Consider the following 72089-nt stretch of genomic DNA (forward strand, 5'->3'; position numbering starts at 1 on the left):
GCCCCAGTACTGAGTAAGTAGCCATTGTATTAAGTAGTTAAGAATTGCTATGTTTGTCTATACTATGGATAGTTATGCCTCAATATCACTGCATTTACTTCACAGCTGCAGGTGTCCAGGCTATGAATCAGCAAGCCCATGAAGATAGGTTGCAAAGGCTGCGTCATCAGGCAGGTTAGTAATTATTCTGCATGTACTGTTATATAAAATAAATGAGAGAGCCTTCAAAAAGTGTTTTAACCCAATAAATAAAGGTGTAATAATCCTTTAATAAATGCATAACTCCTGGAGTGCATCTGTGTCATTTTCTTTGATATGTTGTTGTACTGTTGCATTTTACAAATAGTACTGTTGTATTAAGTGTTACCCACACTTGGGTAGGCCCATATAATGTGGATGAAGGGAGTGCCAGTAGCTTTTATGAATATTTACAGCCCTCAACTGTTGGCTCATGCCCAGCATGTACAGGTTAATCTGGCACATGAGTAGCTTGGTATTGTGTTCCCCAGAAATGTCAGTGTTCTGCCAGAATTGTAGGGAGCTGTTAACATATAACTGATACTTTCACCTGAACATATCTAGATAATTATATGAAAGTAGAGCTGTCAGTGTACCATCTTAGCAGTAGTGTGTGTGAGCAACTCTCAAAATATGTAGCAGAAACATCTGCATCTTGGACAGTTTGTATGTAAGATACAGCTCATGTATATAATCTAGCAAAATCCAATTGCACAATATAAGGACATTGGGTAGTGTAATAATACATGTAAGGGACATATAACTGCAGTTAATAGGAATGTAGTGAAAATTAGAAGGATATATAAGTTGTTAATTGAGCTATCTTTTTCCACCCTACTGTATGTGCATAAAAATGTCTAATCTCAAAACATTTGTTGGGACATATGTCCTATTGGTTTATAAATATTTGCATTTATTTCTATGCATGTGCCCTGTTAAAATACCACAATATTGGTGGCCTGTTGCCATCAATTCAACCTGCATGTTGTTGTAATGTCCACTATTGTTATATATATGCATGTGTTATGCTTGCTTTTCAACTGTTGAAAATCTGGTGTGTTGGGTTAATGGGAATACTTCTGCATGCTGTTATAACTAATTGGGAATGTTGTTGACTGTTACTAACCCATATCTTTATTAAACTCTCCAAAACCCACCTGTCCCACATCAGCTGGCCATGGTACCTGGCACCAGCAGGTCCGGTGCCCAGCCTGGGACCTCCTCCTCCATTGGCCCTGTGCCACCTTTGGGTGGAAGCACTGTAGGGGATGGGGCTCACCCCCCCCATGCAAGCGTGGGCAGAAGAGGGCCACCTATCACCCTTCGAACGGTCCAGGCTGTGGTGCGTAGAGAGATTGAATGTTCTATTGCAGAACCTCTACGCCAGCTTGAGGCATGAGTGGCACAACTCCTGGGTCAGTCTGCCACTTCTACACAGCCCCCAGCACAGCCACCCTGTGGGCTATGAAGGTGTAGTGGTGACTGCCCATGGGTGGGGACCTCAGTCCCACTGTTTCCATCTGTGGGCTCATGGGCTTGCGATTTCCAAACATTCTTCCCCGTCAAAGGTGTTCACCCACCACATGTGTCATATACCGCCCCTGTATGCATCTTGTTTGTCTTATCTGTTTACCTCCCCAAATATACCTACGTCCCCTACCCCACATTCCACTCTCACCTGAAAAAAAAGGGGAAATCTGCTCCCCCAAAAAATTTACGCCTCATACATAGCTGCCAATTTTGCACACATGTCCATTCGACACATATAATGTAATTTAATTGACATTACAACATACTTTGTTATCCTCGCCCCTCTCTCAGGGGTTGAAGGTTTCATATCTACCTCCAAATTTATTCCATATGCACAGCTGTTGCTGTTAAAAAAATGGGCAGCTATGAACCTTCCCTACACCCATCCTGCACATCCCGAGCTATTTTCCATACTGTATTTCCCTCTTTGTGCCCCTTTTTCACCACTTTCCTATCTCCCCATTTTTCTTTTCTTTCAAAGAAATGAGTGTGGCGGTTAGCGGGAGTAAACACTATTAAGCAGTAGTTAGCGGGTTTGCGCAAGTGTGCACTTGTTTGTGCTTAGCTAAGCATTGCTAAGCATCACACAAAACTGTGCAAACCCGCTTACAACTGCTTAAAGGTGCCTTAGTCACTCTGTATGTGAGGGCCCTTGTTCTGCTCAGGAGCAAAATAAAACACCTCTGTCAGTCTTGAACCCCAGACCTTATACACACTGCACAACATGAAGTACCACTAAGCCACGGTTGATATACAACAAGTTGGTGCTGAAATAAATATATCATGCATCAGAATGAGTGAATGTAAAGGAAAAATAGGAATGCCATACCACACAACTTGTTCTGTGGATCTTTACCAACAGTTGTTGTGGGATTACATTACATGACTGTGATAAGAGAAGCAGCCATTCTAGCAGAAAATAATGTTACACCATCACTTTACAACCCCACACAGTATCACAGCAGAACAAACACTGGCATATCTGTTTAGGGCAGAGGCCATACCTCCCAACTATCCCTAATTTTCAGGGATGTCCCTGATTTTAACACAAATTTTAGCTCTGTCCCTCTGAATCCCTCCTAAAACTACTGACTTTGGGCAGAAATTGTGGTGAATTACACTTAATGAATAATGACAATAATTAAGAGTTAAGACACTTTTTTTTACTTCAGAAAAGGTGTATTAATTCATATGCTCTGATTCTCTCAATGTTTCAACTTAATGACACTAATATTTTAAAGGTGTCCCTGAACTTTTCTTTACTTTTCCCTGAGTCTGTTCAAATATGTACCTGAGTGTTTGAGAGGTCTGGCAGAGGCAGAAACACAGAGGCATATCAGCCTTTCTGTTGTTACACACTGTGCAAATAGCTTTGGAATGAGTTTTGGAAGCATATCCTTATGTAGGAATACAACACTGAAATACAAATGGATGTAGCCATGTACTGGTAGCAACCAACTGTAACAATGCCATTGCTCTATTGCTGAAAAGACCTGTGTGGTGCACAGACAAAAAATAACAGGCTATTCTCTGGCTACCATGTAGATAGGTCCACAGTTGGGAGTTACACAGACAGACTACTTGCCTTGATAAACTAATATATACACAGCAACCCTGTAAGTCCAGCTACATAAAATCCACACAATAGTACTTACGCTCTCTGTACTTCTGCAACCATACCCAAATGTAGAATATACCTGTGTGTGCAGGGTCTACCAAGGATGTAGGTAAGCATACTCACAGTACTGAAATGTGTCCAGTTTTTCTGAGCAGCTTGTGCTAATGTCAAAACTAAAAAAGCACAAACTGTTTAGAACTGAGTAAATGAATATTCACAGTATAGCAGTTCACAAACAATTATTGTGCCAAAGGAATACATCTCAATAACTAGCTTTGTATGGCAGTTAATTGTAAAAGTTGAAAAGAAAGTGCATCTTTCCATGTATCTTGGGGTAGCATTTTGAGGGGTGAGTACATTTCTACACTGACAAGTGGGTACTGGAAGCAGCAACATTAGGTCTGAGTACAAAATATAGATCTCTGGCTACATCTCTGGCCTCTAATATAAGAACTATACCAACCTTCTGTCTTAAACAATGATATCCACAGCAGACAAGGATGATCTCCATCTTGGAAAGCTGAAAGGGCCATGCCTACCTGAGTTAGCAATTTATAGTACTGGGTTGCTATGACAGTGATTACTGCAATTACTACACAGCAGGCTGCATGCAATTAGCAAATAGTGGCCACTAATTGGTGCAGAGGCCATCACATACTCATGTGGAAATACCTACAAAAGCAGGCTGCAATCTCTGCCAACAAACTAAATCACTCTATTGCAGAGACTGACAGAGAGAGAGAGAGAGCGAGCGAGAGAGAGAGAGAGACAGACAGGCAGAGAAAAGGAAAAATAAAAAGAAATATTACCAAATCATACAAAGGAAAGGTATGTGACATGTATGTATTTACTGGCATGTAGTAGATGTTATTGAAGAACAGTCTACATAATGTGAACCATTCATATGTGGCAGCAGTACTTATTTAGGCATAGATGTTTTGCTTAACTACTGCTATGGACAATGCAGTGTGTACCTGTGGGCAGTGGGACATACCTGTGAAATGTGTAGCTCAGCATTAAATGTCAAAGATCTGATCCATGTTATCTGTGTTCTGTACAGTAGTGTGGCCAATGGCAGTTGGGGGGATTAGCACTGACATTCTATAAACATGAGTGTGACAGAACAGCACATGCATGATAATCATATTAAAGTGAAGCTTAGCATTGGCAACTGCTGTAGCAGTCTAATATGCTTGTCTAGCATTTGTAGCCATATATACCCCCCTAATGTTAGTGTGTTCATATGTGACACCTGTTTGTGTTGCAGCAAGGCCCAACAGTTCAGCTGTGAGGTCCAGGGACCTACAACAGTGTGGACCTTGTGTGTGCATGCCACACACATATGGAGAAATATATATGTGTGTGTGACAAACAAGACAGCATACAGTGCTGGTATATGACATGTGGTGGTTAAACACTGTAGGTGGTTTGTTCAGTTTGCAATGTTGAAGCCAGTGAGGCCTGCTAAAGCTACTTGGGCTGTGAACACCTTCAATGCATTTATCCTAAGACTGTGCGATTTTATTACATTACTGTGCACCTCACATCCTTTGTGTAATTTATATTCTCAGTATGAAAGGTGAAATGTATATGTGCCTACATATATATGTATATGTACACCAATGGATGTGTATATGTATGTATGTATATATTTATATATATATATATATATATATATATATATATATATATATATATATATATAGCTATATATACTCATACACACCTACATCTACTTGTTGCAATAGATTCTCTGTACTGTTGACTGACTGTCATGGTGAATGTGTTTGTGAATACATCAAAGATATGTATCTGTGGGATAGCTTAGTGGGAAACTGTTTATGTCATGATATTATGGGTCCTTGCTTTGATCCTAGCAAAAGCTGTGTATTCTGCTGCTAGGCAGAAAAAGTGCTATTGCATACAGTGTGATTAAGTCCCTTGGTTTTAACTAGGGTGTGTCATTGGAGGATAAAGCACTACATCTATGATTATTGATTGGTACTGATGTTGAATCCAAATCCTGTGTGTACTGTAGTACTACTACTTGAAGCCCTGGGCCTGTACAGCAAAGTATGGTGCATGTCCACATTGCTTGCATCCACTGTTTTGTGTGGTCCCTGTATTCATCACAGATTACATTTCTCAAGATTAAGGTTGTGTAAGTACTGACACACAGTACTGTATAGTACACACTGAAAGCTTATCTGGGTTGTCATACCTTTATGCCCTGTAATTATGTCTGATGTGTGTATGGGTATGTCTGTAACATGTCCTTTGACATATGTGTGGTAAAACATATAACTGCATATTTAGCAACATTCATAGTGTACTACAGCAGTATGTGACCTATATTCCCAATTGTGCACATATTTTGGCCATGGGTTTGCCATTAACAAGTTGTGTGGTATAATAGTAATACATTTACTGGACCTTACACTCATTGTGATGGATGATATATTTCTTTACAAATCAGCTTGATGTATATCTGCTGTGGTTAGGTTGTGCATTGTGTTGCATACAGTGTGCCAGGTCCTCTTGTATAGTCTTATATAGTGATTTTATTGTGTTGCTGTGCATAACATGGTTCATTAGATAGAGAGTGAGCCAGGCACTTTCAAGCAGTTGTGGGGTGAGCAGGGATAAGTGGCAGTTAAAGTTTTTCACTCTCAGTTAGCTAATATGCTGCTATATATGGCAGTTAAATGATATCTGTACTGTGTAATGTTAAATGTGCCATATGACTTGCTCAGACATATTTTTGTATTTATGTCTTCCAGGGATCATGGCGCATCGCAGGAACTCCAGTTACAGTAGTGCTGAAGATGATATAATTACTAGCAGTATGATTCAGCACTACAATCTCATGTTCTCACTAACCAGCCAGGACCAGCAGGAGCGTACTGCAATGTGGCAAGAAGTTATCCGCATGGTAAATGAGGTAGGCCTGCATAACCGGACATATGAGCAGGTACGCCACCACTGCAGTGATCTTCTCAGACATGTTCATCAGCGTGCTGCTGATGTGCGGAGACAACAGCTTGCAACAGGAGGTGGTGTTAATATCCATCCCCCCCCGCACCAGAGTGAAGGAGCTGCTCCTGAGCCTGGTGGCACCTACCCAACAACAGCAGCAGCAGACATACACCATGATGGAGGTTGGAGCCACCCAGCAGGCACACATGGAGCATGCAGGTAACATGTAGACTACTGTTATCTATATCGGTAGATCATGCATATGTGAGATGTGGAGTGTGTCATTAAAACATGTGGGGCCTGTTGTTGTGCAATACTGATCATTTGGAACAGAATCTGTAGCCCTGTGAATGTAAACTGTTGTTGTACTGTAAGATTGCAAACACACAGTAGCAATGCCATAGTTGTGACCACTGACAAACTGTCTCATCTCTATGTAGGTCCCTCTGGGGTGACATCAAGGCAGTGGATAGATGCTGGTGAGTGTGTTCTACATTTATTATTGTAAATAAAAAAGTGCATGTCATAGTATGCCATGTACACATTTAACACACCTACCCATAATGTATGCTGTGCATGTTTTATGTAAGACCATGCACATCTCACTAATGTGATTAGCTGCCTCAAACACATGCAATACCCAGACCATCTCAAACAAATGTGGCTAGACTGTAGTGACCATTGGATAGGCACAGTTGATACTCAACATGCACATAACATACACATCTATGTCATACACAGAGCATTTTAACATGCTACACATAAAGGATTCCAAAACCCTCTGTAAAGACACACTCCAATATCCAAAATCTCATCCACACATTACACATAATATACCTGAGGGGTAGAGGCCTATCATGGGGCATTTAAACACTCTGCAACACACTACACATTCATGTCAGGGAATGCTCCTTATTGGCCTCCTTACAAACTCATGTAACAACTGGTTGTGAAATGGTGAATGTAGACAAGGTAGTACAGTTCCGGTACAGCATGATTAGTGCTGGTTTGTGAAATATTTGTAGCCTTGAGTGACCACATGATGCTTCATGATGATGGCCTACGTTACTATACCCCATCCAGTTATTGTAACCACAGTACTACACATAGCTTTCATTGCTATACACCTTAATGTTGCGTGTATGCACACATATGCACGTCTAAACAATATGCATACCAATCACCATTTGCACAACTGGCACATATATGTCTTGTAATGCTATTGAGTGGCTAGGCCATATGACACACATTGGGTATGTGTAGTGTTTAAATATGCAGTTGTATTTTAGCATGCCATGTCATGGATGGCACTGGCATGTCCACAATATGATCTACACTCACCATAAGTACCATACATTGGGTATGTGGCCGAATGGTATTTCATCAATTATCCATGCACCACTGATAATGTTCTGTGAAGACTCACCATGCATGTGCTAAAATGTGTCTACAATTATTTGCTAAAGACACAGAGGCTGTAATCAGCATTGGATACCAATCTGACACACAGATACACATCCAGCCATTGTATGTACACCTGTGAGTTATGGTGCACAGTACATTACAGAGTTTTGAATACCTGCACAGCAATGTTGTGTCCATGTATTCATTGTGTTCCAGGGGGAGGCCCATCACCTAATAACAAAACACATGCATCAAAGCCATGTATGCTGTTAGTAACAAGGACTGTCTACACTTGCACTGCATGCTGTTGAGCAACACATGTCCTGCATGCTGACATGTGTGATATGACTGTTTTGCTTGTGATACTGTACCCCACCATCACCTGCTATTGTGTATGTTCTGAGATTGCTGGTGTTGTGTGTGTCTGCTTTAGGGAGGAGTGTATTTTTGTGTGTGTGCATGTGCACATGTGTGCATGTGGACTGACATCATGTTCAGGTCTTAAAGTGTGTTTCCTGTTTTCCTCTCACAGGTGCCAAGGTGGGGCTGGTTCAGTACAGCAGGGAACCTGATGTCACTGAGACAGACAGTGATCATGAGGATAGGTGTGTTGAGGCACAGGCAGGTTTGTCAGGGTCTGTTGTTGGGCCACCAATTGACAGTACACATATCTCCAACCCATCCATGCACACAGTCATACTGCCTGTACATCCATCATCACCACTGCCCTTAGCTGAGGGACAGTGTATGGTTGGCACTGGCCAGGATAGTGTGGTATCTATGGCATATGTATCAGGACACAGCAGCCATAGCCAGATGTCTGGAATGGTACCACATAGGCAGATGCCCAGGGGTTCTCATCAGAGCACTGCTGGTCATCATGCCCCAGGCATATGTGCCACACCTCTTTCTACCACATGCATGTTCCAGCCTGTCATGGAAGCACAGTCAATTAGTTATAACAGCATGCAGAAGTATTCCCATTAACCCAACACACCAGATTTTCATCAGTTGAAAAGCAAGCATAACACATGCATATATATAACAACAGTGGACATTACAACAACATGCAGGTTGAATTGATGGCAACAGGCCACCAATATTGTGGTATTTTAACAGGGCACATGCATAGAAATAAATGCAAATATTTATAAACCAATAGGACATATGTCCCAACAAATGTTTTGAGATTAGACATTTTTATGCACATACAGTAGGGTGAACATGAATGGAGTGGTACACCAGACAGAAACTAAGAGCACAGAGGGCTCATAACACCTCTGTAAATGACAGTATCCGTGACCTAGCAGGTTCCATACGTAATTACACTGAGGTCATTGATAGACGTTTGGGTGAGACATTGGATGTCCTCCACAATGTCATGTTCATGTGTCAGGACAGTGCGGGATGGTTCAGATGTCGATGTGGACTTATGCCAGCAACATCAGCATCTGGAGGTCGCTGTGGACATCCAGCAAGTCACAGCCACTTTGGTAGTGCCAGTACCAGCCCTGGCAACGTTGGGGGGGTGGTGTCCATAGACCATCCTAGAAGACCACGTGCATGTGGCTCTGGTCAGTGCCAGCAGGGAACTGAATCCATTGGACATATGTCAGCCCCTTCGGATAGTACCCAGTCTGGATTAGTACCTGATAATGTCTGTAGCACTCCTGCCAGGCACAGGTTCCATATCCATGGCCAGAGATGGTGATCTGTAAAGCCTGCCAGGTACAGTCTGTAGCTGTCTCACAGATCCCCGTATATGGCAGCCACATGGTGGAACTGTGTGCATGCAGACACACACACATAAACCAGAAACCTAGGGCAAGCACATACCCGCACACATTACATCAACACTGGCCCATAACAGTACTCATGGCTTGAAGAGAGCCAGCGAAGGGCTCTGCCTAACATCAACTGGAATTCTGTTCCAGAGCGAGGGAAGTCTCTGGGACAGGAATCTATCCCTCCAGTACGTCCTGTTTATTGCTGTGCTGAGGTTCAATTCACTGAAGTGTTTGGCTCTAAGAGATTTGGTTTTCTTGAGGTGGAGCATGTCCATTAATTCCAATTTGGACATGGCCTTATACATCAGGCATAGATCACCTCAGAGCAGGCAGTAAGCAACTGAGAAGAGCTGGTGTTTCTTTAGTTGAGCTGCATAGGGCATCTCTTTGAGGTCCATGATCCTCTTGGTGAGGTACTTCTGTGGTCTTACCAGCTGTTGCATGTGCCGATTTAAGGTACATACCAAATGGGGTATTGTACTCTATTATCGGCCTAATGAGTGATGAGTAGAGGGGCACAATGACCTCTCTTGATCTAGACGTGAACCCTTTCATGATTAGGGGGCTACATAGAAGGAATTTCTAAACACTTTGGCAGTGTGATTATCAAAGGAGAGTCTACTATCCAAATAAGTAATCCAAGGATGAACAAACCAAGAAAAAATCCTTCTGTAGCCAAACGGTGAGCAGGAAACACACCTAGTCTACTATCCACCTGTGTCCTAAGGTCTCTTATCACACTTTGTGTTAAGTATACTACTGCCTATGTTGTAGTTCATGGGTACAGAGTTTTTACCAAAGGGGTTGACAATGCACTTTTTGGCATTGAGCTTGAGGCCATGGCTTTGACACCAGGCATCTGTCTCAGTGAGGCCCTTTTGTAAGATGTCCACATCGTTAGTAATTTCGATTATGGCTCCTAGTTTGCAGTCATCTGGGAACTTCATTAGCCAAAGACCTTCTGCGTTGGTCTGTACTTCAGGGAAGTAGATACCAAACAGGACAGGACACAGGACTGAACCCTGTTGTACTCCACTTGTCACTGGTCTGAAGTCAGACTTGGAGTCTGCTACTTTCACAGTGTGGGTTCTGTTAGTGAACCAGTTGGCAACCCATCTTGTGACAGGAATTTATACCTAGTTTAGTGAGTTTATCTATAATTCCAGAGTGGGGGATGGTGTTGAAAGCCTTGGCAAGATCTAGATAAGCTGTGTGAACCACCTTACCCTTGTCTACGGCTTTGGTGACTGCTCCAAAGAAGTCTATCAGGTTTAGGAGACATGATCTGCCTTTTACAAACCCAAAATGGTTGTGGTCCAGAGTTTGGAGATTACAAATGTCTTTTGTTTATAATTTCCATGATGATACATTCCATTGCCTTGCAGACCAGGCTCATCAGGCCAATGGGGCACTAGTTCCTGGGGTCCGTGGTGGCTCCCCCTTGTGTAGTGGGATAACTGTCGCTGAGCGCCATTCAGCAGGCAGAAAGCCTGAGGTGAGGCTATGAATGAACATGGTACATAGGTGTGGTGCCAGTTCATTCTGTAGTTCATATAGAACACAGCCTGGGATGTTATCTGGTTCCATGGATGCTGTGTTCCTGGCTTTGGAGAGTGGTTTTTACCTGTGCAGCCGTGATGACAGCAACTTTGCATTCTTCAGGTATAGAGATGGGCCCTTTCATGGGTGAGAGGGGGGTAAAGTTAGCACTGATCCTATCTACCAGGATGTTGGGAATATCAGTTGAGTCTGTATATTTAGTGCCATTGTGCTGTAACTCAGAGCAGATCTGAGTGTTGCTACTGAGATTATTGACATAGCTATAGAATGCTTTGTGGTTGTGTTTAGAATCAGTGGCGATTTTGTTTTCATAACTAGCTTTGGAGGATTTTATAAGGGATCACAGCTTCTTACTGAGGCTGACCAGGGAGCTCCTCCACTCATGGGATTTTACCCTCTTTTGCAACAGTTTCTTCCTTCTGTTGTGTAGTTTGTTTATGGCAGGGGACCACCAGATTGGCTTCATTTTCTTGGAGGATAACGTCTTGGTTCTGTCTGCAATAGCACGATGCATGCACTCACTTAAGTGCTTATAAAGTGCGATTGTGAAGGATTCAGTAGTCGTAACTGTATTGTCCATCTGCATGGGTGTCCTGAAGTTCACCACTTCTGTCTTAATAAGCATGAAGTTGGTTTTGGAAAAATATTTTAACATGGTTTCCTTAATGCGGGGTGGGGCCAGAATGTGGATATGTAGGGTAATTAGCTTATGGTCAGATGGGACCAACGAAGCGTTGACTTCAGGTGTGGAACACTGGTCACTCAGGACAAACCAAACCCCATAACCAACACAAATAACCACAAAGTGAGCTAAATGCTACTCATTGCCAGAAGTCTCAGCCTCCAGAAGCACACATCAAGGCACTTCTCAGTATGGAGAATGTTGATATATGTGCAGTAACAGAAACCTAGTTCAAGGCTCCAGAGAGCACACCAGCACTACCAGGATACTACTCATTCCATACCTACCAGCATCAGAACCTGGATCATAGCACATAGGGTGGGGATGTATCCATATTCATCAGGGATACCTAGACCTCTCTCTACATCCTCTCTGCAGAATGTGTACCCATAGAATGTTGCACAGTAACGTTCTTCCCACTCCACAGGGGTGGGGCCAAAAAAGACCCTTGGCATTCACGCTCTATGAGCCTGATGAGTCTGATCTGCAAGGCAATGGAGCCAATCATAATGGAAGTCAACAATAAAGGCATTGGGAACCTTCACACAGTTGAGCACACCCAGTTTGGCTTCGTAAAATGCAGATCACACCTCCTGAACTGGGTGGATTTCTTTGAGACAGTTACCCTGGCTACAGATGATTGAAATGAGCTCCACACAGCCTACCTATACCTCACTAAGGCCTTTGACACCATTCCCCAGTCAGGTATCATAGATGAACTCACCAACCTGGGCATGAATCCATACATCACAAGATGGATTGCAAACTGGCTCACAGATAGATTCCACAAATTAAGAGTTGCTGGCTACATGTCAGACTCTACACCGGTAACAACTGGTGTCCCCCAGGGTTCAGTCCTGGGGTCCCTCCTGTTTGGTATAGACTTCTCAAAAGTACATGCCAACACAGGAGGGCTGTGGTTGACTAAGTTTGCTGGGAACTGTAAAGTGTTTGCCATAACAGATTTCCCGGATGACACAAATATTCTCCAGAAGGGACTCTATGAGACAAATGTGTGGTGTCAGAATCATGGCCTCAAGCTCAATGTGAAAGAATGCATAGTAATCCCCTTTGGTGAAAACAAAGTACCCACAAACTACCACATAGGTGTTACCCCCTAAAAACTGACAAGGTAATAAGGGATCTGGGGACACAAGTAGATAGTCATCTTTCCTTTGACAACCATGTTGCCAAAGTGATTGGGACATCCTATGTGGCCCATCTACTCAACAAATGGTTTGCATCAGGATCAAAAGAGGTAGTGGTGGCCCTTTACTCTTAAGTCATCAGACCCATCATTGAGTACAATGCACCATTTTGGATGTACTCGACTAAGCATATCCAGCAGCTGTAGAAACCACAGAGGTACCTCACCAAGAGGATTACTGGCCTCAAACAGTTGTGTTATGCAACACAACTGGTAAAACTAAATCTGTTCTCCGTTGCATACCGCCTACTCAAAGGCACACTCTGCCTAACATACAGAGCTATGTCCAACACATAACTGTTGAACATGTTCCATCTACGGATAACAAAACTGAGTTGCACTACACTTTCCAGGGATATGAACCTCATCACAACAATGAATACAACATGCTGGTGGGAATAGAGTACCATCCCAGACACTTGCCTTACTGTAGAACAGAGTCCCAATGTATATCAGACAGAGCCCCTTGCTGACACTCTTCAATAGGAACCTTGATGAGTGTATGGGAAACAGACAATTCACGCCAGGCATCACATCAGCAGCCCCACTAGAAAGGGGCTTAGGGTACTAACTATTAGAACTAGGGCTTAGCAGACTACCCAATGGGGTGGTGAAAGCTGCACAACTTGACTAGGCTAATATATGCCTTCGTGAAGATAGTATACTACATACCTATGAACCTATGTGACAGGTACATGTCTACAGATAGTAGATGTGTACTTCATTGTACAGTCATGTTGTACAGTAGGAACATGGACCACATACACTGTAATGCTTACAGATACTGGTGGCTGTTATGTACAGTGGGTGAGATGTGCACCTCATGTCTTTTGTGCCATTGGGATGTGTGCTGGATGGGACAGTCCTGGGTGGCTCCCTGTCATGGTCACCCACTTACACACATCTCTGCCCATCAATCTTTGGCTTATTATACTGTGTTCCCCCTACATATATATAGGTACATAGGTGGGTAATAGGCTATCTGCCTGAAGGCATCTATTTGTATGGCCAGAGTGTGCAGCTATCACTACACAGCAGTGCTTTATATTGCTTAAAATAGGGACTCATGCCTCAGGTGGTGCTGCAGGGCTGCCTATGTCGAATGCACATATTGCACTCCCTATACATGTTTGAAAACAGGTAGTGTCAAGTTAGGCATCCCTTTTACTGTATGTGTGAGTCAGAGAGAGGTGTAATTTCCAGGGTTCCTACTGAGTCCATGTATGTGCTATGCGTTGCCTCTTTGCCAAGGCCAGGGCATTCTGGCCACACCTCCTTCTGCCTACTGGGGCAGGCTCAGGTTGTTCCTCCTCCAAGTCACACTGTGCCTGTGCATTATATTTGGCCATTGGCATGCTTCCTCAGCTGTATGCATCCTTTATTTGGAACTGTCATAGCTCCATTTAGCTATTTGCAGAATGTGTACTCCATTACCAACGGAGTACATTTTTGCAGATAACACTAATCTTCCACGGATAGGTTAGTGCTTCCTGGATTGCAAATTTACCTCATTTGCATAGCTTTCAGCAGCAAAATGAGGTAATTTGTATACGATGACACTGCCCGTGCAAGTGTAGCTTTAGCAGCTCTCGTGCATGCCCCTGCCGGCTGTTCCTGGATCGCACATCAGACATATTGCCTGTTTGACGTCTTAATCTACTCTACAACTCCGTGCAAGCTTTCCTAAATCTGGCCCTATGTTGTATGTATGTATGTATGTATACATGTATGTATATGATACCGCTCATCTGGCCAGGTTTTCACAGAATGTCCAAATTCTTGCCTCATATTTTTGGTCTGTTCCTCATAAAATGTGTGGTTTTCTTGAACATCACTGATGAGTGAAGTCATTAAATAATGACTTGCATTTGAATTTCAGAATTCATATCCTTCAAAAAACATATTCTAACACAAATCCTACTATTTTAGCAACTTTCTAACTTTTTTATAAAATAAATATTTAAAGTCTCTCCCTATCTGTTGGCCTTTGTCCCCCCATTATTGTAGGCTTTATCCAGATTTCTTATTCTAAAAGGTTGAGGAGCACGGTATGCATGTATATCTATCTATCTATCTATCTATCTATCTATCTATCTATCTATCTATCTATCTATCTATCTAGCTCTCCTTTTACCTCAGAAACAATTAAATCAGGCTTCTCTATTTTCATTCTATTAGCCCATTTGCTCCCTTCTATGTGAAATCCCAATTACAATTTGCCTCTTTCAAGGACAAGATCTATCATATATCTAAAGCTGGGGGAGGTTTATGTAAGGCCCTAATTTCTCTGCACATGCCCTAGATTACAACAAGTTTCATTGTTCTGTTAGTATCAGTGAGGTCAAGATACTGACTTCTGAAATGGATTTGATTACTCAAGACTGTCCTGCCATCTTGAAGAAAATGCTGCAGTGAGATATCCAGTCAGAACTAAGGATTCTGCAGAGGGACTGAATGTCTAGATAGGTACCTCACACTTCACTGAAGAGGGGGAGGCTGACCAAACCATTTAAAATCCCTCCTCTGGCATGCTAACTCTGGCTGCAGTTTGAACTCAATCACCTGGACCATAGTCAGGTTATCTCTTTATACCAGTGGAGGTGACAAAATAATGTATCCAGTCGAACAGCATATTTAATGACCGTATTCTACAACATTTTTCTAATCATTCTCTACACATTCTTCTTTTAAGTCTATATAATTGTATACTTCTCTTTGAAGGTGTGCATTCACAACTCATTTTCCATTGCCTAGTAGTCTTTGACTTAATTGCAGAAGCTAAAATTGTTTTATTTATTTTTTTCTTTTCTTGTCCATATTAAATATGATCCTATTATCACAGTAATTCTTAAAGCTTAAAACAGTGCTCCTGATATTTGAACTAAATGACACAGCATGACTTAGCCTCCCTCCTAACAATATTTTTCAATCTCAGCCTCCATATATGCTTTGTAGCAAGCAAATGGAGAACATCTACAGTCATTCCACTGCATAAGTTAGGACCTTTCACAGACTTACAAGTGTGAGCAGCCTCATATGCAAAGCCATGGAATGACCTATCATGGGACTAATCAATAAGGACCTAGTGAAATTCCAAACACTGCTCTCATCTGCATTTAGATTCATAGGCAGATCATGATTTCTCAGCCTGATGGATAAATCAATGGATGAGGTAAAATGGTGCTCATCACTATCTCAAACTGGTTAATGCTTCTGACACTCAAGCATAGTAGAAAAGCTAAATAAACTGGGGAATCATCTCCCATGTCACCTAATGGTTTTCTAACTGGCTCACAGACAGGATTCAGGAAATCAAAATATGGGGAGTCCTCTCCACAAAGAGACCAGTCACCAGTGGAGTTCCCCAGGATTCTGTGCTGTGACTGCTCCTGTTTGGCATCTACTTTTCGGAAGTAAAGGCCAATACCAAAGGGCTCTAGCTGACTGTGTTTACAAATAAGTGCAGGCTAAGAGCAATGCTCTGCAGGAAAGTTTGTCCTAAATAAATAACTGTTGCTGAAATCATGGACTGAAACTAAATGCCAAAAAATGCATTATTGTATTTTTTGGGAAGTTGTGTACCCCAGGAAACTACCACATTGACAATACACCCCTTACAGTTGAGCCACTTATTCAAGATTTGGGATCTTCTGTGGAAAGTAACATAATTTTGAATGAACATGTGTCAGTTATTGTACAAAAGTTCTTCTGTATTGCTCAGCTTACAAACAAAGGGATTAAGTCTAGATCTATGGATATCAACCCCCTTCAACAAGCCATCATCAAGCTGATCATTGACTATAACGCCCCCTGTTGGCATGTTTCTGACTAGGCACACATAACAACTGTAATGCCCACAGAGATAACTCACTAAAAGTATACAAGACCTAAACAATATGTCTTACGTGGACTGACTCAAAGCCCTATCGCTATACTCAGTATCCTACAGACCGACAAGAGGTGCACTGTGTCTGGCATACAAGGTACTATACTGATGGAGTTAATGCATATCAACAAGTCAAATAGTATCACAAAATCCTTGGTCTAAAAAAACACACAAATCCATCTCAAAAGGCAAATCCACAAATTAATATCCATTAGATATTAGTTTCACAAAATCACATGTCACAGACACCCAGTAGCCCCCTTTTAATCATTCATTTCTTAAAAGGTCTCTGTTTCAATACCAGCTTTAATGAGATGGCCTCATTTAAACCAATAAACCAAGGAATCTATCCGCCCTAAATCCAGAAATCCATCTATATGCTGCATTTTTGGTGAACCTTAGAATAACCCCCCCCCCCCCAAATTTCACCCAATAGCATGTAATACAGCAAATGTGAAATAATGTTTTTCTTCCTCTTCCATAATATGTTTACTCAGTGCATTGTGCTTGCTTCTCGTTCTGATATCATACCGATGCTAGCCTCTTCTTTCAGTTTCCTACTAGTCTTACCTATATAGAATGTGGAGTAAGCCTAACAAAAAGTAATGCTCACAACATTCTCATTATCACAACCAGCATAATTTCTTATGTATTAAACAATTCAGTAAAAATACAGACCATCTCTGTTGGAGTATTTAAATTACCTGTGCCCCGTTTCCTACCTTTTGGTCCTTCCTAAATGTATTATCAATCCCCTTTCCCACTTTTTAATTACTGCATCATTTATTGCTCTTAATGATTAGACATTTTCTGTAATTGATTCTGCTGACCATTGTAGCCAAGAATTATTGAATTGTCTCTGATGGTTCAGATAATAGGTTTGGTTGTTAAATAAAATAATTGAGGAAAGGAAGCAAAGGTTGCTTTGTTCTTCATAGTATTCTGAAGGTTGAAGAATTGAATCTGTTTATTTTAATCAACATATAATCATCCTTATATGAAGTTGGAAGACAATAAATTTCTTCAGAAAATCATTTTTTTTCTAATTCAAAGGCTAAATATGGTTATTTTGGTGAGTCTAGGCTTCTTCTGTCACTAAACTAATTATCATTTTATGGTTGGATATGAATATTAATTCTGCTGATGTTAATTTTTTTTGAATGCTGCCTTAAAGTTTACTTTCCTATGAAGAATCCACACTGAACATCTGAACATAATGAATTAAAGATTTTGAGGTCTGAAATGTTGTTGTTCAATGCACTAAAATGTGTAGTGTATATTGGTTATTTTCATTTCTTGATAAAAAGAACATGAAGTGCAGTCCCTGTTAAGGGTATGAATAGTCATGATCACAGGAGTGTGCATGATTTAGGAACAAACATCTTGCCAGACAAGACAAACGTTACGTATTAGTCCCAGCCTTCACTTTCTGTAAATGCAAATGGTACCATATATTTGACAAGACTGTTTCCTGCCTTACGTATTTTGTAATCAATCTGCCCATTGTTTCATCTTCATCAATTTAATATGAAATTTATTTAATACTTTTCTTTAAAAGTTGTCAGAATACTTCATTTTTCAATGATTCTACAACAATGCTATGCTAAGTATAAAGGTCTATGTTCTTTTTCCAAAAACAAGATTATTAGCTTTGTAGCACATAACTGTAAGACACACAATTTGCATGAAAACAATTTAGGTTTCCCAACACAAAATATTGATAATAGAAACAATCAAATACAATATATATTAATCATATGGAGAGCATACCTGAGAGTGATTAGAAAATATTTACCATTATATATTTTACCAGTGGAAATTGATAAGGCAAGCAACATGTATATAATGTGGGGAATCATATGCTGAGCCATGTTTCTCAATATTATAATACAGACTCATAGAAAGCTCAAAAGAATTGACTGGAAACCTTGCATTCCAGTGGATAAGTTGCACTTTGTTTTGCCTAGACTCATACATTCAAGGTTGTGAAGTGAATAAACACAGGCATGCAGATGTGCACACACATACACACACACACACACACACACACACACACACACACACACGCACGCACGCACGCACACACACACACACACACACACACACACACACACACACACACCAGTTAATAGTATTCTCTGTGTGTAGCAAGAAACAGCATACAGAAGACAGAAATAGTAACACCTGGTATTTGTAGACTAAGACAACATTAAATAAATATTAAAAAACTGTACTGCTAGAATGCATGCTTACACTTAGAGGCTCATCAACTACACAACAACTTTACATATGAATTATCTCATAGCTTTAATCATTTGTGATTTATTGTCTAAATGTCTCCAGTATTGTTTTTGTACTGTTCTTAGAATTATGCATGTTATCTAATGTGCAAGCTATGGCTGCTTAATAAACTGGCTTAACCATTAGCGGTTTGGGTGCTTTTATGTAAGTCAGCCTTCATTTTGCCACATTTACAGCCTTAAATTCTTCTGCAATGCTTTTTGTTAAGCAGTGAGTCATTATAAAGTGACACTGTACGTACCCTTTCTGATCTGCTATCTAATTAATTGCAGCATTTAAATTTTCTGAAGGTAACTAAAGGGTCGTGTGTATATAAACAATAAAGCTCATTGAATACCTGTTGATCTTTTCTCCTTGCACAGTTTCATTTCATTATTGTACGCCTTGAGCATCCTTTTTTAAATAAGGTTAACTATAAAATATCTGACACCTCATTACTCTGCATGGTTTCTCATGAACTGAATAACACTAGTTCAGTTATCACTCCCTCATTAGTCCTGCTCATGGACAAATGTAATTATATTATTTTAGATAGTTTGCTTCAGGTTAAATAGTAATTATTACAGCAGAAAAGAAAATTAATCCATGAAAATTTAATCCATCATTTTTAGGTCATTTTGTTAACCAGTATGCATTGTGACTTCTATTGCTTAGAAAAGCTTTATAGTAACCATTTCTATAAGGACTCAGGCTGTTTATGTGTAGATAATATTTTCACTGGTATCTACTCCTTATAATCAGATTCTGACGTGTTGGGTTCAACTTATGGCTTTTTATAAACTCAGCAAAGGCATGAAGAATTTGAGATCTAACATTTGGCATTTGAGGCTTTTCAAAGCCTATATGAACAAACAAATTACGCCTAGGGGTTTAAGAATCAAAATTCAACCTTTGGTGAGCAAGATAGATGACATCCTTAGCAAAGAATGGCATTTGGCACAACAACAGGCATCTATGAATTTCATTCAGATTTTAAGTTCGTATTATGAACAGACTATTGAAATTAATATTAAAGAAGTTGGTGATCCGTGCGAACAAGCTAAAAGATATGATGGTCACCCACAATTTTCTATATGCCTTAATAAACTGTCAAAGGAATTGCTTTTGTTTGAAAAAAAGACTAAAGAAAAAAAGATTAAAAAATTCAACAGAGATATTACTGACTATCAGAGGGGCCGACCCTTTGAGGCCACCAAAAATGTTAGGTTTACGGAAACTGGCCAGAGGTCTGATAGATATACCAACCGCAAAAAAAGACCTAGATCCATACTCAAGGGGTCTCACACATATAGTAGCACCTCAGGAGATGGTTCTTTGACAACTGATACAGAGGGTATTTGTACTGGTGAGTCTCCAACTCCCAAAAAAGACTAAAAGCCAAACACATTCTTTAAACTCACTAGGAGGAGGAGTGGGAGAAAGCATAGGAAACACCAAGATAGATACAATCGAAGCACTTATCCAAACATTCATGACACGATAGATGACAATATTTTGAATATTTCCAAAATTGTCTTGACAGAAGATCAAAATAAAGTGTGAAATAAAGGTTTAAACTTTGTTTCAGGGTTTTTTGTGGATGAATTTCATATTGTCAAAGATGTTAATGATTTTTGTCGCAGAATCAACCTCAAATTGTTTTTTGGACCCAGGTCTGATTCTCAAAGATCCACAGAATTCAAATTCCATAAATCCAATTTTGTTCCACCTATGAATTGGAATGTGGCTATCTTTCAGCAAGCTGTACTCAAGGACATACATTTTAAACTAGATCACTTTTCACCTCTGAAACATAATCTCTCTACCCCTGAACTACAGGCTTTTACAACAGCTCAGGGACAACAAAAACATTGTTATTATTCAGGCTGACAAGGGTGGGGCAATAGTAATCATGGATACAGATTATTATCTGGGGGAGGGAAATGGACAATTAGCTAACCCATCCCACTACATGAAGATGCCTATTGACCCCACCCTGAACTTTAAAAGAGAAATTGACAATTTTCTTGAGTTAGCAGTTTCGGAGGGCATTATATCAGACACAGTTAAATCACAATTAATGGCACGGGACCCACAACAACAGATTCTTTATTTACTACCTAAGATACACAAGTGCCTGAACAAACCACCTGGTAGACCCATTGTGTCTGGTATGGGGTCATTGATGGAACCACTGTCTGAGTTTTTGACTTCATACTTGAAACCACTACTAAATTTGATTCAAGCAAGGATACAAGACATCACCCAATTCTTATCCATTATAGATGATAACCAGTTAGAACCTGAGTGGTTACTTTGTACATTAGATGTCAAGGCTTTATACACCAATATACCACATTGGGCTGGACTTGAGGCCCTCAAGTTTTGGTTAGATAGAGCCAAATTATATCCAATTGGTTTCAATACACTTTTGATTTGTATGGCGGAACATATTTTGAATAAAAATGTTTTCTATTTTCAAGGTGAATGCTATTGGCAGTTGAAGGGTACCGCTATGGGAGCCTCTTTTGCTTCTATATATGCAGACTTATTCATGGGCTACATTGAGGAGCAACTCATTTATGATCAAACACATAACATCTATCTTGAGGAGCTGGATATTTGGCAATGTTATCTTGATGATTGTTGGTTAGTTTGGCGTTCCAATGAAGAATATTTGGCTGAATTTGTGTAATACCTCAACCATAACAAATAGGGTATTGAATTTACTTCAACTTATTACCAAAATCAAATCAACTTTTTGGATGTAACAGTCATCAGGAACCCAGATGGTACTTTACGAAGCAAAACATTTTGTAAATACCCGCAATACAATACTTTATTACATGCAACTAGTATGCACCCTAGCCACATCATCCTGAATATACCCAAATCCCAGTTCCTCAGGATACACAGGATTTGTTCCGCAGAAAATGACTTTGAAGAATCACAAGAAGATCTAACCAACAGATTTAGAACCAGGGGATGCAAGGAGCCTGACATTCAGTTGGCACATCACTTTGCAACCAATTCCACTGAAACTTTCCTTCTCAAATATTGTGACAGAAATAGGGATGCACAGGATGGAGGATTACGGTTTATTACTACCTATGGGTGTAACATCAATTTGATTAGAAATACCATGATGAAACATTGGAACATCCTCACTGCCAATGAGGATATTGCCTCCTTAGTCGGTAACACTTGTCTATATGGTTACCGTAGAGGGAGAACACTAAGTTCATTTTTTTCACATTATAAGAGGATGGGTTCAGGTGGCATTATACATCAACGACTTATGATGACTGGTGACAAACTTTGGGGCACTTATCAATGTGGCCATTGTTCATCATGTCCATTTATATTCACATCTAAACAATTTTCCAGTAAAAACACTGACAGGATTTTTAACATGAAATTTTTTGCCAACTGTAATTGTGATTGTGTGGTATATCTTGCGACTTAAACATGTGGTTCATTTTATGTGGGTCAGACATCATGGGCATTGAAATTATGCATGTCGGAACATCATAGTGACATTCAAACCAAAAGAGAAACCAACGCTCTGTTCAGGCACTGCACACAACATCATACTGCTAGATTTCAATTTTGTATTGTAGATAGAATTTTGGGTGACAGATCCAACAAACAGGGATGGCATTCCATTCTCAATCAACAAGAGAAATACTGGATTATCAAGCTAGGGGCATTATTTTCTCCTGGTTTAAATGATCATTTATAACCAATTAATATATCCAATAGTGAATGTATTATCATACTTATGTTTTATTACCATATTTGCTATTTCGATCATCTATTTTTTACTTGTTATTTTTTATTTTCTAGTTTGTATTTTTCCTTCCAGTTTTTCTTTCAGGCAGTATTATGGGCATGCCTAAAATCCTTTGGAAGCACCTCATTGGTCTATGGACCTTATTTAAACCTGCATTTGTGCATCATTTCCTGTTTGCACTTTTCTTGTTCCACTGAGGAAAGCCATGTTAGGCTGAAACACGTCTGGATTATTGAATTGTTCGATATGTATTAAAACACTTAAGTTTTACCTTAGTGTTGCTGTAGTTTTGTTGCTGATATATACTGAGTTTTGTGCTGGCATTTTTTCAGTTGCCATTAAGTCCTGAGACCCAAAGCTATGAGTTATTAATACGCTACTTCCTTTGTAAAGGGTTCAATCCCCCCCCCCCCAGTCATTTGTCACTTAACTGCACAGTGATCATGAATCATACCTGGAAAATGATGTGTTCAACAAACAAAATAAAAGCTATTGGACAAATATGATAATGCATACATGTGACAATCTGCTTTTAATGAGAAGATGACAGTGAACTCCTATTATGGCCACATTCTAACTGTGCCATTTAGTGCAGTAACATTCTTTCCAACTTATAAAATGCTGCATAACTTCTCCAGTCATTATTTTGGTGCTCTGTCTCTTGGGCAAGCTGACTATGACATACTTATCCCTACTAGTATAAATATTGTGGGTTGAGAGGGGCAACTACTCCAAGTGCCAAGTGCTGGGGGGGCACGATCAGCCAATCCCACCCTCTCTTTAATGCAGTACTGGCTTTTAAAAGATAGTATTGCATTGTGGTCAAACCTGAGCACTGTAGCACTCTGCGTGTGATCTAAACTGTAGCAACTACACTGTAACAAGCACCTCGCTACAGCTTAAAAGTAAAAAAAAAAAAAAATTAACTGAAACCTGAGAACTGTAGCACTCTGTGCAGGGAGGTTATGAACTGCAGCAACAGTGTGTTACAGTTAACAAGAAAAAAATATATATTTTTTTAATAAAATATATTGAAAGAGGGGTGGGGACAAGGCACAGAAAAGGGACCTGAATGGCTGAGGTAGTGGGGGGTTGTTTATGTGGCCACCTGACTAGTGTGCCAGTAGAAGGAATGCAATGGAAGACATGGGGGTGCTTATAGATCTAAGTGTAATAAGCTGATCACTTAAAATGTAGCAATCAGCTTTGTTTTTGTTCTCCACTTGAAGAGCAAAGGGGTTAGAGTGCAGCTTCGTAGTACAAGCCAAGGGCACTGGTTGAACCAGTTATGCTTCTTCTGCTTATAAAACACGTGTAAATTGTGGCAAAGCACAACTGCATTACTAAAAGCACTCTCAAATGGCTTTATATGTTTAAATCAGTAAAATACTATATAGGTTTAGTGTCGCAGATTACTAAAAATAATTAAATTGCACTTTTAATATGCTTCTTAAGCTGTTGTATTTAACTCCATGACAACAGCATGACAAAAGCCTTATTGTAGTTGAATGAGATTAAGAGGAAATGACTGCATCAATGTATTTAGATCAGTTGCACTATAAAAAAATCTTAAGGAATTACTGCAAATACCATCACTAATATAAAATCATAACTGGTCACACATTCCTTATGGTCAAGGATAGGCACCAAAGTAAGTTAACTGCCAGTGAGTCACTTTTGTACAAAAACCATATGGATTTAACGATAAAGCTATAAAGCAATCACTTCATACCTCAATGGTGCAAATTCATTTTGAAAGATAAAGTGTTTTAAATAATCAAGTTTTATTGCAAGATTAAAGAAAAAAAAATGTAAAACATTATAATAACATACATTTGTTTTAAAGTCACTACAAATGTAGGTTTAGTAGCAAATTATGTCCATTGAGTTTGTTACTTTAGGTACTGTCTCATTCACATTCATTTCAGAAATTTTTTAAATAAAAAACATATGAAAGGAGTTCCTTCTTTAAACTTGACTTCCCTATGCCTTTTTTGGACCCCTTATTGTTGTTGATCACCACTCCTACTCCAAGAAACACACTTCTTCCCCACCACTTCCAATGCCAAGTAGCCTGGCTTTCCTTCTTGAACCAGAGCTGCTACTAGTAAAGGTAATCCATGAAACAGAGACTTGGATTCTAGAGCTACCTGTTGGGGATGACATATTATACCATGATCCCCCCAAAACGTGCACGCTGATTGGCCAGCGTGCCCGTTGTAAATCGAGTTATACTAATGGAAAAAGGTCCGGTCGCCCGGACTTTTTTCCATTAGTATAACTCTTTTTTTTAAATACTGTCTCGCTATGTTAAATGGGTTTAACATAGCGAGACAGCTTTAAAATAAGCGACGGAGATCTCCGTTGCTTATTTTAAAGCTGTCTCGCATGTTAAACCCATTTAACATAGCGAGGCAGTGTTTAAAAAGCAACGGAGAAAGCAAGATCTCCGTTGCTTTTTGAATCTCGCTATGTTAAATGAGTTTAACATGGCGAGACAGTTTTAAAATAAGTAACGGAGATGTCCGTTGCTTATTTTAAAACTGTCTCGCTATGTTAAACTCATTTAACATAGCGAACTAAAGCAACGGAGATCTTGCTTTCTCCGTTAATTGCTCAACTCTGATGTACTGCGCAGGGGCGCAGTACATCAGAACTGCCGCGGATGCCAAGACATCTGCGGAAGGGCAGTAAACAGGCATTATACTATGCCATTATTTAAGAAAAGTAATAGTTTCTTTTCTTAAATAATGTCATGGTATAATAGCAATAACCCACTTCTGGGTGTGGGTAATGCTAAATTTACCCACGGTTGGCTTTGTTTGGTCCCTCGGGCTTCGCCCTCGGGACCAAACCACGCCAACCGTGGGTAAATTTAGCATTACCCACACCCAGGCGTGGGTTATTGCTATATTATTTCTAGTACAGTATCATCCTCAGAACTTTGTGGGGTATTTGTTTATTGATTCCTTTTTTAACCCTTTTTCTGTAAGACTGATTAGTAGATTGATGAAATAAGAACTTAGTACCAGCTCAATGACACGTGTCGTCTTATGCATGCATTGATCTTGGTAACTGTCTAGAAAACTGATTATCAAAATTCAGTATGCACAGCATTCCTCTGCGACCAGATCCTTCTCACTTTATCTCCACCTGTTGCTACAAACCCTTTGGTCACCCTTCTCCTCTCAGGACAGGTTAATTAGTAATAACTTCTCAATTCAACCTGTCTAATAAAGGCTACAAGTCAATACTGCACCATCCTGAACATCTAGTACCATCTCTAGTATGAAAGATAGTTACAAAAAAAGTGGAAAGAGATCCATCACAGTCATTCTAAGATTTTCTAGACTTAGTCATTGTGCTATACCAGAAAGACATGAGAGTTATAACATTAAGATGCAACAGCCCACAATTTAAATATTCCTCAATTGCAAACAAATTATTAGAGAAATATGATAAGGAAATTTAGAGTGAAAGTTAATATAGAATATAATACTGCACAAGATAAATATTGGTCATAGTGATTTATTTACTGTAAAACTAATCATTTGTACATTGTTGTTTGTTGCAGTAAACTGTTAAAAAATATTAAAAATTATGGAATACAAAAGGAATATATGCTTTCAACACGTAACAGACTTTACAATGTTGATGTGATTATACAAAGATTTATAAAAATAGTACTACAAATTAAAAAAGAGGCAGCAGTTCCATATAAGTTTTTAGTACAATATAGTTTTATTTGACTATATAACTGCATAGCCTTTCATTGTCAAAATGGATGTATGTCACAGTCATAGAAGCCTGATTAGTGTATAACAGAGTCTATATCAGCATATCGAATGCTGAAAATGCCGAATGCAATTTAATTGAACTGAAATGTTCGAAATCTCAAAAGAGCGAACTGACGGAACATCAATTTTTTTCCCAGGGAAAACACTGACAGATGTGGGGGGCTGTGTCCCACACACCCCCCGACTTAAATATACTAACTCTGAGACCGCACTACAGTGGAGGAAACAGCAAACTCTAATGATAGCCCCCCAATTTCTTTCCCTGGGAAAGAAATCAATGTTCCGTCAGTTCGCTCTTCTGAGATTTCGAACATTTCAGTTAGATTAAATTAAATTCGGTGTTTTCAACATTCGAAATGCTGATAGGAACCTGTATAACAGACCCATCAATCCCCAGCATTACACACCCAGCTCATTCTGTGATTTGCCCATGCATTGCCATGTAAAATGGAAAATATGTTGCCCCAGCATTTCCTGGGTCTGCCTTTGGAACTCCTTCACTGCTCAAGACGCTCATATCACCTCAAATGTTTTTTCTAAACCTGATGCAGTGGTTGAACTCCATAATCCTCCTGGATAATTGTGCTCCCTGCTATACCACAGAACAGTGATCTCACTATTATTGGGAGAGGACCAAATATGTACCACTTGTATCCATGAGCTCAGCATTTTAGTCATCACTCAAATCAGTAAGATGATAGATGAGGATTGGGATGCAGATCAACTAGTAAAGTGAAAATAACTCTACTCCTTCTGCACTACCCCAGTCCAGGTATATGCCCTCAGTATTACTGCCACATAACTTACTTGCTGATCAACCTCTGCCATTACGTGGACAAGACCACAAAATGTTTAAACTCCTCCACTGAGGTAGCAGCTCCACTTTTATCTTTAGAGAGAAATCCACTCTTATTTTGAGAGAGGAGCATCAACTCTTATTTGGAGGTTCTGGTTTTCATTTCCACTACTTTAAATCTGACAGCAAAACACTCCAGCACATACTGGAAATTACAGTCACCTGAGATTAATAGAACAGCATTTGCAATCAATAAAGTATTAATCCTCTCACATTCTTGAATGAGAGAGTATCCAGGCATTGACCACAGCTTGAAATCCAGTCTATGAAAGAAAGAGCAGAAGGAGAGACAAGGCATTTTCTTTTCCAGGTCCTGCATCTAGCACAAATGTGTTTGTCATAACATTGAAAATGTGGACAAAACTATTGCTTCTCATAAATACACAGACTAAATGGCACTTGCACAATGACTGTGGCACTTACATTGTTGCAACATCTGAAAAAAAGGTATATTGGTGTACATTGTAATATGACTTCTCTATGGAAAAAATCATTTGCAGTCATTGTTAAACTCCTACAATGCCTGAAATGTCTGCACAAGGCCAAAGGGCTGATCTGCTTGTTCACATCACCCTTCCCATAATACCTAAACCTCTGATTCCTGAAGTCTCCTTTCTGGCAGTATACCTATCTGTCCCATTCTTGAAAACTTGGAACACTACCCAGTTTGGCATTGGTTATTTTTCCATCTATACATGTAAGAAAAAAAAAAAGCTGCACTGTCTTCATTATTTCTGGTCAGGTCTCTTCTACTCTTGAAGCATTGTCACAGCAGAACTGTTCAATCATCTCATCGCATCTATAGAAAAAAATCCAGTCTCATAATCTGCAGCTATCATTGTCTCCTCCGAAACGGACATGCCTATCTGATCTGAAAGTTCTTTGAATCTTTCTTTTCACCTCTCAACAGTGTCTTCACTCAAGGTAAATGTTTATATTGTTGAGAAAGTGCATTAACAAATTAACAAATTAAAAGGACGGTTTACCTTTATATTATCAATATGCACAAGTTCGATCCCAAGAAGGACGAAAGTGCATTTTCAAACTCACAGAATGTCAAAAAAAATGGTCTGGATTTGCAATGAGCGAATGCACATTGGTATTTGCTCATTGCAGATTTGGCATTTCAGGTGCAGATTGCACTATAGTGAGGATCGAGCAGTGAACCCTTTTCCTCACTGTAGTTGGATCTTGGAGTTAGTATATTAAAGTAGGGGGGTGTGGGGGTGCAGGTGGGCTTGCCCCCCTGCATAATGATGTGTAGTATAATTTGTAGTTCGAGAATCATCGAATCTAGTTTTCCAGATTTTGATTTTTGAACTTTGGTGACGTTCGACATTTGATTTTTGCAGTTTAAAGTTGCACAATAGTGCTTTCGTAGTTGTCATTCTCGGTAATATAAAGGTAAACTTAAATATACATGTATGCATGTTACATCTTGTATGGGTTTGTGTGTGTGTGACCGTGCATGTGCATATATATATATATATATATATATATATATATATATATATATATATATATGGGTTCATATGATACCGTCGACAACTGACTAAATCGACAACCGGCCCTGTAGCACCAATTTACCGAAACCGCAGAGCATCGACACTTTAAATAACCGACACTGACTCTACCGACAACGCGCTACACCGACATCGCGTATTACAGCTAACGGGTATTAACATGTGTGAGGTAGGGGATGTATTTATAATGTTAGACTGAGTGACATAAGTTTAGCAATACCTCCCCTACCTCACACATGTTAATACCCGTTAGCTGTAATACGCGATGTCGGTGTAGCGTGTTGTCGGTAGAGTTGGTGTCGGTTATTTAAAGTGTCGATGCTGTGCGGTTTCGGTAAATTGGTGCTACAGGGCTGGTTGTCGATTTAGTCAGTTGTCGACGGTATCATATGAACCCATATCTATCTATATATATATATATATATATATATATATATATATATATATATATATATATATACACACACACACACAAATACATGTATATATTTGACAAACATGCACATATGCACAGACTAATGTCTGTGCATGTGTGATTTTGTATCTATGCATGTCTATCTATATATATCTGTATGTATGTGTGTGTATATATATATATATATATATGTGTGTGTTGATCCATCAAAAGTACATTTCATCAAAACATACAAGATCAAACTCACTTTTGCAAAAGTGCAAAAAAAAATGCCAAAAAACAAAAAATAAAACAGGACTCATGTTTATGCAGTGGGGCAAGCCCCCCCCCTGAACCCCCCATGTGGGGGGGTGTACCCCCATACCCCCCTACTTTAATATTCTCACTTCAAGATCACACTACAGTGGGGAAAAGGGAATATTCCCTTATCCCTGCTGTACCAAAATCTAAGCAACAGTTTGCTTAGTTGTACAATCAACAGTACATGTTGATATATAACAAATCTACATGCAAACAGTGCATTTTTGACAAAATGCACTTTCACAAAAGTGAGTTTGATCATGTACGTTTTGATGAAATGTACTTTCTTCATAAAACCAGGACCAATTTATTTATATATATATATATATATATATATATATATATATATATATATATATATATATATCCATATGGGTCTATGTTTGAAAACTAAACTGAAATTTCACTGAACTGAAATTTAGATGATTGAGATGAAAACTTTGAAAGTTGAATTAACCAAACATTCGCATCACCGGATTTATACACAGGGAATGAAGGCAGTTGGCTAACATGGGGAAATTTTCCTTTTTCACCACTGTAGTTGGTACTTATAGCTGGAGGGGGGGGGGGGATTGAGATGTTGTGGTCTGTTTCAATGTTGGCCAATATTGCACCATACCTCTCAACCTGTAAACATTGAAAATAGATACAAAGATGCTTGAAAAGTAGGAATATTCAGCAAAAAAATCTGAATATCTAATTAGCATAAATTTTTGAATACCAAATAGCATGGAACTATTCCCACATCCAGTAGGAATGTGGGATACTACCCAGAAACACATTTAAAAACAGTTACAAAAATAATGGAAAAATATAAGCACGGTATTAGAGACACTGTAAACTCTGCAGACTTTAACGAACTGCGTTGCAAAATTCTGCCACACATGGTCATTTATGTTCACACCTGAAAAGATAAATGGAAGATAAGTCTCCTCTTTCTTTAAATTGTTGGTGCCACTAGTGTGTTGGTCACATGGTGTAGCTGACTATGTAATAGAAAACTTCAACAATCATGTGTTGAAGTAGACTCAGAAAATTGTCTGAAGAGGTAAATCAAGCTTGAAAATATGGACATACCTCCACAAATGGGCACATCGTGTGCAGTTGTAACTCAGACTTAACAGTAGGTACATTCTAAAACAGGGACAGTTGAGATGTCTGACACACAAATATGTTATCAATAGTTTTTGCGTATGTGTCATATATCTATCAGTCTATATGCAGTATACATAGATTGCATTTGTGTATGTGTATATATATATATATATGTGTGTGTGTCTATATGTGTATATATATATATATATATATGTGTGTGTGTACACATATATGTGTATATATATATATATATATATATATATATATATATATATTTATACACACATACATGTGCACACACACACACACACACACACACTCTCTCTCTCTCTCCCTCTCTCATGGCTTACATGCTATTATTAAACATCCATTTGGTTGATGAGTGCCAGGGATGGTGCTTTATGCTGAATGTATGGACAGCCAAATGGCCAAAATGTCAAGGTATGTTTTGTCGAGATGAGTGGGGTTTGGTGGTGGTGAGAGTGTTTGTGAGTGTGTATTTGAGTGTTAGGGCTAGGGTTGGGATAAGTGAGGGAATGGGTTTTGTATGTTTGTGTGTGATTGTGTGTATTTTAGGGTTAGGGTTGAATTCAGGTAAGGGGATGCATGTAATATTCATAGTGTGTGTTTGTAGGTCTTGTGTAGCGGTGGTGTTACAGGAAGTGCTTTCTTCAGGTAAAGTTGTAGGCCCGGGGTTGGAGGAAGTGGGAGGGTTAGGGTTAGCATCCATTACTAAGGTGTTGCAGGGGATGGAGCTAAGGGTATCTTGAACTGGGCTGTTGTACATAATACTGTACCAAGGTGATTAGATATGACAAAAGAAGGATAACTACTAGAATGGTGCATCACTGTGCCATATTCAGAAGAACCAGATCTAGTTGATATCAGCGTCAATGGGAGAGTATGAATTGGTCAGGAGAGAGTTAGTGTTGATGAAAACCAGGACCTGATGTGCATATTTAATGTTTGTAATGTATACTGGCAATTCATATGTGCCACTTTAAGATTACAGTCAACATGATTCAATAGGCTGGTTACTAGAATGGAAACATGTAGGAATGATTTGAAATTGTAATGTTAGCCACCTCAATTTGTGAATGGGAGTGAGAAAATTTTTCTTAATATGCAAATCAGTTGCTATGTCTGTGGAACTTTGAACATGAAGCTCAGTTTTTAAGATCATTGTAAATAATGAGAAGCATTTATTTGATAGTTGCGCACATGAAAGAGGCATCCATGCAAATATTTTTTTTTTATTCATGAAACACATTCTGTAAAAGTACTACTTTTCATGGGTGTTCTTCTTTTGCTAGTTATGAAACTCAAATGCCCTTTTCCCAGGGATGGCATGCTAACACTGTCAGGTTAAAATTTTTGCTTGGAGTCACAGCGTAGATAATGGAGGCAGAGGGAATCAAACACAAGACTAGAGGCTGAAGCTCATTAACAGGTGATAGCTTTAGTCTGCTTTGCTAAACTGCTAGACAGATCTGTAGGACATTGCTTCTATGTCATTATAAGTGCACAGAACTGAGAAGCATATATTTGGATTTGGAGGCATTTATTATTATCCTGAGGTGGAATTCTGATGTTGGAGTTGGCAGTAGTTAGCATTGCTGCCTCACAGCAAGATGTTCTCCAGTTTGATTCTCGGCTGGGGACCCTTCTGTGCAGAGTCTCCATGTCTCTCCTTGGGTTGTGTAGGTTTCCTCTGGGTGCTCTGCGTTCCTCCCACATCCCAAAGACATGGTACAGGTAGGTTGGACACTAAATTGGCCCTAGGTGTGAGTGTGTCCATGTGTGTGCCTTCTTTGAAGGTTGGGCACTGGTCTGGCAAGTCAACACCTTGAAAGTCCACTGCCATTTGTTCTGCAGACCGTTGTTCCACTGTGGCGAACCCTAACAGGAAAGAACAAAAGGAGAAGAAGAAGAGCTGGCCAGTGTTGTTCTGGGAGAAGTACAGAAAATTTAGATTATGTTGGAGTAAAACAATGAGGACTTACTTACACATTATATGACTTCGGCAGTAGCACAGTGTTTACAGATACTGGTGAGTAAAAAGAACAGCAAGATACCAAAGACTAACCTTTTAGGACTTGTAGAGCAACAACTGTAAATGACTGTGTAGCTTTCTCAATCTTGACAGAATGACTACTCCACCATAACTATTGAAGTTTCTGATGCCTGGGGATTGTGCACCACAGTTCCCTTGTTCTAGAGGTCAATATACTGTATTTACTTTGATGAATTTTCTTGAAAACCTAAACATGTTGCCCAAACAAATTTGGTGACGATTTGTTCAGTGAATGCAGGCAAGATGGTACCTACCTTAGTGAATGGCCTGAAGCTGTGTAAGATCTCATTAAATATGACATTGTTTTTATGTGGTCATTTCCCTATTGGTCAGTTATCTTAAGAATGCTTGTAAGAACAAAACGTATAAAAATATGCAAATCAAAGTTTCCTTAATGCACCTCTTTTTAACACCTCAGGTGAATCCATCTGTCTAATTACATATCTCTGATATAGACAACTGAAACTGATATGCTTAGAGAGACATTCAATATACATGGCCTGTGTACCAGAGGTACTGTGGTTGAACATAGACAATGTCTCTAGCAAGCTTCTTAATTCTGCATGCCCTTTAGTTTATAAATGCTGCTGAAGCTTGGGCAGGATTCACGAAGCCTTCGTGTAAGAGTTATAACTCTTACATGGAGGCGGCAGTTAAACGGAGTGATGTCAGCCTGCTCTGCATATTCATGAGAGCATACTGAATCACACCTAAGTCTAACACGGTCTGTGTAAGACAATAGGGGGCGTGTCAGTAGGCCGAGCCCTGCAAGAGGACACGCCCCCAGAAGAGTAAAAGTGCCCAAAGTAAACACCCACGACAGAGTCCACGGAAATGTGAATAAACACAACACAACACATGCACCCACAGACTAGGAACAGAAAATATATAAATAAACATGTTATATATTTTTTTTAAATTGTAAAAATGTTTAACAGTGAGTGCGCTCGTTTGTGCGGGCGTGCCCGTAGCGCAGCCACAGTTAGCAGTCAGTGGGAAAGCAAATAAGAACTAAATATGCAAAGTAAGCCAAGAAGCAATAGCGATGTTGGCTGAAAAGCAGGCATTCATGGTACGAGCCCCCACAACACCAATTTTTATTTTTAGCAAAATAAGCACGAAACAAGTCCCTGACAAATATGTACACATAAAATCACATTTTATGTAAAATGTAATGAAATAGCCCATTTATATTGAAGAAATGTGAGGTAACAAAACAATAAAAAATGCCAGATGTGCCCATAGCTGAGCTACAGTTTAACAGGGTGAGTGCATCTGCCCGTACGTGAGCAGTGGTTTAACTGGTGCAAAATGAGTGCCCGTAGCTGAGCAGTGGTTTAACACGCTGAATCTAAGTGCCCCTAGCTGAGCTGAGCGTAATATGTGTGCCGATAGCCAAATGAGGCTTAAACCAGCGTATCCCGTTTGCGCGGAGCTGTGCACCGCGCAAACAAGCTAATCGATGGGCAACATTGAGCAAGCCGTATCAAAACTGCCTTTACACAGACACACCCCTCAGCATGTCTAGACAGTCATAAAAAGTAGTGGCCAGGTTCGAACCCAGGATACTATACACCATAGTCAAGGTACCAAACCACTAAGCCATGACAGCAGTACCTATAAATGCAATAATAGCTAATATATAGGAATGAATACAAACTGGAGCATGACAATGCAGGTTTACTGAAGTTGATACAATTCCAAAATGGCCAATCACAGATATGTGCGGGAAAAATGGACTATATAAGCCCCATAGGTGGGAATACACAGCATAAACGATTGTAGAACTGAACTGCAGGCAGAATGACAGGACTAGGAGAGGGTAGTTGCTTTCGAGCACAGAGGCGGGGCATTGAGGAGTCCAGGTACATGGTCTGGCTCCTAGTCCACAATCATGAGGCCCAACTCATGCAGGGCCAGGTCCTCTGGGGAGCATACAGGGCTGAGGCATGGGACCGGTTGGCTCATGATCTCACCAGTGCCACAGGGATTCCAAGGACTGGTGAGCAGGTCCGTCACCACCATGCGGACCTGAAGAGACGCAAGCAGGACCAACTGAACCTTTGGATCCAGGAGGCCCAGCAAATGCCCAACGCCCCACTACTGAGTAAGTTACATTTAATTATGTATGTAAGAAATTAAACTAGCTGATATTATGGAGATGTGTATTCCAATATTACTTCATTTATATTACAGCTGCAGGTATCCGTTCTGCGAACCGCAGAGCCTATGGCGATAGGCTGGTGCGGTTGCGCCACCAGGCAGGTCAGTAATCCACTACCAGTAACTGTAAAGAAATATAAAAGTATGACAGTCAGCAAAAGAGTGCAGTGTAGTCACTAAGGAATAAAATGTGCAAGTAACAGTGTGAAAGTGTCTGCAAGTATTGCTTGATTACAAAAGTGTGTTGCAGCCTGTAAGCCAAACAGAAAAATGAAAATGTCTGACATAAATTCTGAAATAAAAATGCCCCACCTGTAAGAAAATAGTACACAACCTGCAGCAGGCTGAAAAGTATAGCTGCAGAAGATGATGAAATAAAATGTGTGAAATATATCCCTGTTGAAATACTGAAAAATGACAGAAGTGAGACTGCTGGAAAGGATTGTAATAACTACAGGTAAAACATGTCAATAAAGCCTAGAAGTAAGTACCATCCTGAATAGTAAAATGAAAACAAGTGAGAGTGTGAGAAAGTGTCATGAATCCAGCAATACAGTAGTAATAACCCCTGAATAAAGTATACTGCAGTCAAGACAGAATGAAATGCATGTGAGAATCAAAACCAAACAGCGAAATCTGTTCAAAGTGTTGCTGCATCTGGAATGTGTATCCCAGAATCTGGATATCTTGCTCTCAGTCTGCAATATGCAGATAGTATGATTGTCTGATATACCAAACATCCACACTTGTCTACAGCTATATAAAGCAAATGTAGCAGGATGATGTATCTGAACAAAGCTAGATATCAATGTGTACGAAGAACAATAAAATGTATATTGATGTTGCAGTAACACTCCTATCACCAAGTTGAAATAGGTATCATATAGGAAACTGTAGTTAGAACAGTAGTGTGTATATATCTGTAGCTATTAGAAATGTACAGCATATGTATTGGTATTTGAAGGTGTTAATATTATTTTCTTCACCCCACCCTATAACCACATATAACCCATTCCACATAAAAATGTTATGTGCAATCACAATTAACACCCCTGGACGTTTGTCCTGTTGGGTAATATATATTTGCATGTCCGTTGATGCATCTGCCCTATTCATACATCCAAACCTGATGGCCTGTTGCCATCAATTAACCCTGCATGTTGTTGGATTGTGTATTGCTGTTCAAATTATGCATGTGTTATGCACGCTGTTCAATGGTGTGAATATCTGGGTGTTTGGTTAATGGGAATACTAATGCATGCTGTTACAACTAATTGTGAATGGTATTATATGTCACTAACCCAAACTGTCATGACATAATGCAAAACATAGGACGACAGGGAAGGCGGGTTCCAGCGGACCCACCTCTCCCACCTCAGCTGGTGAGTGCGCCTGGCACTAGTGCCGAGTCTGGACCCTCCTCCAGTGGCCCTGTGCCACCTGCGGGTGGAAGCGCTGCAGGGGATGGGGCTCGCCCCCCCTCTGCAAGTGTGGCCGGAGGAGAACCACCACTCACCCTCCGTAGCGTCCAGACTGTGGTGTGTAGGGAGATTCGGGACTCTGTTCTTGAGCCCCTATGCCAGCTTGAGGCATGGGTGGCACAACTTACGGGCATGCCTGTTGCCCGGCCTACACAGCCCCCAGCACAGCCCCGTCCTGGGCAGTGAAGGAACAGTGGCAACTGCCTATGGGTGGAGATATCAGTTCCACTGTTGCCATCTGTGGGCTCATGGGCTCTGGATATCCAAACCTCCGTCCCCGTCAATTGTGTAACCCCCCCACACATGTCATACACCGCCCCTATATGCGTCTTGTTTGTCTTGTCTGTTTACCTACCCAACCTATCTCCCCAGCTGTACCGACTTCCTTCCCTTGACATACCACTCTCACCTGAAAAAAAAAAAAAAAAAAAAGGGCACTCTGTACCCACAACAAAATTACTCCCCATACATAGCTGCCCATTCCGCACATATGTCTACCAGACATGGAAACTATCAATTACAATTGGCTGTACAACAAGTATTACTGTTGTCCTTACACCTCTCTCAGGGGTGGAAGGTATCAAATGTCACACCAAATTACAAACATATGCACAGCTGTTGCTGATGAAGGCATGGGCAGCTATGGGCCTTACCTATATCCCTCCTGCAAAACCCAAGCTTGTTTCCCTACTGTCTTACCCTCTTTGTGACCCCTTTTTCACCACTTTCCTGTCTCCCCATTTTCATTTCTTTCAAAGAAAATAGCGCGGGTATGCGCAAGAGTAAGCACGTTTAAGCGGTTGTAAGCGGATGTGCGCTTGTGTGTGCGGAGCTAAACGCCAGTGCGCATGCGTGAGCTCCGCGCAAACCAGCGCTAACCCGGTTACAACTGCTTAAAGTGTCTTAGTCACTTTGATTGACAGGTCCCTGTAGTCAGTTCAGAAGCAAAATAAAATCCCACTGGCAGTCAGGAACCCAGGACCTTGGAAACAGTAGTCTGCATGACTTACCACTAAGCCATGACTCTTATACAAGAACATTGTGCTAAAATAAATATATCATGTAATAGTAGGAATGAATGTAAAGGGAGTATAGGATGTGTAGTACACAAAGCATGTCATTTAGAATTACTGTCAAAACTAGTGGATTTCCATAATAGTAGTGTGTGAACAGAAACAGCCATGCTAGTTGGTAGCTAGTAGGTAATAATGTCACTGTAGCACCTTGCAAGCCACACACATACTCACAGCAGGATAATCACTGCCCATACCCCACAACCTCTTACAGGAACACATCCGGACCAAGTAATAAAATATGTGGAGCAAAGGCCCAAAACCAGGGACACATTACAAATAATGTTACAACAAATGCAGACAGTTCAGAGAGTAACAGGGTCTGCATTTTGTGGGATGTTTGGAAGGGTATGAAGTCTGAAACTTGAATGTTTGTGACTATATATTCTGACTTGAGCTCAGAGTGATTTGCCAGAAAAAGCTGTGCATGAGATATTGACCAAAATATGAGGCAGAAATGTGGACAACCTGCAAATATTTGTACACATGAGAGGGCTGACACCACCATATTTGAATAGTTAAGAGCCTAGACATAGCAACAGTGAATGACTTACAGGGATGCCCCACAGACTCCATGTGAAATGTACAAACAGTAGGCAGAAAGGTGTAACAACACATGCAATGGTAACTATGGAGTCCTGAAAGTATTCACCACTTGCATGGCAGAATAAGTGTAGTAATACATATGCTCATGCTAACCCACAGTCACAACTGCAGCATATCAGACAATTTAATGGGTGTACCCCACTGGTATGTACCATTCCATGAGGCAGATAACAGATAAACCTGAGAGTCTCTGGGGCCTGCTCAGCAGCATACTCAAATACCCTAATAGATGTCAAGGCCCACACCATGGCCAGACCACACTGCATGCTGTAACACCCTAGCAGATATAGCAAGCATTCCAAGGTGTGAATGTACATGGAAAATAGGAAAGCTACAGCAGCACACTACAGTCAGGACACCTAGCAGGCATACAAGTAGTGACTGTAAAGGGCAAATATTGAAGCCTTAGCAACAAAGTGCAAGCAAAAGTGAAAGGAAAGCACACACACACACACATTAACAGTAGTAGTAGTTGTAGGTGTCAGTGTACATACACAGTTAGTACAGGAAACTGGAGAAATGAATGGAGGAATGTTAATCTACAACACAGCTGGAAATATGAGAGAGATACCAACCTTTACACTCACCGAACATTGTCCACAGCATACCAGCATGGTCCCTGCCCTTAAAATCTGAAAGGGATACGCCTATCTCACATACCTTTTTATAGCACTGTTCTGAAATCACAGTGAAAACTGCAATCAGTACACAACTGGCTGCATGCAATTAGCAAATGCTGGCTAACAATTGGTGCAGAGGCCATCACATGGGCATATGCAAATTCCTACAAAAGTATGCTGTACTCCCAGTCCACACATGCAATACTTTCATTGCACCCTGAGGAGGACGTGAGAGACAGACAGACAGACAGAGAGAGAGAGAGAGAGAGACAGAGACAGAGAAAATTGAAATTAAGCAGACACAAACAAAACTGTTCAGCAACAGCCACCTGAAAACTGACAACTGGGAAGTGGAGCAGCAGGACAGAAAACCAGACGGCAACACAAGCAGCTGTGACAAACACAGGTAATGTAAAGTAATACTATAATGGTCTACATGCTGTGAACCCTCCATATGTGTCATTGGTCTGTATCCATATGTATATGAAGATGTGTAAAGGGCAGGGGACATACAGCAACTATCAGTGAAGGCTGTACATACATTTGTATGTGAGAGCATCTATGTGCACATATCAATGTAGGTTGACTGTAGGTTGTAGTGCAATGTACAAAGTAAGTTTCACAGTTATGTATGTTTAGCAGTATGTTAGTGTGTGTATACAGTATGGAGGACAAACATGTTGATATACCTGTCTATCATATGGATACGTATGTATGTCAAAATATGTATGTATGTATATATATATATATATATATATATATATATATATATGATATGCATATATGTATACATACATAGAGAGAGATGTAGGAATACATAGACAGATGTAGATAGAATATGTACAAACATATATATGTAATGCACACATACAGATATAGATATATGTAGATACATATACATTGACAGACTGATCTGACTATCTACAGGTATGACTGTATATGACGACCTCAACACACCCTGTCCCACCCCCTCTGTCACTCTCACCCCCTCTGTGTCCCCCCTCTCCACATCTATAGCAATATATGTACATCAATATATATATGTGTATATGTATACAGACATATATATATATATATATATATATATATATATATATATACATATATAGACATATCTATATACATATATATATATATGTATATATAGAGAGAGAGAGATGTATATAAATTCTGAGTGAGGCACATGTGTACAGATGTATTGCAACAGGTGCCTGGTGACAAAGGCATGGAGTGAACACCAGTGTCAAAACCGGAGTACCATACCACATTTCAAATCACCTACACCAGTAACCACCAGATATGTGATTGGCTGCCCACCACTGCATGTGTCAGGGGTGAACAGGGTCATAAATGTGTACAATAGTGGCCCCAATGATATTCACAGTGGCACACTATTCCTGGAATACCTGCACATGGTATGTGTCAGCAGACATGGTGTGTCAGCTATGGACATGTAGGTCGGTGTAACACCACATAATGGATGCCATGGTATGGACCTCACATGACAGCTACAGATATGGAGAAGGACACAGTGACATGTACAACACTGTGACAATGCACTCAAACACATTACCAATGCACAGTGACTGACAACACCACAGAGTACACATATACTACCCACATAGAGGTTACCACTCCCAGATTTACATACGTAAGTCACACCCATGACAGATGTCCAACAACCATAGTAACACCTCACACCATCCACAACCTAAATGACTGCTGTGTGTCGTCCATGCCACTGCAATAGAGAGCACATGTGGAGGTAAAAGTTCCTACCCACAGATAAGACATACCCTGCAATAAACCACACCGTGTTAAGAAGCAAGACTCCCCATGAGTACATGTCACACATACCCCTGCTGAATGTTAGTCAGATAGGTAATATGCCATATGAGTCACCCTGTGTATCTGTGTGACAGCAGCAGGTACCATCACACCACGTGTCACAATGGTCAGGGTAGCAGAACAGTATGCTGCTGTAGTCCCAGGGGCAATAGCATATTGTATAGTATTGTATTGTAATGAAATGTATTGTGTTGTATTGTATTGGTATGTTGAGGTGCCTCCTTCATGGAGTGGAACCACTGCTGCTGTGCGCCAGTGTACAGGTACATATCCTGTAGTCAGGCTAGTGTTACATAGCACTTCTATATGTGTGTTTAGCTCCTGTCAGAGTTTATGTAGCATGGAACTGGGGATACCATCAGGTCCCAGTCATGTTGTGTATTCTGCTTTCATGAGGGCGGCTCTCACCTGGACATCTGTGATGACAGGGAGGTTACAGTCAGCTGGGATAACTATGTCTTATTTTGGGGGAGAGGGCGGGGTGACACCTGCACTGAACCTGTCTGCCACAATGTTGTCTATCTGTGGTGTCAGTGAAATATTTGTTGTTGTGTACTAACTATGGGCATAGAGGATGGATTCTGACCAGGTTGCTAACATAACTGAAGAAGGCCTTCTGGTTATCTGTAGTGTCCCTCTTGATTTCCCTCTCAAAGTTGCCCATGGATGTTTGTATGTTGGAAAATAGATCCTTACTAGTGCTGCTCAGACATGCCCTCCCTTTATGGAATTATGCTATGTCTTGCAGTAGCTTCCATCTTCTGTAATACAATCTGTCTATGGCTGGGGTCCACCAGACAGGATGCTGTCCCTTTGTGGAGAGTGTCTTGGTCATATATGGGATTGCATGATCCATGCATTCTCGGAGATGTCTGTAGAAAGCATTTGTGTAGGGGTCAGCATTGTGGGTTGTATCTGCCACTGGCCCAGTGGGCTGAAAGGATACCATGTCACTGTTACAAAGTGTAAAGTTTGCATCTGCAATGTTATTCACTATAGTCGTTTGTGCTGGTGGTGGAGGTGGGATATGTATATCCAGGGCAATTAGTGTGTGGTCAGCTCACAGTAGTTGATGATGTAGGCCATACAGTACCTAGATACAAACCCCCTGGTGCGGGATTATGCAATACTCTCTTCCCGCACCAGCCAGAATCAGCAGGAGAGGGCTGCACTGTGGCAAGACCTGGTCCGTCGGGTAAATGACATAGGCATGCATAATAGGACATATGAGCAGGTACGACATCACTGCAGTGATTTAATCAGAAATGTCCGTCAGCGTGCGTCGGATATCCACAGGCAACAAGTCACCACAGGTGGTGGGGTGGCTACACATCCCCCACTCACCAGACTGGAGGGACTACTCATGAGTATAGTGGCTCCAGTCCGCCAGCAACAACAACAGCAGCAGACATGCATTATGATGGAGGCTGGAGCCACGCAGCAGCAAAACAGTGAACGTGCAGGTAATATGCCATATGTATAGTTGACTGTTGTGTACACTGGTAGTTAATGCATGTGTGAGGTGTGTCCTTGGTTTGTAGCTGTCACCATAGTATTTAATGTGCAAGTGTGATATCCTCAATATTAGCAGCTGTCCTGTGAAAGGCGACTGTTGTACTACTGACCTGTATCATACTCAGTAACAATGGCACAGTTGTGCCCACTGACATTAGTTTCTTCACGTCTGCAGGTCCCTCCGGTGTAACAGCAATGCAGCCTATCCATGCTGGTGAGTGTGTATTAACAATACCTGTAATAGTCTTGATAGTAATAGTAATATTAGGCTCACTTAGTAGTGCTCTTTGTATGCATGTAGGTGTGTCTGTGTCTGTGTGTTGATATCACGCATACTGAGTACTGTACAATTGTGTGAAATTGTGTGCATGTGTACGTGTGCATGTTTGCACCTGTGCATGTGTGCATGTGTGCATGTGCACATGTGTGCATGTGTGCACCTGTGCATGTGTGCATGTATGCACCTGTGCATGTGTGCATGGGTGCATGTGCACATGTGCGCACCTGTGCATGTGTGCATGTGCGCATGTGTACGTGTGCATGTGCGCACCTGTGCATGTGTGCATGTGCGCATGTGTGCATGTGTGCATCACTGGTAATGTGTAGACATTGTAAACTGTGTTTCCTGTTTCCCTCCCACAGGTTCTGGTGCTGCTCTGGTGTCATGTAGCAGGGAACCTGAATCAGGTGCCATGGGTACTGATAATGATGACATCTGTGTAATGGCACAGGAAGGTATGCCAGGGTCCGCCATTGGTCAGCCGATTGACAGTACACAGCTGTCGACCCCATCAATGCGCACAGTTATCCTGCCAATACACCCTTTGTCACCAATGTCCCTAGGTGATGGGCAGCATACAGTGGGCATTGACCAGGGTAATGTGGTATCTGTGGCACATGCCTCCCCACACAGCAGCCATGGGCATGGCCCAGAGATGGTACCACACAGACAGATGTCCAGGGGTTCTCGTGGGAGCATCCGTGGGCGTACTGCCCCTGTCAGACGTGCCCATAGAGGTCTTACAACCTCAGCTATGTTTCGGGATGTCATGCAGGCACAGTCACATATGGAACGGTACACCAGACAGGGTCTGAGGGAGCTGACAGCATTGAACGAAAAATGCATTTGGGAGCGTTTTACATTACTAGCTTCGTTTTTTACCTTCCTGATTTGACCTATTAAAATCAACGTTTTTTATCTGCAACTTCCTTGTATCAGCGTATCTTTATTCCAGTTAACGAAGCTTTGGCCAGCTTTAGTGCTTCATTTTGGAAGCCTGCTACCTCAGGATACTCTCGTGACACCTACCCTTGGTTTCGGCAGGGAGCTGACAGCATGTCGCACAGCCATGACTGACAGTATGCGTGACATTGCGGCTGCCATCCGTGATTTCACCGATGTCATAGACAGACGTTGTGGGGACATATTAGACCGGTTCCACAGCTACATGTCCATGAGCCAGGGCGATGGTGGACGGTTGAGGCATCAACATGGCCGTATGCCAGCAACAGCAGCAGCTGGCAGTCGTCACGGACGACAACAGGGCCGCGGCCGCCCCCGTAGTGCCAGCAGCAGCCCCAGCAATGCTGGGTCTGTACTGTCATCAGACCACCCCAGGAGACCACGTGCACGTGGCTCTGGCCAGGCCCGACAGGGATCTGTGTCCAGTCAACGAACACCTGCTTCTGATGACAGTACCCAGTCCGGGTTGGTACCGGATATGGTCCGTAGCATCCCTGCAAGGCACAGGTACCGTGTCCATGGCCAGAGACACTGATCTGTATGACCTGGCAGGTACAGTCTGTGGCTGTCCACAAACACCAGTATATGGTAGCCATAAGGTGGGACTGTGTACATCTATACACGCATGCGAATTGACAACACCTAGGGCTACCGCATACACGCACACACTGCATCAACATTGCCCCACCTTCTACTGCTGTCCCTCACCAACACACATACACATACATGTCAATCGATGGTATCAGTGGCTGACTCAGGCATACCAAGTTCACACCCTGTGCATATGATGAAACTGTGCCACCTCCTGCAATCTGTAACAACTGTGCAGGTACAGGTTAACATGTTGCTGATGCACAGGGTGATCACATAGACGTGTAGTAATAGTATCATGTTGTTAACAGTACTGTGTGCTGAATTAATTCTGGGTATATCACAGCATGCCTGATGCAGTAAGGGTGTGATTGTCATGTACTGTTGTCTACACCCATGGTAAGTACCATAGTGTATCATCTGCACATGTTGGCATACTGGTGGTAATGATGTCAACAGAAAGCTACATACATAGGTAGCACAGGGGATAAGGTAATGAATGTAGTAATACGCAATGATGGACATGTAAACTGCAAGTGGCATGTTGCCCACACTGGACTCTGCAATGCGGATGTTTGAGGATGTTGACATGTGTGCAGTACTACACGACTGGTACAGGACACACAGGAGCACCCTAGCACTGCAAGCTCACATCTCATACCATGCTAGACAGCCCCAACACACAAAACTAACTGTCACAGGAGGGAGAGTCCCCATATATGTTAGGGATACTGTGGTGGCAGGCCAGGTAGCATACATCCTACTAAGTATGGAACCACTGAATGAAGGCTCAGTGTCTGTTATTTGACATGTGTATTACTGCAGGTATGAGCACATGGGTTTCCATCCAGTTATTGTACATCCTGACAGTACATGGTCTGTATACTTGTGTGCACTGAGACTGGACCCTAGCCATCTGACCCATGTATTTCCATGTACATGTGCATAGTGCCTGCATATTTGCAGTGTTACCTACTGGAAGTGGAACAGCTTGTTTGTTGTACAATGGACTACATGCAGTCCTGTTTACTGTAGCTTTGTTTGCATGCATGTTTGCTTGCAATTACCCTGGAATACTGATCCCACCTGCAGTGCATAGTTATAGAGCTTCTGTGGACTCCTAGTTCCATCTGCATTGCTTACTATATGTATGTCCATGTCTCACTTGACAGAATGTCACTGTTTGTCCTGTTCACATGTACGTTGCCTGTGACACAGTGCATATGACTTATCTGGCATGTGTCCACGTGAGCAGTCATATATGCTACTGCTAATTAATCACAGGCACTACACCTTCACATATTCATCTTCTGTTGAACCACCTGCTTCGCTAGGGACGTCCTGCACCTGTCATCCCTGGGCTTTCAGATATTGGCAAAGGCTCTTGCTACCCCCATAGTGCCTATGTTAGGCAAGGCTCAAATGACAAACCCACCTTCATAGGTATCACAAGGGATAAGAAACTAAGAGTAATGCTACCCAACGTCAGAAATCTAAACCTCAAGATGCATGCACCCGAAACTCTCCTTGGCATGGAGAACATCGATATCTGTGCAGTAACAGATGCCTGGTTCAGGGCTACTGAGAGCACACCAGCACTACCAGGTTTAACCTCATACCATGCTTTTCAGCCCCAAAACTTGGAATGAACCACAAATGGAGGGAGAGTATTGATATTCATCAAAGATACCCACACCTCCAGGTTGGTGGCAAAGCACCAAGCATCAGAGACTATCCATGTGCAACTAACAATGGGTGAAACTGCCTTCCAGGTTATAGCCTGCTACAGACCACCCTCCCAAACCCAAGAACTGCACTCGACCGTCCTGTGAACAGTGGAAATATGAAGGTCTCTCCAAACACCATTATATTGGGCGACGTCAACTACCCAAACATGGACTGGGAGCATGACTCTAGCTCCAACACCCTAGGCCAAAGATTCCTAGAATATATGAGCTCAAATGCTATGGAACAACTTGTTACCACTCCCACAAGAAGGGGAAACATACTGGACCTGATTGTCACCAACATGGGGACTCTATGCTCCAGACCTGAAGTGTATCCCTCACTGGTAAGATCGGACCATAAACTAATCTCACTGGATATTCACATCCCGACCCCACCCCCTGCCCAGAACACCACAGTGAACAACTTCTCTAAAGCAAATTCACACTCCTCAAAACTGAGGTGGAAACCTTCAAAGCCCCCGGGCCTGTGGAAACTACAGACCAGACCGCAGATTCCTCTATAAATGCATTCTATGGACACCTTCAGGAATGCATGGATCATGTGATCCCGAATAAAACCAAGACCCAATCCTCCAAAGGCAGACGTCATGTCTGGTGGACCCCAGCCATAAACAAACTACACAATAGAAGGAGGAAGCTACTAAATGATACAGCAAATTCACAAATAGGGAAGGCATCACTGATCAGTATTAGCAAATAACTACAGGTACTCATAAGATTGTCTAAGGCCAGCTTCGAGAGAAATTGCACAGGACACTAAGGATAATCACAAGGCTTTCTTTAGTTATGTTATGAACCTGGGTGGTAATTCCCAGATATGCTCAGAGGTAGTCCAAAATGTCAATAGAAACACCAAACCCACAGACATTGCCAACATTCTAGCTGACAGGTTCAGTGCAAACTTCTCACCCCCCTCCACACTGAAAGGGCAAATATGTATCCCAGCAGAGTGCTGCCCCCCTGACATCTCAGATGCTCAGGTAAGAGCCACCCTCTCCAAAGCAATACACACTGCATCAATGGGACGAGACAGTGTCTCGGGCTGTGTCCTACATGACCACCAAGACATGCTACTACCAAACATAAACCTACTGTTCAATCCCAGCCTTACCACAGGATATGTGTCCAAAGTGTGGTGTACAGCAACAGTGGTCCCTCTACAGAAAGGTGGTGCCCCAACAGATCCTGGACACTATCACCCCATAAGCCACTCTAGCTTGGTCTGCAGAGCTATGGAAAGGATCATCATGGACCACATAAATATAGATATTGCGGACCTACAGACACTGGTTCATACCCAGTTTGGCTTTGTTAAGGGCAGATCCTGCCTCTCAAACCTGGTTGATTTCTTTGAAACAGTCACCAAGGCCATTGACGAGGGGAAGGTGGTTCACACAGCCTACCTGGACCTCACAAAAGCCTTCAAAACAATACCCCACTCGGGCATTCTAGAGAAGCTCACCAGCTTAAATATAAGCCCCTATGTCACTAGATGGATTGCACACTGGCTCAAGGACAGAACCCACATGGTTAGAATTGCTGGAACCATGCCAGACTCCAAACCAGTTACGAGTTGTGTCCCACAAGGCTCAGTCCTGGGACCTCTCTTGTTTGGTATATATTTATCGGAGGTACAGGCCAACACGGAAGGACTGTGGCTGACCAAATATGCAGATGACTGCAAACTGGCCGCCATAATCGACTCTCCAGCCGACACAAGCATCTTCCAAAGGGGCATCATAGAAACAGACAACTTGTGCCAGAGCCATGGCCTCCAGCTGAATGCAAAAGTGTGTATGGTCATCCCCTTTTGCAAAAACAAAGTGCACACAAAGTACCACATAGGTGGTACTCCATTACGTACAGAAGAAGTAATTAGGGACCTGGGGACTCAAGTTGATAGCAATCTCTCATTTGACAACCACGTGGCCAAAGTGGTTAGAAAGACATTGTATATAGCCCACCCCATCATGAAGGGATTCACATCTACATCAGGGGAGGACATCGTGCCTCTTTACTCATCCCTCATCAGGCCCATAATTGAGTACAATCCCCCTGTCAGGATGTACCTTATCAGACACCTGCAGCAACTGGAAAGACCCCACAAGTACCTCACCAAGAGGATCAAAGGGCTCAAACAGATGCCATATGCTGACCGGTTAAATAAACCCCAGCTCTACTCAGTGGCATACCGCCTGTTCAGAGGCGATCTGTGCCTAATGTATAACACCATGTCGAACCCGGAATTAATGGGCATGCTGCACCTGAGAATATCCAAATCGCATCGGGATACACGCTTGAGAGACCTGAGCCTCAGCACTGAAATAAATAGGACATGCTGGAGGGACAGATTCATAACCTAGAGGCTCACTTCACTCTGGAATAAAATCCCAGTCCAGGTTAGGCAGAGTCCCTCATTGACTCTCTTCAAGAGGAATCTTGATGAGTGGATGGGACATTGTAGGTTTACCCCGGGTATCACTTCTGTGTCACTATTAGACAGAGGCACAGTATACTAACCTCAGAAAAGGGCATGGCAAGATATATTTACAATGATGGCGACAGCCAAACACATTCTGGCTAGGTTCTTAAATGCCCTAGGGCAGATTGCCTAGTATGACGCTATGAACCTATGAACCTATGTACCTTGTTCCCCATTGGCCCTATGTGCTGTTAATCACCATGGCAATCACAATACTATGGTAGCATGTTCAAAGGTCAGTTGTCAGTCACCTCTATGCTACAGTTGTGGAATATGTGGGTCATGTGGCAATGTCACAGCTGCCACATGTACACAGTCAACCCTCTCCCCTACACATGGACGTACAACACATGTATGAGATGGAACCACATAGTCAAACTGGGGACTAAGCACTCTAAACCCAGTACTGGCATAACCTGTCAGGTGGAATGCAATACTACAGTGACTACAATACCAGTCTGATGTAGACCTACACTGACAGCAATACAAGCACGTGAACACACTGGGCCATTCGTGGAGCCTTAGAATAGCATCCTGCCTGAGCGGCACACACCTCTGCAGCTGGCACACAGGCATACGTTATGCCTGAACACATCACACATAACACATAGCACACAAATCCTGTGTGCCAGTCACAGCCTGTACGGCTAGACAACACACCTGCCACAGTTGTGTTAGTTACCTTTATTGTCCGGTACAGTATGGTCACGCTCACCAGGCTGGACAAGGTGAAGGTCACAGAGATATGCCTGTGGGGCACTATGGTCCACCACATAACACAAGCATACAGATCAGTTAGAGGCATGGACACATATGACTCAGTCATTGTCCATGCCACATACCTTCTCCTGCTGTACTTGTAGGGTGCTGACATCATCAGTGTTTAGAAAGGGGAATGTGCATCCTGTAGTCTGTTCTCCTAGTTGCCAAAAGGGACATTTCCCCACACACACTAACCCCCCTCTGCCAAACACACACACTTGCAGTATTCAAGCCCTACCTAACTATGTTATGACACTCTAGACAAACGCATTAGCAGAGCGCACTATTCGCATGACTGGGAGGTTTCTCTTCTCCTGCTGTACTTATAGGGTGCTGACATCATCAGTGTTTAGAAAGGGGAATGTGCATCCTGTAGTCTGTTCTCCTAGTTGCCAAAAGGGACATTTCCCCAAACACACTAACCCCTCTCCGCCAAACACAAACAATTGCCATTTGCAGGATTCAAGCTCCTACCTAACTATGTTATGATACTTGAGACGGACGCATTAGCAGAGCGCGCTATTTGCATTACTGGGAGGTTTTCCTTCTCCTCCTGTACTTATAGGGTGCTGACATCATCAGTGTTTAGAAAGGGGAATGTGCATCCTGTAGTCTGTTCTCCTAGTTGCCAAAAGGGACATTTCCCACACACACTAAGCCCCCTCAGTCAAACACACACACTTGCAGGATTCAAACCCCTACCTAACTATGTTATGACACTTGAGACAGATGCATTAGCAGAGCACGCTATTTGCATTAGTGGGAGGTTTTCTTTCTCCTGCTGTACTTATAGGGTGCTGACATCATCAGTGTTTAGAAAGGGGAATGTGCATCCTGTAGTCTTGTTCTCCTAGTTGCCAAAAGGGAGATTTTTCTCACTCACAATTGTACACACACTAACCCCCCTCAGCCAAACACACACACTTGCTGAATTCAAACCCCTACCTAACTATATTATGACACTTGAAACGGACGCATTAGCGGATCATGCTATTCGCATTACTGGGAGGTTTCCCTTCTCCTGCTATACTTATAGGGTGCTGACATCATCAGTGTTTAGAAAGGGGAATGTGCATCCTGTAGTGTGTGTATTCCCAGTTGCCAAAAGGGACATTTCTCTTCCACAGACTTGCACACACACCAACCCCACACGCACTGAGCAGTTGCAGGATTCAAACCCTTACCTAACTATGCTATGATACTTGGGTTGGACGCATTAGCAGAGCGAGCTATTCGCACTACTGGGAAGTTTTTTTTCTCCTGCTGTACTTATAGGGTGCTGACATCATCGGTGTTTAGAAAGGGGAATGTGCATCCTGTGGGGAGGCAGACGCCAAGCACACTCTGGCTAAGCTGTCATTCCCTAGGGCAAACAGCCTAGTGTTGACCTCTACACCCATATGTTTAATTGTCAAATGCACATTATTTGTTGCTGATAGACTGTTTGCACATCTTTATTGCCATAGCATTCCCTGTTTGTATGAACAACTTGTGTATCTGTGGAAGATGTTTGCATATGGGAGGGATCCACTATATCACGTATGTCTCTGTAGTCATTTAACTGTGTGCACTGGGCAGATTGCTGTAATGTGGTTGGTTCCTGGAATAACACGTAAAAATACCAGATATGTGTGGCCAACTGCTAAACTGAGATTTGGCCTAAGTGTGTGAGCATGCCCAGTTCAGCCTTCCCATGGCATGTTGTCTGACATATGTCTCATTTATCAAAGTGTGTGAGCATGCCCAGTGTGAGCATTCCATATGTTGAACTCTGCAGCCCACCACATTTGTGGATGAGTGTGAACTTCAACAAATATCTCCCGTTTATGGTTGTGTGTTGTGTGTCATGTTGTGTAGTTACTGTACAACTGCTTTGTGTGTGAACACAACAGGATTATACTGTGCCTGCAGGGTTTGCATGGGATACTTTGCATACAATTGTCAACATCCTTTCACACTGACCTAACACTGTAGTACTGTATAGTGTACTGGTTCAGTACTTTGACTGTGGTGGACAGTATCCTGGGCTTTAGTCCTATCACTGCTTTACATTTCCATAGTGAGCACAACAGCCTGGTTAGGGGCCAGTTGTGCACATCTGACCATGTTGCATTATGTTCAGATATGAACTACTTAAACCAGGCTTGTCCAACATTGGTAGTGTATTCCACAACATAGGTGTACATTTGCAAACACTAGCGATGTGCCCTAGGCCATTTCTAATACTAGTCGGAGAGTGTGTTTGTCCTTCGACACACATTGTAAGTGGAGTTTGCCATGACATATGTCTTGGTTAGTATACTGTGCCTCTGTCTACCTGTGACATGACAGTGATACCCATGATAAAGCTACCATCTCCCATCCACTCATCAAGATTCCTCTTGAGGAGAATCGATAAGTGACTCTATGGGTAGCCTATACTGGGAGTTTACTCATGGGTGGGGGTGGCTTCTGTGTTATGGATCATGCAGTACAGCTTGTCATATGTAAGTCAGTGCTGGGGTTCAGGTCTCTCATGTGCATAGCTCACTGCCATTCAGATTGTACAAGGTGCAGCATGTTTATTGATACCAGCTTGGACATGGCTTTATACATCAGGCACAGCTTGCCTCTGGGTGGGCAGTATGGCAGTGTGTGTAGCTGCAGTTTGTTTAATCAGGCAACACATGGCATCTGTGCAAGCTCTTTGATACTCCTGGTGAGGTACTGTTGGGGACTTTACAGTTGATGGAGGTGTCTGCTGAGGTACATCCCACAGGGGCTATTGTAGTCAATTGTAACACTGATGAAAGATGACTGCAGAGCCACAATGACCTCCCCTTATCTAGATCTGACAACCTTCATGATTAGGTGGGTATATGGTATGTTTCTGTAAACAGTACAGCACTTGTTTGTCCAATGCAGGATATCTATCACCTTGTGTCCCCAGGTCTCTCATTACATGATAAGTACATAATGGGTTAACACCTATGTGGTAATTGGTGGGCACTTACTGTATATCCACGGGGGTTGACTATACACTTTTCTGCAATTAGCTTGCTGACATGGCTATGGCACCAGTTGTCTGTTTCTATGTGGCCCTTTTGTGGGATGCTTGTGTCAGCTGGTGGATCATATATGGTGAGCAGTTTGTAGTCCTCTGCAAACATGTTCAGACACAGTCCTTCCATGTTGGCCTGTACCTATGGGACATATATACCAGGCAAGGGAGATCCCAGGACCAAGCCTTGTGGGATGCCAGTTATATCTGGTTTGTAGTCTGACATGGCTGCAGCATGTCTGACCATGTCTGTTCTGTCCTTGGTCTGGTTTGCAACCCCTCTACTGACATAGGGGTTTATATTTAAGCTGGTGAGCATATCTATAATGAACTTGTAGGGTATCGTATAGAAGCCTTTGCAAGGTCCAGCTATGCTGTGTGGATCACATTGCCCTCATCAATGACCTTAATGACTGTTTCAATTGAGTTAAACATGTTTAGGGGCAGGATCTGCACTTAAGAAAGCCACACTGGGTAGGGTCCAGTGTCAGTAGGTCCCCAATATCTTTATGTCTGCGGTACATGCTGATCCTTTCCATAGCTGTGCAGACCAAGCTTCTCAGGATTCTGGGGTGGTAGTTTTCAGTATCCATTCAGGCAACACCTTTGTTGAGAAGGACCACTGTTGTTGTACACTGCTCTTTGGGTACATATCCTGTGGTAAGGCTGACATTGAGCAGTAGTGTGATTTGGCATTCCATTCGTCTTGGAGTCCATGTTGGACTCAGCCTAGGACACCATCTCATACCATTGCTGCTGTGTGTTTTGCTTTGTAGATGCTGGCTGTTACCTCAGCATCTGCAATGTCAGGGCGCCAGCAGTCTGCTGGGATAGATATTTTGCATTCTGGCGGGTGGGTTGCACTGCACCTGTCAGGATGTATGTTGGCAATATGTGTGTGTGTTTGGTATGTTGTTTGTGATATTTGTGTGATTCAGAGCATATCTGTGAATTCCCAACACGGTTCCTACCATCAGTTGTGAAAGCCTTGGGATTATCCTTAGTGTCCTGTACAATTTGTATCTTCATAGGTTCATAGGTTCATACTAGGCTATCCACCCTAGGGCATTTGTTAGCCTAGCCAGAGTGTGTGTGGCTTTCGCCACCCCTTGCTATGTGCATATTATGGCCATTTATGATTTGCTTTGCTGTGCCTCTGTCTGGACATGACACAGTGAAGACCCCCAGTGTAACTCTACGATCATCCATCCACTTGGCAAGATTCCTGTTGAAGAGTGTCAGTGAGGGGCTCTGCCTAACATGGAGTGGGATTCTGGTCCAGGGTGTGGGGAGCCGCTGGATTATGTATCTGTCCCTCCAGCACATCCTATTTTATTATTTGTTGAGGTTGACATCTCTCACTCACAGCTCCGATGGCTTTGAGTTTTCTGGGGTGGAGCATGTCCATTACTCCTGTGTTGGGCATGGCCTTGTACAACAGGCATGCAATGCCTCTGTGTAGGCAGTATGTGACTGCATTCAGCTGGGGTGTCTACAGCCAGGCAGCATATGACATATATTTGACACCCTTTATCCTCTTGGTGAGGTACCTTTGAGGTCTTTCTAACTGCTGCAGGTGTCAGGTAAGGTACATCCCATATGAGGCATTGTACTAGATTATGGGTGTGATAAGAGAACAGTATAGGGGCACAATGACCTCTGTTGATGTAGATGTGAATCCTTTTATGATACGGTGTCCAATGTAGACAGTCTTCCTAGCCACATTGGCAATGTGAGTGTCACATAACAGGTTACTGTCCACTTGTGTCCCTAGGTCCCTGATTACTCCTTCCATACATAATGGTTTACCACCTATGTGGTAATTTGTGGTACCTTGTTTGGTATTTGGTGGGACATTCATACTGTCCAGTGTCTTCAGGACGGCTGGGTGGGGTTCCTGTGTGTGAGAGTGTGGTCTGTAGCATGCTACAGACTGTACAGCAGTCTTGCCTACAGTTAGTTGCTCATGGGTGGACTCCAATGCCTTGTGCATTGTCAGTTACCTGGACGTATGGGTGTCTGTGCTGAATATGGATACTCACCCTCCTTTTATGTTTTGTTCCAGGTTTTGGGGCCATGACGCATGATATGTGGTATAACCTGGTAGTGCTGGTGTGCTGTCAGGAGGCTTGCAGCAGGTTTCTGTCACTGCACAGACATTGATGTTCTCCATACTGGGGATGGCCTCGGGAGCATGCATATTGGGGTTTACACATCTGGCATTGGTCAGCATTACCCTTATGTTTCTTTCCACTTATGTTTTCTAGGGTGGTGGGTTAGTCTTTTCAGCCTTGCCTATGAAAGGCTCTATGGAGGTGGCAAAAGCCTTATCCAATATCCAGACACCCAGGGGTAACAGGTGCAAGCCATCCCAGGAACAGCTGCGTGGCTTGTCAAGCATGACATCCCAAGCAGACAGACATTGGATCCCCTGGGAATGACACCAGTAAGTGTGCCACTTGCTATAACTGATCATTCCGTGTTTGTACTTTGGCATCATTCTTGGTAATGGTAGGATGCTGCAAACAGTGAGTGTCATACCGGCCTGGACTACATATTCAGAGAGCTCATCTATGTCTCTTTTCATGTAGTCTAGGGAGGTACATCTCAGGTCATTCACACCATCATGGACTATGACTGCATCATATTTCTACTTGCTTTGGGGTGACCTGCATACTTGTGTTATGTGGCATATTGTGGCAGCCTACAGGCAGCTTACTGTACCCTTTCCCTTGTTCAGTCTGGTGTGCGGGACAGCAGTGTGTCTCGCTATGGAGTAACCTATTACAACTGTATCAGGCATGTTGTTTCTTTTTCTGGCCTGTGACTGTTTGGCACATCAGCTTTGTGTACTATGTGTTGCATGTGCTATGTTTGGAAGTTGTTTGATTGGGTGTCTGCTTTAGAGGCCTCTGTTGGTGTGCTGTGTTTGTAATTTGTGCCTCCGGGAATGTTTTTCTGTGTTTATGTCTTTGGTTTGCAGTTGTGATAGGTCTATGTGGGACTGTGTTTGTGGTGTGTGTGGTTACCTTCTCCTCCTGACTAGTTTTGGGAGTACTGAGTTGAGGGAGCTCAGCCTCCAGTTTGGATAGATGGTTGCATCTCTCACATATATTTGTATTTCTTGGGGAGTTGGGGGTTGTCTGTGTACTTGGGGCAGGTGTAACATTGCCTCAAGATTCACAGATTCAACTTGTTGTGGCTGGCTTTAGTGGATTGTATGTGTGGACATATTTCATAGTTTCATAGTTTCATAGTATAGTACTAGGCTATCTGCCCTGGGGCATTTGTAAGCCTAGCCATAGTGATGTGGCTTTTGCCACACCATGAAATGGTACAAAAATGTACAGAATAAATCTAGAATACTGTGCCTCTGTCTAGTAATTGACACAATGAAGGTCCCCTTATATAATATAATTAGTTTACTGTGCCCCTGTCTAGCAGTGACACAGATGTGACCCCTGGGGTAAACTTACGATCTCCCATCCACTCATCAAGATTTCTCTTGAAGAGAGTCAGTGAGGGGCTCTGCCTAATACGAACTGGGATCCTGTTCCAAAGCATGGGAAGCCTCTGGGTTATGAATCTATCCCTCCAGCATGTCCTATTCATACTTGTGCTGATGTTTAAGTCTTTAGCTCTCCTGGTCCTGATGGATTTGGATTTTTTGAGGTGGAGCATGTCCATCAGATCCTGATTGGACATGGCCTTGTACATCAGGCAGAGATCACCTCTGAGCAGGCGGTATGCTACTGAATAGAGCTGAAGTTTCTTTAGTCTGGCAGAATAAGACATATGTTGGAGACCCCTGATCCTTTTGGTGAGGTACTTTTGTGGTCTCTCCAGCTGTTGCAAATGCCGGGTGAGGTACATACCAAATGGGGCATTGTACTCAATCATGGGTCTGATGAGGGAGGAATAAAGGGGTACAATGACATCCTTGGATCTGGATGTGAATCCCTTCATTATGAGGTGTGCAAGGTAGAATGTTTTTCTAACCACTTTGGCAACATGGGTGTCAAATGAGAGGTCACTGTCTACTTGGGTCCCTAGGTCTCTGATTAATTTTTCCGTACTCAGTGGGTTGCTGTCTATGTGATAATTTGTGGGTACTTTGTTTTTTCCAAAAGGGATGACTATACATTTTTTGGCATTTAGTTTAAGGCCGTGACTACGGCACCAGTTGTCCGTTTCAGTGAGGCCTTTTTGTAGATTGTGTGTGTCTGCTGGTGTATCGACTATGGCGCCTAGTTTGCAGTCATCTGCAAACTTTGTCAGCCACAGCCCTCCCATGTTTGCTTTAACATCTGAGAAATAAATGCCGAACAAGAGAGGTCCCAGGACAGATCCCTGTGGGACACCACTTGTGACTGGCTTTGAGTCTGACATTGCTCCAGCGATTTTTACTTTATGGGTTATGTCCTTTAGCCAGTTTGCAACCCATCTAGTGACATAAGGGTTTACTTTTAAGCTGTTTAGCTTATCTATGATGCCTGAGTGGGGTATTGTGTCGAAGGCCTTAGCCAAGTCCAGGTATGCTGTATGGACTGCTTTGCCCTCATCAATGGCTCTAGTGACTGTTTCAAAAAAGTCAACCAGGTTTAAAAGGCAGGATCTGCCCTTTACAAAGCCGAACTGGGTGGGGTCAAGTGTCTGTAGGTCCCCTATGTCTCTCTTTATGAGTTCCATAATGATTCTTTCCATAGCTTTGCAGACCAGGCTAGTTAAGCTTATGGGGCGGTAGTTTCCAGGGTCTGTAGAGGCACCCCCCCTTGTGGAGTGGGACCACTGTTGCTGTACGCCAGTGTTCAGGTACATATCCCAAAGTAAGGCTAAGGTTAAATAGCATTTTTATGTGTGGGTTTAGCTCCTCTTGGAGTTCACGTAACACGCACCCTGGGATACCGTCAGGACCCATTGATGCTGTGTTTTTTCTTTGTTTAGGGCGGTTCTCACTTGGACATCTGAGATGACAGGGAGATTACATTCAGCTGGGATAAGTATTTCTTCTTTTGGGGGTGAAGGAGGGGAGAAATTTGCACTGAACCTGTCAGCCAGAATGTTAGCAATATCTGTGGGTTCAGTGTATTTTTTGTTGTTGTGAACCAACTCTGAGCATATCTGAGGGTTTCCGCCCAGGTTTCTAACATAGCTGAAGAAGGCTTTGTGGTTATCTTTAGTGTCCTTAGCAATTTTTCTCTCAAAGTTTGCCTTGGATGTTTTTATGAGAGAACGTAGTTTTCTGCAAATGTTGATCAGAGATGTCTTCCCTTCATGGGATTTCGCTCTGACGTGCAGTAGCTTCCTTCTTTTGTTATACAATTTGTTTATGGCTGAGGTCCACCAGACAGGACGCTTACATTTGGTGGAGAGGGACTTGGATTTGTTTGGGATTGCATGATCCATGCATTCTTGGAGATGTCCATAGAAAGCATTAGTGAAGGATTCGGCATTGTGGGATGTGGTATCCACTGGCACAGTGGGCTTAAAGGATACCATCTCAGTCTTAAGAAGAGTGAAGTCTGCTTTTGAGAAGTTTTTCACTGTGGTCTTTTGTGCTGGGGGTGGAGGTGGGATATGTATATCCAGGGTGATTAGTTTGTGGTCAGATCTCACTAGTGAGGGGTATACTTCCGGTGTGGAGCATTTTGTCCCCATGTTTGTGATGATCAGGTCTAGTATATTATCTCCCTAGTGGGAGAGGTGACTAGTTGTTCCAGTGCATTTCAATTTATGAATTACAGGAACCTTTGGGCTAGGGTATTAGGGCTAGAATAATGTACCCAATCTATGTTTGGGTAGTTGAAGTCTCCCAGTATGATGGTATTTTGTGATACATTCATATCCTCCAATGTCTTCAGGAAGGCTGAGTGGGGTTCTTGAGATTGGGAGGGTGGTCTGTAACATGCTACCAGTTGTATAGCAGTTTTGCCTATGGTTAGTTGAATCTGTATGGTCTCTGATGCTTCATGTGTTGCTACTAACCTGGAGGTGTGGGTGTCCTTTATGAATATGGACACTCCCCCTCCCTTTGTGGTTCTGCCCGGGTTTGGGGGCTGAAAAGCATGATACGAGGTATAGCCTGGTAGTGCTGGGGTGCTCTCAGGAGCCTTGAACCAGGTTTCAGTTACTGCACAGACGTCGATGTTCTCCATGCTGAGGAGTGCATCAAGTGCCTGCATCTTGAGATTTAGACTTCTGGCGTTGAGCAGCATTACCCTTAGTTTTTTTTTCCATTTTTGTTTTCTAAGAAGGTGGGTTTGTCTTTTGAGCCTTGCCTAAAAAAGGCACTATGGGGGTGGCAAGAGCCTTAGCCAATATCCGGAAGCCCAGTGGTGACAGGTGTAAGCCATCCCTTGCGAAGCAGCGTGGCTTGTCCAACATATCATCCCAGGCAGACAGACATTGGATCCCCTTAGAATGACACCGGTACTTGAGCCAATTGTTAAAGCTGATCATCTTGTCTTTGTATTGTGGTATCATTCTTGGTGAGGGCAAGATGCTGCTCAGGGTCAGGGTCATACCAGCCTGGGCTACATAATCGGAGAGCTCCTCTATGTCTCTTTTCATGTAGTCCAGGGAGGTACGTCTCAGGTCATTCACACCAGCATGGACAATGACGGAGTCATATTTGTACTTGCTTTGGAGTGACCTGAGTGCGTGTGTTATGTGGCGGATCCTAGCTCCCGATAGACAGCTCACAGTCACCTTCTCCTTGTTCAGCCTGGTCAGTGGGACATAAGTGTGTCTGACTATGGAGTCACCTATTACTAGTGTATCAGGCAAGGTGTTTGGCTTTAAGGGCTGTGATTGGTCAACACACTGATTTATTGAAGTATGTGTTGCATGTGTTTTGTTTTGAGGTGGTGGATTTTTGGATGTCTGCTTTGGGAGCCTCTGTTGTTTTGGTAAGTTTTTTATTAGAGCCTCCGAGTATGTCTTTGTGTTTTTATGTGTTTGGTTTGCAGTTTTGGTAAGTCATTGTGGGACTGGGATTGTTGTGTGTGTGGTTTCCATCTCCTCCTGTCTGGTCATGCCAGCCCTGAGTTGAGAGAGTTCAGCCTCCAGTTTGGCTATATAGTTGCATCTCTCACATGTATTTGTGTTTGTTGGGAGGAGGAGAGGGTTGTCTGTGTACATGAGACAATTGTAGCATTGTCTCAAGATACCTAGATTGACCAGCTGAACTGGAGACAATGCCAGTAATCTACCACTCGACATGCTAGAACAGTATAAGGAAGTGGTATACCTTTAAGGGAAGTGGATATTCACAGGGGTGGTAAGTAGATGTAGTGCTTTACTTAGTATGAGAGTGCTTACTTAGTAGAGAAGTATTGAGAACAAGTGCTAGGCTTATTTTATTGCCATACTACTGATCAGTGATTACTTCATTGTTTATGTTTGCTCTATCATGTAGTAGCTTCCTCATTCTCTTGCATGGTTTGGTTATGGCTGGTGTCCACCATGCCAGATGCCTGCGTGTATGGCATTGTGTCTTGTTTTAATTTAGGATTGCATAATCCAAGCATTCCTGGCAGTGTTCATGGAATGGCTATATTACAGGTTCTGAGGTGTGGCCCATATTTTGCACCTGCACAGGACCTTTAATGGATTCCACATCAGTTTGGAGGAGTGCAAATATTGCTTTACACATGTTTTCCACTGTGGTTTTCTGGCCAGGGACTGTGGTCAGGATTTGTATATCCAGTGTGATTACTCTATGGTCTGGTTTTACCAGTGAGCAATACACTTCTCGTCTTGCCATCCAGTACCCATGTTGCTGATTATCACATCCAGTATGCTTACCCGTCTTGTGGGAGTGGTACTTTGTTCCTGGGCATTTTGGTTTATGGATTCTATGAACTTTTGTCCTACAGTGTTGGAGCTAGTATAATGCTCCCAGTCTATGTCTGGGTATTTTCAGTCACCCAATATAATGTGGTTTGGAGGACTTGATATATTCATGTATTCCAGCATAGGCCAGGTGCAGTTCCTGGTGTTGGGATGGTAGTCTGTAGCAGGCTATAAACTGGGGGGCAGTTTTAGCCACTGTTACTTGACCATGGCTAGTCCATGCTGCTTCTTGTTGTGGTACCAACATGGGGGTGTGGTTATCATTGACAATTATTGCTAGTCACCCTCCTTTTGTAGCTTGTTCCATGTTTTGAGGCTGTACAGCACAGTATGAGGTGTAACCTGGTAGTGTTAGGGTGCTGTTGTGAGCCTTGACCCAGTTTTCTGTTACAGCACAGATATCAACATTCTCCATACTGGGTGAGTTTAGACTGCATGCATCTTGCTGTTTCGACTTATCCCTTAACTTATTCTTATCCCTTCTGATACCTATGGAGGTAGGTTTGTGTTTTGAGCCTTACCTATTCAGGGCACGCTGTGGGTAACAACAGCCTTTGCCAGTATCCATACGGCCTGCACTGATAGGTGCACGCCAGTCCTAGCAGGTGGAGCATCATGTCATGCTCAGCATGTCATCCCAGGCTGGCACACATTGGATCCCCTTTGACTAACTGCGATACTTCAGTCAATTATTGCACTTGATCATCTCATTGTCATATTGTGGCATGATGCTTGGTGAGGGTAGGATGTTAGTCAGGGTCCTCAGGTGTGCATATAGTACATGGTGTTACATTACCTAACACATGGCATTCATGCCTCAGGTGGTGCTGCAGGGCTGCCTCTGTCGGATGCGCATATTACACTTCCCTGTACATGTTTGTGAGCAGGTCATGTCATTTTAGGCATCCATGTTATTATTTGAGTGAGTCAGAGGGGGTATCATTCACAGGGTTCCTACTGAGCCAGTGTATGTACTATGCGTTGCCTTTTTGCCAAGGCCAGGGCATACTGGGCACACCTCCTTCTGCCTGCTGGGGCAGGCTAAGGTTGTTCCTCCTCCGAGTCATGCTCTGCCTGTGATGGCCTTGGCAATGGTGGGGGGCTGTTTGGCCCAGCCCTATGCTGGTCCTGCTGCAGCTGTTTTCGCAAGATCATATTATGTAGCATAGCACATACCATGACAATTTGGGTACATGTAGTTGGTGTGTACTGCAAGACTCCACCAGATGTGTCCAAACACCGGAACCGTGACTTGAGCAGCCCAAACACACGCTCTATTACATTACGTGTTTGTGCGTGTGCCTCATTATGGCATTCCTGTTCAGGTGTGTGTGCATTTCTGATGGGTGTCATCAGCCACGGCTCCAGTGCATAACCTGCATCCCCCACTAGGTGTCCGTGTGGGATGTCCCCATTGGCAAATGTCTGGTACAGCTGCGTCAAATGCCAGATGTGGGAATCGTGGTAACTCCCAGGGCAGCCAGCACACACATTCATTATTATGCCCTGGGCATCACACACGACCTGGCAGTTGATGGAGGGAAGCCCTTGCGGTTAATGTAGGCCCTACCCCGCTCACCGGCTGGTGCTTTGATGCGTATGTGCGTGCAGTCTATTGCACCCACTACCTCAGGTTATTCCGCTATTTGCTGGAAGAGATGCATATTGCTGGCCAATACCTCACGGGCATTGGAGAAATATACATAATCACCGACATGTGCTGACATGGCATCCAGGAACTGGTGCAGTACCCTGGAGGCTGATGCCTGTGATATCCCCATCATATCACCAGTTGGTCTCTGGAAGGTACCTGTTGCTAGTATTCTTAGGCCAACACATACCTTGTTTTCCACTGGGATGGGTTCCCCTCTGTTGGTTCTGTGTATGAGGCCTGGCCTGCACAGCTCCACTATTTGCTGCAGGAGGTCTCTGTCCACTCTATAGTGCTCTACTATCTCCAGCTCATGTAACCCGTGGTAGGTGACCCTGGGCCTGTACACTCTTCTCCGTCTCCTCACTGTGGGTTATCTGGCACCATCTGCATTGTCACCACCCTCAGCAAGTCGCCTATGTCTCATTATGACAGCTATGGCAGCCCCTAACATTTCTGCTCTGAGTTCAGCTTTTTCAGTTTTCACTTCTAATAGCTTACTCCTGTCTTGCAGTGTCTCTTGAGAGAAACATCTTGCACTGCTGTTTGCAGATTTTTAAGTGTTGGGCTGAGCTACCATTCTGTCTGTGTAATTGCCTGCTTCTAATTGTTTTCACCTGCTAGCTCCAGCAGTATTCCCTGGTAGCTTCCTACTAATTCTGTTGCTTCCTTTTTCCTTTCTGTTTCCTCAGGGCGGAGCAGCATGTATACCAGCAGAAACATGCTCACAGTGGCTTACACGCGCGCACACATGCTTACACGGTTCAGAATCTGCTTATTCGGGTTAAAACACGTGCACACCCATGCAAACAGTGTTAAGCATCTCCCAACACGCTCCCACATGCTCAGACTGCCTTACACGCGCGCACACTTTCTTACTCGTGCTTCATGGTGCGCACACGTGCGCATGAACGCCCAGCAAGAAACTTTGGTGTAGGCAACAGTGTACACCTTCCATTTCTTGACTTTCCCATGCTTATGTTGTGGCACTCCTCTTTCCATGATATGTGTCTGACATCTGTCATGTAACTCTGACCTCCAATGAACTCCATTTCTTTCTGCCATTCCCCCCTGTGATGTCACCTATCTCCTACTCTGTTACTCCCCCTTCTGTAACTCTTACACTACTCAGAATGTACTCATTTGCTATGTGACAGTGGAATTCAGTATACTAACACTCATTTGCATCAGATTGCCTACTAATGCTTAGTTACATCTCTTAGACTCAGCTTCCCCCCTTAGCAACCACTACACGGTGGCCATGTTGTTTTTGGTCTGCTGGTCCCTGCATTGAAAATCCATGTATTGCACAAAACCCACATTTGTGGGTTTATAACCTTCATTCTTATGTATCATGCAGCGCAGCCCATTTGCGCGGGGCTGCGCTACGCCGAAAAAAAATATATATATTTTTAATATTTTTGCATCAGGTTACCTTGCCAATGGCCACATATTTGGCCATTGGCATGCTGCCTGACACATATGCACCCTTTATTTGGAGCTGACATGGCTCCATTGCGGTTTTTGCAGAAACGTACTCAGTTGTCAACTGAGTACATTTCTGCAGCTAAAACGGCCCTTACACGGGCAGTTCTGGGCTTCCTGGATCGCTAATCATCCTCATTTGCATGCTATTCGGCTGCAAGTGAGGAGATTAGCTTATCCACGCCCACTCTGTGTAAGAGACGTTTTAGCTTGTCTCTTAAACGGACTTTGGGCTGTTCCTGGATCGCGAAGGCTGCATGGAGTCTTACACTACTCTTAGACTCCGTGCAAGCCTTCGTGAATCCTGCCCCTTATCTTTCAAGTATACACAATTAGTGCTTCTGCCTATTTGGATTTTTCAGTTATCACTTATCCATCACAAACAAACAATAAACAAACAGAAAAATCTGTAGTATAGTGCCTTTTCATTTCTCATCCCAAAGAAAAAAATATGCTAAAGCATTTTCTTCCAACAGTCTTATAAATACTTTGAAAAGTATTATACATAATTTTGTAAATGAGTAGCCACTGATGTATTAGAAATGACTGAACTTGCTAGTTAGATATTATACTTCTAAAATGTTTGGATGCTTAAAAAACATTTTAACTTTAAAAGAACACAGACACAAGAGCGAACATAATTTATTTCCTGTCATACTTAAATATGGCTAAAGTAACTGGATTATACTTCTAAATGATTCACATGTAAAATGAATATTTCTCTGAGCTGAGTACTGTCAGCTCTGACATCAGTTTCTAAGTCTGCAATTTGGTTGGCAGGTTATTTTCGCATTTATTTGCTTAACTTGTTTCCCATGCTATTCTATGGGGAAATGCAGTTCCATTTTTCAGAGGCAAGTTAGGCCATGCTTGCACATCTAAGCAGATATAAGTGCTATTGCAAAATTATAATGCAGTGTGCACATTTACAGGTCAATCATACTGCAATGCTTACATGATAAAAAGCATTCAGTGTTCTTCCCTAAAATAATATTGAAGAAAGACTAATACACCAGAGACGTTTTTTACCAAGCAGTTTACTTACAGTGAAAAAAGTCAAACTGAAGTACATTTTCAACTTGAAAGAAAACAAGTCCACTTGTACATAACATATTTTCAGATATTTACAATTCAGTTCTGTTTGTTTGTACACTTTTAAATTTTCTCAGTTATACACAGGATTTCTTACAATTCACTGGCTGGAACAGCAACCCTTATCAAGCTGCCTTGCGATCCAAAATATATCCACAGATATGCTCCTGAGCCATAGATTTTCAAATTATTTGTTTGTATTTACACAGCTTCTTTTGAGAAAAATCCACCAAAAGTCTCCACTCTAGGCTTTGAGTCCATATCTGTGAAGGTCAACTGTCTCTAACATTATGGGCTTTCAGCCCCTCTTCTAATAGCCTTTACATTTTTTACCATAATATACTGATTATATACATAACCATCAACTCTTTACCATATTACTTAGCACTCTTATAAGTTAAACAGCCAGTATGACACAATGCTACTTCAGTCCTTGAACCCCTGGTTCTGCACTGAATGGGGTGGGATGGGTCATGGGACCACGATAACCAGTGACACTTTTGTGACTGTTGCCAAGCCTATGTCTGATGGCAAAATGAAAGGATTGTACTGAAAAATCCACCTGCACAGATTGGTGTTTACATACTGCTGTTTGTAAAACCAGTAGAGGGGTGCAGGGTAATTTAACAAAGCAAATCTATATCACATGAGATAATACCATAAACAAATGTACCACCCACTTAATAGTGAGACATTGTCTTATTGTGGCCAGCTAGGTTGCTTCAACCACGGCTAACTCTCTACTAAGATTACATGCTCCTCACCACCAACATCAGCTACATCGGTGTGCCCAATAATGGTTCAGAGAAGTATGGGGCAATCATGTTTAGCTCTGAGCAGAATATAGCTTTCATTTGTTTAAAGGACTCATCTGCTCTTATAGCCCACTTATCTGCATGAGCAGTGTATCTTATGTAAGGTCTAACAGAAGCAAGCTGTGGTAACATAGTTGAGTACAAATTGTCTATAGTAGCTTGCCTGTCCTAAGAATGCTTTCAGTTGATTCTGTACATAGACCCATTTTTCTGTTTGGGGTATAATTATTTTTCTGCTTGTCATTTATCATATGTATCTGGCCCTGTCATTAAAAACATCAACACTATTAACTGTAAGTCTTGCCTGTTTATGAGCTAGGACAAGCTGAATTACAATCTTTGAAATAAATAGCTGCCCTCAGCAAGTACATAGCTAGGGGCCTGGCCTGAGTTTCAGACCTTTATCCATAAGCCTTTCAAAAACAGCAGATCTATGAATTCTAAAGGATAACGGCATGATAAAAAAGACCATCAGATGTAGGGAATGCTATCTTCACTTTCGCGTCATTTGTGAGGTGAATCTACCAGAATCACTTCATTAAAAATATGATGTTAAAAAAAATCGAATGGACAAACATTCAGCACCTGAATATAAAAAACTAATAGAATGGATGCAATAGATTTTGGACTTTTTCTTGTTTTTAAATTTAGGATTGTCATAAAGCTTGTTTTCCCTAGCCTCTGCATGAGCTCCTCCACTCTGGGCATTGGATAAGTGTCAGATTTGTTTATGGCACTCAGTTTTTAGACATTGTCACAACATTTTAGGGAGCCATCCAGCTTAGGGACTAATACAGTCAGACTGTCAAACTTATTTTGAAACTATATCAATAACTTGTAGTTCAAACATTTTTTTTACTTATTCATTAATAGTTTTGTTTTGGGTTGTAGCATCCTATTCATTTATAGAATTACCTTCTCCCTGGCACATTTTCAATGTGATTCTATAAACCTGCTCTATTCAGTAGCGTCAGAGGGGAAAAACGTCCTTTATTCCTTAGGAAAAAATCTATTATTTTTTGGCTCTGTACTGTAGACAATGTGTTGTTTATTAGTGATACAATACTACACTTGGGATCTATGGCAGGTCCTATCCTAACAACAGAAATGTCAGCTTCTCTCCATGGATTAAACAGATTCACAGCATTTATTTGATCTGTTTTTCTCTTTCAAGTTTGTCTTATTTTAGAACATTTCAGTCATTTTCTCTACCCCTTCAAAGGGTCATTGCCATGTTGCTGAAAAGTTACTAATTAGCAGATGCAACTAATGCTAAAACTCTGCCCCAGTTTTTAAAATCCCTCAGTTTGACGTTTTTTATTATAGACCCACCACTGTACCTCTTCTGCTCTTTGCATGTGCTCCTTTATTATTATTAGTAATTTTAGACTTATTTTTCAAGTTTGTAAAGCATGTTGTCATGTTTATATTTGGATATCTCTTCCCATATCTCCTTTGCTTTATTCAGCAAGCTTCACCAATGCTTCCCAGTATGCAGACATGAAAAATCTGGACAATGGCTCTTAAATCCTGCCAAAAATATATTTATTACCACAAACATAAGTCAAATAGCATGTCTCCTAATTCTAGAATACTACCAGACAAAAATACAAATTAAAAAAAATAATAATTGTGAAAAAATTATGCAAACCTACTACTTCCTGTGCCAATATCCAACATCCCTTTCTAACCATTTAACCAGCATGCTTCGGGAGACAGGAGGAAAGTGCACATGGGGACAACATGATGTTTCGCACACAAACAGTGGCTAGAGGCCAGGGTTGAATATGATCTTTGGAGCTGTGACGCTGTGAGAGAACGTATTTTACAAATGAGTTCTCATGCTCCATCTGCATTTCTTTAAAGCCTCGTCACTGAGGACTTTAGAATAATTGTAATAGTGTAATGGGATCTCTAATGACCTTGGAGTGTTGCTGTTGACAACAGTATTTGACATGTCCTGCTGTGTGCTGCTGCTTTGGGTGACAGAGAGCAGCACATTTCTCAAACTCCATGATCCAGCAATTGTGTCACACTCAGAGGGAGACTGAGAGAGAAACTCTAAAACTTAATAGGAAATTTTCCCTGTACTGTCTGTGTCTAGTAAAACGGCAGCCTACCTATGAATTCCCAAACTGGCTGTCTAGTTGGAGCAGTGGTATCGGTTTCATCACTGTGACTATTACCAATCAGAAATGTTATCACTACATATTCTAGTGGATACAAAGACAGACTTTGTTTATGATCTAAAGGAGCAAGTCCTTAGGGAAAGAAAACAATATTTTACTGTTCTAATGTTAATTAATGTTATTATTTTAATTTATTTATATTATATGAAATGTTGAAAACTAATAAAAGCATCTGACCGTTGACAACCACATGGTAAACAAAATGTGAATACGACCATATGTAGATATAACAGGCTGGATCATGCAGTATTTACAAAGCATAACAACTGTGTTAAACTCTAACAAGTAACAATCAAAGAGAAAGTAGAAAGATGCAATAGTGTGTCCGACATCCATCATCAAAAATATTTCAGCACTACATTAATAGAAAAGATGTCAAGCTTCTTCAAACCTCCTCCTAGAAGAAATACTTACAACTAGACTCTCTTTCTATACTTTTCTGAAATATCTAATTATCTGCATGGAGCAAGCAACATTTGGTCTAGGGTCTCACTGACTTGGGCACCTTGGTATTAGGTAAATTGAATATCAAGCAGTTATTCATTAGCATTGAGAGAGCTTTGAGCAAAGCTTGGTTACAAAAGTTAAGCATCATACGATGAACCAACAAAAACAGAACACCATAAAATTTCTGTTTAAAGACCCAGTGTTGTGTCACAGGAGTGCAAATTCCACTCAGACAAGATGAATTGAGAAACAATGAATATGCCATAAACCATAAACTGCCTTTGTAAAGCTCAAGGTGGAGTCCTGGAAGTGAAAAGGTATAGAAGGCTGAGGAATTCAATTACAAGTACTAAGTGGCAAGGACTAAGGAGGCTGGATCAAATTCAAAGTTCTCGTCAATACAGATTATTGAGGTACAGTTTTAGTGCAATTCTGAAGATATTACAGAAGCATAATGAAAGATATAATGTAGAAATTGTTTGTCATGCTGAAGGTTTGTGGCACAGACAGCATGCTAGACCACAGTGGTCCTACATCTGAGAGTCTAAAACAGGAGCTGAAGCCATGACCAAGGGGAGACGGTTTGGTCCTGTAGATAGGCAATAGTAATGGACACCAGAACAAGATTTGAGGAAGTGTTCTGAAAAGAAGGGTACACATCAGATTTGGTAGAGAGAGCAGCTTTTAGCTTCACAGAATGTGGAGGAACAGCTATTATGGGAGATAGAGAGACAAAATGTGACACTGCAAATGTCAGACTTATAACAGACATATGTTTCTGCCCTGGGATGCTGCATTAAACAAGACAGGAACATACAATGATGCTTTGAGAGAGAACTCTGCCTACAGAAGGAGCTACGCCACATAAATGTAAATGCAAGGTCTGGCCTACCTAACTGTAAGCTGACCAGTAAATTTCTTTGAGGCAGAATATTTTTGTTAATTGTCTGACACTCTCTGAGCATGGTAATTTAATTCAGCAAATGATTAGTTTTGGATGGTAACACGTGAAGGACTTCTAACTGCCAGGAGGAAATAAGACAGTACCTTGTATGACTGTTTAGGCATGTTACATAGGAACACCAGCCACAGCCAGAGCTGTAGTCTATATGTTATTCATTGATAGGTAACAGAATCTGCCCTGCAGCTATTTACCTACATGATTCTATGTATTTAATATGCAACACAAAAGAAATTACTGCTCCAAAGAATGACATGTCTTTAGAAAGCTGTTTAGTCATCCAAACAATCCAACAATATGCTTTGTGGAAACTCACAGTAAGAAACCCTGTTGGATTAAGCAGTTGCTGATTTGGGATAAAGCTAGTTCAGTTAGGCTGGCACTGAAGGGGAGAAATCTGATGGCTAACATGAGTGCAATAGGGCTAAAACAAGGCAGGCACTTTGAAACAAAAATATTACACATTTATAATTAGGTGCTGTTTGGGTCCCTTTGTTTAGCACTAAAAAAGGCTGTATTGCCATTATGAATTCCAAATCAATGAAAGGCTTTTCCAATTACTCATTGGTAATAGCTTCCCAAACACCAGCAGTACTCCTCCTTTACCAACATGAATATTCTGTTTCTACTTTACAGAGGAGTCCTTTTCCAGTGGTATAATGTCATCTGTCAAATGCTCCAAAACTGACTATTGTCATTTTATTTATTTATTAGTACTATAAAATCATCCACACAATTGTTCTGTGTACCACATTGACCATCTCTTTGGTTCAGGACATCTAATGAACTTTGTTTAACACTATATGGTCTGTGCTCTTCGCATTTTGTTGCAGTTAAGATACTTAGGGTAAAAAATACATAGTCTCAAGACATTACTAGATTTTTTTTTTTTATAGAAATTGATTTTGAAAATGTGTCATCAGATCAGTGTAGTAGATAACATAGTTCAGTGCAATTCTTTATAGTACTTTTACAACTTGACTACATTGTCTTGCTGCATCTTTAGCTGGGACCCAATTTATTCTGCATTTAACAGAGACAACAGACTTAGATGTAACCCGCATATGTGTCCTATGATGAATGTTTTCATACTAGCAGAAAATGCACTGATGGCACATAGAAAATATTGTTTTTGTATATACAACAAATAATGGAAATGCTCACAAAATCAGGAGTGATTCAGGTAGAAGAACTTTTGCTACCTTTGGCTCCTGGCATATCCTGCCCTCTTCTTGCAATTACAATGAATCATGGCTATGTGGCTGAAATGATGTCATTATGCCTAGTGTCAAAGCCATGGGTGCAGGCTAAACCATGAATTTTGGTGAGGGCAAGCAAGAGTAAAAAAATGTGAGTTAAAGGGACCACTTGGAATATCATGACACCCTTTTATTTTAAGAAGCTGTTTTGTATTTTCCGGCAAAGACCAAAAGGTTGAGGGGTATGACCTCAGGGATGGCTTCTGCTTCTTTAAGTAAGTTCTGATGAACATCAGATTTCTGGCTATCCCTCTATTTTACCATTACAGGAAGAAATCTTAAACTTTCTCAGATTCCCTTTCTTCTCATAATGGATTTCTCTCTCTCTCTCTCTCTCTCTCTCTCTCTCTGTCTCCACACAAGCATGTTTCATTATTTTAATTGCTGGAATCTTTTGAAAAGGTTGCATATCATGCAGTAAGGTTTCTTACATTTCAGTTTCTGCACTGACTTATTTTTTTAACTTTACTAGACTCAGTAACATTTTATTTTATTTTATTTATTTTACATTTGTTAACCGGGCTAGTCTGGCTGGATACATGTCCATTTTCAGCAGAGGCCCGAGGAGAAAAGCTCCACTATCAGACTAAGACAATACATGAGGAATACTTTACTAAATAAATCAATTTTTTTAAAAAAAACAAAAAACAAAAATGTACAAAGACAAAATACAGTTTGCCTGGACTAATTTAAGTAGGTAACAAACAGAGTTCACATTATGTGGCTGAGGAGTTAAGCTCAGGCACAAAAATATAAAGTTGAGTTAAGGATATCTGTAGTAAAGCTAAATAATTTAATCATCGGTCAGAAGGCTAGAAGACAGATTCAGTAGTTAGCAGAGGGAAAGAAACTGATGGTTACAAGTGTTAAAAAAGCAAGTTAGAAGGTAAACAGGTAGATAGGTAGTAAAGCTATGGGAAAAAGGGGAGAAAAGATAGATAGAAATTGTGGATAGAATATGGTTACGTAGGGTAAAAGTATTTTAACATAGTTAAATGTTAAGAAAGTCAAGTTGAAAAGGAGAGTGAGGAAGCAGGATAGAGATGAAATGCTATGGTAGTAGGATAAAGATGGTCTAGGTATGGCTGGAAAGTAAATAGAGAGAGGATGGCTCTGGTAATACTTATTTTTTCATATCCCTTCCAGCCAAAGCCACATTTTACTTCTTTTTGAAGTTTCTACACCTAGTGTTTTTCTCTATCAGAACTTTGAATTTTCAGCAAGATGTCAGGCTAGTGCTACCCCCCCCCCACCCTTTTTAGTAAAGCATGCTCCAGACTGTGTATTCTTAACGGTTTATCAGGCTGCTACCACCTCTATTTGCTTGAAGTATATTCAGTGTTTTGAGTATCTATCTGTTTTCCCTCCCCAGATAACCACTACAGTACCTTGAGCAGGGAGATGCCTTGACCAGTTATGGCATTAGGTATTAAACTAGATGCTAGCACTACCCAATGCAGTACTTTACTATCAGATGTAGTACTTTACCGGAGACTGAATTTCTATACCTGAAATAAGATGCTATTTCTTGACTTCATGGATGCATATTAATTCACCTTCATCTTGTTTGTTTTTTGTCTCCCAATGTCTGGTTCCTTAATGAGGATGACCATGCTCCCAAAATCATCTTATCAATTAATTTCCTTCCCATGTAAGAATAGTGCATGCTTAGCTAAACTAGTAGTGCCCAAGAGGTACAATGTTGATTTTATTTTTCTAGCAGTTACTTTATCACATTCCATAGGTGCATTTTCATTAGAAATCACAATTTTTATAGACACAAGTTACATTTTTTATTTTCATTATTAGCATGTTGGTTAGAAATTGCATTTTTGTTGCTAGCTAAAACATTACCAGCTAAACCATATTTAAAAATGTAACTCTTCTCCTCACATCTAACCATACTATTTTACTCAGTGACACCTTTTGTTTGCATTCAGTAATCTGCAGATTTCTTACATACAGGCTCAATTTGCTCAGTTTGAAATATTCCTTAATTACCTATTATCCTTTAAATTAGCACAGCCAATGTATCAATATTTTTATGGTCACTTTTAAAAGCTATTCACATAATTGTTTGCCCTTTTGAACTTATCAATTGCAAAAATGTACATTAATTTCTTTTATTATTCACTTATAATTCTAACCATATGTTTAAAATATATTTTAGATAATACCATTTTACTTAATTCAAACAACCAGTTATAAAAGTTTGTCTGCACTTTTAAAGATGTCTGTCCTAGTTAGCTGGTCTTTTCCATCTTTTGGTTGTACATAAAGTTAGAAGTTTTTATGTTCATATATGCTTTGAGCTCTTCCATGTAAGTTGAAAGAACATGTTTAACCTAATCATACTGAACCCA

Source organism: Protopterus annectens, chromosome 7.part0 (genome assembly GCF_019279795.1).
Source record: "Protopterus annectens isolate FY-2018-M chromosome 7.part0, PAN1.0, whole genome shotgun sequence".
NCBI lineage: Eukaryota > Metazoa > Chordata > Ceratodontiformes > Protopteridae > Protopterus > Protopterus annectens.